The following is a 72,089-nucleotide window of genomic DNA, read 5'->3' as shown; positions in this document are numbered from 1 at the left end:
TGACAGTACCACAAGGTGTATGTAGGTTGATGACGGCAGTGGGATATTCGCGAGTGTCCCCATGTATACATAGCACTCCCACTTTCCGCCCACTGTACAGTCCAGGATCAACCAAAGTTCCCCGCACCAGGGTGACCAGACTCTCTGAGTCTAGCAAGGCTTCCACCGTGTGACCACCGATTGTGATCATACACACTTGGGGTTCTGCATCCGTGACTGACTCGGCTGCCAGAACTGGCCGGGCAAACAGTGACACTCGCCGGGTCTGGTTGCAGTCCATTGGCTCCACTGACAGGGGACAGTTGGCAGCAATATGGCCCATTTCATGGCATCGCCAGCACTGGATACGGCTATGACCTCGGTCACGAGCCTCACTGGGTTTCTGGGTATCCACGCCCCCCAATGAACCCCCTCCCAACCTGACATGTCTCCCCTTTTCCGCAGTAGTAGTCTTACCAGCCGGTTTGGTGACCCTGTCACTGGCACTGCTTCGTGTGGGAGAGGTAAGTAGAAAGTCCTCCGTAGCCCGATATCTCTCTACTAGGGACACGAGTTCCTCAGCTTTTGTGGGACCGGCCTGTCCAGCCCACCGCTGGAGCCGAGAGGGCAGAGAACGGGTGAATTTGTCAAGAACCACTCTCTCCACCATCTGTGCTGGGGTGCAGTCCTCTGGTTGTAGCCACTTGCGGACAAGATGGATCAGGTCATGCATTTGGGAGCGTGGGGGTAGTTTTTCTGAGTAAGCCCACTGGTGGACCCGGCTGGAACGAACTTGAACGGTGACCCCAAGACGAGCCAGAATCTCCGCCTTTAGCTGGGGGTACTCACGGGCCTCCGTTTCACTCAGGTCGTAGTAAGCCTTCTGCGACTCGCCTGTCAGGAACGGTGCCAGGACATCTGCCCACTGCTCGGCTGGTAACTCCTCTCGCTCAGCTACTCGCTCGAACACAGTGAGATACGCCTCCACATCGTCGGTCGCCGTCATCTTTTGTAAAGCCTTCTGCACTGCAGCCCGTACGGAGTGCTGGACAACCGGGTACCCTTGCAAACCAGTATGAGACCCCTCAGAAGTCGTCGCTTGCGGTGCTGCCATAACGCCAGAAAACTTTTCCATCATCAGCTGGAACATGGCTCGGGACTCTTCCCGCTGTTGCTGGAGCATGGCTTGCTGCAGCTGCCGATCAGCCCGGGACTCTTCCTGCTGCTGGCGGGACCTCTCCTCCTGCTGCTGGCGGGACCTCTCCTCCTGCTGCTGGAACATGGCTTGCTGCTGGCGGGACCTCTCCTCCTGCTGCTGGCGGGACCTCTCCTCCTGCTGCTGGAACATGGCTTGCTGCTGGCGGGACCTCTCCTCCTGCTGCTGGAGCATGGCTTGCTGCTGGCGGGACCTCTCCTCCTGCTGCTGGAGCATGGCTTGCTGCAGCTGCCTATTAGCCTGGGACTCTTCCTGCTGCTGCTGCCGATTAGCTCTGGCCTCCTCTTGCAGGTATTTAATAAAGTCCTCCATCTTGGCTTTATCCTGCAATTTGCCTGCTGCTTTCACCCAGGCCATGCAATGTTGCAGGATGTAGCGAGCCTTTCAGGTGTGTGTCTTTGAACTGCCCGCAATCCGAAGCACCATATGTGGGGATTTGGCCCAGTAGAGACCGTGGTAACGGGGTGCTGTGATGCAGTTCAAGACAGTGACACCAAGGTACAGTCCAAAACAGGTCTCGCCTGCGTTTATTGCAGCAAAAGTAAAATAAAACAGCCTTCACATTCAGGCATCCAAACAAAATAATATCCTACCCGTCAGGGTGCTAACTAAACATTGGTTCTCTGACTCACCGCTAACAAAACACTTTTGTTGCTCCAGGCCCAGAGAACAAGGCTGAGTGCTCCCCAGCCTCCTTCCAGAGAGAGACCACACACTCAACCCTGCTGAGTGACTTTATCCAGGCTCATTAGTCTGCACCCATCACCTGTGTCCAAGGTGTTGGACAAACCCACCTCAGCACTAAGGCCTTGCATAGAAGCAAAACCTAGGGGAAACATACCTCCCATCCACAGTTAACCCCTTCAGTGTCTCACATCACCCAGAAAGTATTAGGGTATAGGTAAAACACTTAGCTGAAGAGTCCAGGAAATGCAGAAAATTAAAGTCAGTAGTTACCTAAAGTTAATGAAAGGAGCTGGAGGAGCAGAGTCCCCACGCATATCGCCTGTCTGCACAGGCTTCCTCAGGAAGGACCCCTGAGGAAGCCTGTGCAGGTAGTGATTTGGTATCTTATTGTATTGATCCAGAAATGTTTCCTTTAGTGTCGGGGTAAAAAACTTTTCTTTTTGTTTGGAAGCTAAAAGAGAAGTGATGAGCGAAGCTGAACCCCCAATCCTGGTGCAGATTTCCTTGCATCGTCCCTCTGTAATCTTTCTATTCATGAGCTTTTTGTAATTTCTTTTTTTAATCTATTTTTTAGTCTATTTTTGTATTTTTTGGTTACCTTTATATATATATTATATCAGGTGTAGTAAGAAGTATAAGTGCAAGAGTGGACATGGAAAAGGTGAACATCGATGTTATGAGAAGCAAATCCCTCGATTTTCCATAACCTTCCTTTAGCCTTTTTGTTGTTGCATAAATTTGGCAGCAAAAATGGTTATGAATTTTCATAAATACAAATCCTGCTCCTCCATCATTTTACTAGTCAAAGAGATTAAACGTGACAAAAATCTTCCTACTAAAAAACAGAAAATTCTCATCTGGCTGAGAAAACCTTATCGCAGCTGAGAGCCGCACATAGAGAGATGGATTTCGGTAACGACCAGAAGATCTTGGCCTCGGTTATTGTCCTAGTCCTGGAGTTGACTTCAGGAATGTTTTTGAATGTTTTTATTTTAGTTATTATCTTCTACGACTTCTACAAACAGAAACGCATGAGCAACAGCAATAAAATCGTGTGTGGCCTCGGAATCTCCAATGTGATGTACAACCTTCTGATGTCTGCCGGCTTACTCGATGAGTTTGTTGGTCTTCGAGGGTCTTCGGCAGTTGACTTGTCTCCTATGTATCACTTGTTACTGCTGTACAGCGTCGGCTCTTGTGCGTGGCTCACTGCCAGCCTCGGAGGCTTCTATTTTGTTAAAATATCCGAGGCTAAACTTCTTTCTTGGATAAAGTTCCACCTCCGCTCTATTGTTCCTTGGATGTTGTTGGTTCTGGAAGTTGTGTCTTTGATCAACAGCTTCATCAGCAGTTTACTGTTCCGTTCTCCTCTGACCAGTTCTGGAAACATCACTCAAGCTCCTCCATCTGTACTGAGGGCACTGGCAGAGGACAGGGCAGGACTTATAAATGCGGTTCTGGCTGTCACCTCCATACCTTTAGCGGTGGCAATGCTCTCCACCCTGTGCACCATATGGACACTGAGGAGACACAGTCATAAGATGGAGAGGAGTCGCAGGACAGTGGACAATGGACATCTGAGGTCATATATGCAGGTTGTTTGTAGAATCACACATTTTCTCCTATTCTATGGGATCTTTTATGCTTTAATGGTCATTTCCTATTTTACGATTGTTGCGCAGTTTGCGTTAGGACTCTGGATAACTCCGATGCTTATGTCATGCTTCACTCCGGTCCAGTCTGTCCTTCTAATCCTCGGTAATCCTAGACTGAAAGAGGCCTGGAAGGAGATGATACTTTACCGTGCAGGTTGCTAGTTCTTATAAGTAAATGTGAACAGATTGTACTGAAGACGTCCTTGTAGTGAGATGTAGGAAGGTTCTGTGAAGTCTGGTATCAATGGCTGCTTTGTATTATGGATATTTCCCTTGATCACAGAGGAGACCAGAGGAGAACATCAATGTGTTCGGGTATTTGGTTTTACCCCACACGGTTTTTGGTGTAATTTTTACCCCACACTTTAGAAAATCCACTTATTACCCCCCATATACAGAAGCCACTGTCTGTTGCTGCTGTGGCAGAAGCTGAGCCGTGATTGGTTGCTGTTCTGCCACAGGTCATTAATGTGAGTATAAGACGCTTATGTGTGAGGTAAGATGGATCGGAGTAGAGACAGAGAGACAGGCAGGGAGAGTGGGAGACAGGTAGGGAAAGTGAGTGACAGACAGAGAGAGAATGAGAAAGACAGGGAGAGTGAGTAACAGAGACAGTCAGGGAGAGTAAGAGAGAGACAGTCATGGAAAGTGAGTGACAGAGTGAAAGGCAAGGAGAGTGAGAGACAAAGAGACAGTCAGGGAGGGTGAGGGACAGAGAGACAGTTAGGACGAGTGAGTGAGAGACAAGCATGGTGAGTGAGTGACAGAGAGACAGTCATGGAGAGGGAGTGAGAGACAGAGAGACAGTTAGAGAGAATGAGAGACAGGAAGGGAGAGTGAGTGACACAGAGGCAGGCAGGGAGAGTGAGAGACAGGAAGGGAGAGTGAGAGACAAGTATGGTTAGTGAGTGAAAGTGAGACAAGCAGGGAAAGGAAGAACAATATCTGAGACAGTGACCTCTATCATGGAGAGAGCCTTGCCATTGCTAGAGGTCGTGGAGAGAGCGTCGCCATTGCCTGAGATCATGGAGAGAGACCCGCCATTGCCAGAGATCATGGAGAGAGCCTTGCTATGGCCTGAGATTGTGGAGAGAGCCTTGCCATGGCCTGAGGTTGTGGAGAGAGCCTCACCATGGCCTGAGGTTGTGGAGAGAGCCTCGCCATGGCCTGAGATTGTGGAGAGAGCCTCGCCATTGTCTGAAATCATGGAGAGAACCTCACCATTGCCTGAGATCATGGAGAGAGCCTCACCATTGCTTGAGATCATGGAAAGAGGTTCGCCATTGCCGGAGATCATACGTTTGCAGCTGCCACCAGTCCCTGAAGCCAACAACAATCAGATTCATCCTGAATATGGCAGGTTCGGCACCCACTATCTAGAGACCTGCTGTTTGGGATCTGGGTCCATATTCATGAAAAGGCGCCAAGTTGCTTGATCAACTTCTGAAGCATGACATTATTGCCATATAATTGACCTATGCCTTAACGTCATCTGACCTCTCCATTCTGTGAAGACACACGAAGCAAAGTAACAAGAAAAAAAGATGCAAGTGTGTCACATCTTGGAAACAGAGCAGAGGGGCAAGGGCTTCTTCATAAAAATTCTGTCCATTACGGCAGACCTAGGAGACATTTGTACCACAAATATGGGAGATTACTTCTATTTTTGTTTACTTCCATAATTTGTTCTGGCAAACAAAAAAATCACATACTGGAAGGTCGCTTTGGGTTCAGAGTCAAATTTCGATGATGTGGAAAGTTCCATAAGATGTAAATCATCCGAGGGTGAAATAAACACATCAGGTTATGAAACCTCCATATTATCAGATATCATCCAGCCAAGACACTGCAAGGATTTGCTGACTTCTTCTCCTGGTCAATATACAGGATTTCTCTCTTGGTTAAGGAAATATCAGAGGCTGAAAGATCACAAATCAAATTCTAAGAATTGTGAGGTTTATTGTTATGGTCATCTCTGGGGTCTCTGGGACCTTCCTTAATTCCTCAATAGTTGGATTGAATTTCAGATTCTGTAAAGACACCAAGTTTTTACCAGAGCCCACCGCAAAGCGGGTTGGACTTGCTGCGGTGTGGTACCACCAGGTCATTCCACAGGCGCAACTTTGTCCATGTTGGTGGCCAATGCGAGGTACAGAGATGTTAAGCAGAATCATAGTTGGGGACAGGCAGGAGGTCAGGACAAGCAGCACAGGACCAGAGTCAGGGACGTAGCAGAAGGTCAGGACAGGCGGCACGGGATCGAGATCAATAATGGAATTGGGGTCACAGGAAATCGCAATATCAGCACAGGGCATAGGAAAAAAGCTCTCTCTAAAGCACAAGGCATGAAGATATGCGGGAAGTGCAGGAAGAGGCTGGCTTTTGAGGAATGCCGGGAATATCCATCACCAATCAATGGTGCCCTGGCCCTTTAAATCTTCGGGAGCCGGTGCATGCACACCCTAGGAGGCCAGGGCGCGTGCACCTGACCGCCGGATCTGGAACAGGAATGTGGACAGATGAGTTGGAACTGTGGGGTGCTGGAGCACAGAGAGGGGCTCAGTTGAGCCTGTTACCCGGGATGCGGGTTGCGGGAGAACCCGTGACAATATGGTCCAGAAGGTTTTTCCTCTTGAAACTGTCCAGAAGTTCAACAACTAGAAAATCTTGAGTAACAGCTAAATCTTGGCGTGGCTCAGCATCTCAAATGTGATCTACAAAATTTTGATATCTGATGGCTTACTCATCGAGTTTTGTATTATAGGGTTATCCACTATTTAGCATTTCTGCTTTGCAGCATCTGGTTGTGTGCCTATCTTGGCTCAGAGTCGTCTATTTTGCACATATATAGGAGACCAAACTTTGCAGATTCAGATAATTATAGGTTTGAATCCAAAAATGATTGGAAGGGAAGTGATATCCACATACAGTACATTGAGGTCTGTAAGCTCATTGTAAGGCCACGTGTTACTGATAATCCATATCGGAGCCAAAGTGCTCTAAACCACCATAAAACATCATAAAATGTATACAACCAATATAGAATATATAAATATAAGACCAAATAAATAAATGAAAAGAACACATGTGAATATGATTGTGTAAGATGAGAGTGTGAAAAAAATGTTGTAGGATGCGGGAAAGCAAAACCTGGATCAATTGAAGTTCCTGATTGATTGATGTACCTGATAGATCGAGTGATGTGCTCAATAGAGCAATTCATGTGCCTGATAGATCGATTGATGTGCCTGATAGATCGATTGATGTGCCTGATAGATCGATTGATGTGCCTGATTCATCGATTGATGTGCCTGATAGATCAATTTATGTGCCTGATAGATTGATTGATGTGCCTGATAGATCGATTGATGTGCCTGATAGATCGATTGATGTGCCTGATAGATCGATTTATGTGCCTGATAGATTGATTGATGTGCCTGGTAGATTGATTAATATGCCTGATAGATTGATTCATGAACCTGATAGATCAATTAATGTACCTGATAGATCGATTGATGTACCTGATAGATCGATTGATGTGCCTGATAGACCGATTGATGTCTCTGATTCATCGATTGATGTGCCTGATAGATTCATTAATATGCCTGATAGATTGATTCATGTACCTGATAGATCAATTGATGTGCCTGATAGATCGATTGATGTGCCTGGTAGATTGATTAATGTGCCTGATTCATCGATTTATGTGCCTAGTAGATTGATTAATATGCCTGATAGATTGATTAATGTACCTGATAGATCGATTGATGTGCCTGGTAGATTGATTAATGTGCCTGATAAATTGATTTATGTGCCAGATAGATCGATTGATGTGCCTGGTAGATTGATTAATGTGCCTGATTCATCTATTGATGTGCCTGATAGATTGATTAATATGCCTGATAGATTGATTGGTGTGCCTTATAGATTCATTAATATACCTGATTGAATGATTCATGTACCTGATAGATCGATTGATGTGCCTGATAGATTCATTAATATGCCTGATAGATTGATTCATGTATCTGATAGATCGATTCATGTGCCTGATAGATTGATTGATGTGCCTGGTAGATTGATTAATATGCCTGATAGATTGATTCATGTATCTGATAGATCGATTCATGTGCCTGATAGATTGATTCATGTACCTGATAGATCAATTAATGTGCCTGATAGATCGATTGATGTACCTGATAGATCGATTGATGTGCCTGATAGATCGATTGATGTGCCTGATAGATTGATTGATGTGCCTGGTAGATTGATTAATGTGCCTGATTCATCGATTGATGTGCCTGGTAGATTGATTAATATGCCTGATAGATTGATTGATGTACCTGATAGATCGATTAATATGCCTGATAGATTGATTAATGTGCCAGATAGATCGATTGATGTGCCTGATAGTTTCATTAATATACCTGATAGATTGATTAATGTACCTGATAGATCGATTGATGTGCCTGATAGATCGATTGATGTGCCTGGTAGATTGATTGATGTGCCTGGTAGATTGATTAATATGCCTGATAGATTGATTTATGTGCCTGATAGATCGATTGATGTGCGTGATAGATTGATTAATGTGCCAGATAGATCGATTGATGTGCCTGGTAGATTGATTAATGTGCTTGATTCATCGATTGATGTGCCTGATAGATTCATTAATATGCCTGATAGATTGATTAATGTGCTAGATGGATCGATTGATATGCCTGATAGATTGATTAATGTGCCTGTTTCATTGATTGATGTGCCTGGTAGATTGATTAATACGCCTGATAGATTGATTTATGTGCCTGATAGATCGATTGATGTGCATGATAGATTGATTAATGTGCCAGATAGATCGATTGATGTGCCTGGTAGATTTATTAATGTGCCTGATTCATCGATTGATGTGCCTGATAGATTCATTAATATGCCTGATAGATTGATTAATATGCCTAATAGATCGATTGATGTGCCTGATAGAATCATTAATATACCTGATAGAATGATTCATGTACCTGATAGATCGATTGATGTGCCTGATAGATTCATTAATATGCCTGATAGATTGATTCATGTGCCTGATAGATCAATTGATGTGCCTGGTAGATTGATTAATATGCCTGATAGATTGATTCATGTACCTGATAGATCAATTAATGTGCCTGGTAGATTGATTAATATGCCTGATAGATTGATTCATGTACCTGATAGATCAATTAATGTGCCTGATAGATCGATTGATGTACCTGATAGATCGATTGATGTGCCTGATAGATCGATTGATGTGCCTGATAGATTGATTGATGTGCCTGGTAGATTGATTAATGTGCCTGATTCATCGATTGATGTGCCTGGTAGATTGATTAATATGCCTGATAGATTGATTGATGTACCTGATAGATCGATTAATATGCCTGATAGATTGATTAATGTGCCAGATAGATCGATTGATGTGCCTGATAGTTTCATTAATATACCTGATAGATTGATTAATGTACCTGATAGATCGATTGATGTGCCTGATAGATCGATTGATGTGCCTGGTAGATTGATTGATGTGCCTGGTAGATTGATTAATATGCCTGATAGATTGATTTATGTGCCTGATAGATCGATTGATGTGCGTGATAGATTGATTAATGTGCCAGATAGATCGATTGATGTGCCTGGTAGATTGATTAATGTGCTTGATTCATCGATTGATGTGCCTGATAGATTCATTAATATGCCTGATAGATTGATTAATGTGCTAGATGGATCGATTGATATGCCTGATAGATTGATTAATGTGCCTGTTTCATCGATTGATGTGCCTGGTAGATTGATTAATACGCCTGATAGATTGATTTATGTGCCTGATAGATCGATTGATGTGCATGATAGATTGATTAATGTGCCAGATAGATCGATTGATGTGCCTGGTAGATTGATTAATGTGCCTGATTCATCGATTGATGTGCCTGATAGATTCATTAATATGCCTGATAGATTGATTAATATGCCTGATAGATCGATTGATGTGCCTGATAGAATCATTAATATACCTGATAGAATGATTCATGTACCTGATAGATCGATTGATGTGCCTGATAGATTCATTAATATGCCTGATAGATTGATTCATGTGACTGATAGATCGATTGATGTGCCTGGTAGATTGATTAATATGCCTGATAGATTGATTCATGTATCTGATAGATCAATTAATGTGCCTGGTAGATTGATTAATATGCCTGATAGATTGATTCATGTACCTGATAGATCAATTAATGTGCCTCATAGATCAATTGATGTACCTGATTCATCGATTGATGTGCCTGATAGATTCATTAATATGCCTGATAGATTGATTCATGTACCTGATAGATCGATTGATGTGCCTGTTAGATCGATTGATGTGCCTGATAGATTGATTAATGTGCCTGATTCATCGATTGATGTGCCTGGTAGATTGATTAATATGCCTGATAGATTGATTAATGTTCCAGATAGATCGATTGATGTGCCTGATAGATTGATTAATATACCTGATAGATTGATTAATGTACCTGATAGATCGATTGATGTGCCTGATAGATCGATTGATGTGCCTGGTAGATTGATTGATGTGCCTCATACATTGATTTATGTGGCTGATAGAATCGGTTGATGTACCTGATAGATTCATTAATATGCCTGATAGATTGATTAATGTGCCAGATAGATCGATTAATGTGCCTGATAGATTGATTGATGTGCCAGGTAGATTGATTAATGTGCCTGATTCATCGATTGATGTGCCTGGTAGATTGATTAATATGCCTGATAGATTGATTTATGTGCCTGATAGATCAATTGATGTGCGTGATACATTGATTAATGTGCCAGATAGATCGATTGATGTGCCTGGTAGATTGATTAATGTGCCTGATTCATCGATTGATGTGCCTGATAGATTCATTAATATGCCTGATAGATTGATTTATGTGCCTGATAGATCGATTGTTATGCCTGATAGACAAATTGATTTGCTTGAAAGATCGATTGATGCTCTTGGTACCATTTCAGATATTTCATTTATGGGGGAGATTTTCTTTCCTTCACATCATTCTGCCACACACTATGCCAGGGCCTTCAGCCTTCAGTGTGCTGGGCCTGCCTGGGGGGGCTGGATAGTGGGAGGTTCTTAGTGGTGTTGCTTTGCTGAGTAATGGCCTTGTGTGGGGACGGTGAGCTTCGGCTTTGCTGATTATTTTATATGTTGTTCATTAGTGTTCCTGCTTGACAAAGAACTCCCGATTTTATCTCAAAACACATCTGAGAAGGTCTTACTTTTTGTTTCGCCTTCCTGTTTAATGACGTTTGAATAAAAGTGTTTTTTAATCTTAGAAGTGGGCGATGGAATTTCTAACAAAATAATAATAATAATAATAATAATAATAATAATACTGATAATTATGCTAACCTCTGTCTATATACACATTTTTAGGTCTTTTTGTTGTCTGTACAGCTGTGGATTTAGTATTTCTTGCCATTTGTATAGTGTAACAACAACTTGTGAAGCCACAGCACGGGGGGGGGGGGGGGGGGCTTCTGTAACGTGCCCATAGCCCTTCAGACTCATGAGCATCATTATAAAAGTTGACCTTATAATGAAGTAGACCATGGATAACACAGGAAGGTAATCACGGCCCCGGTGCCTGGATCTATGAGGAGGTCTCCCTGGTTTATCATGATGGGTTCTAATTGGCTCAACTGCAACTTCACTTCCCACTTTACCAAAAAATTTTCTGGATGTAAACATTTTTGTCCTCTTAAAAAAAAATTTTACTGTTTTTTCTCCGTCAACATAGACTGGTGAAGTTAAATTTTTTAAATGAAGATTTTGGTAAAATAACACGTTATTGTCGTATAATAAAGGAGCAGATTTTAGTCGTTGTTTCGATTTGCAGAGCCCTAATGTTATAGAAAGTCCCAGCTGCAGGAATAAGGGACATTTTTTTTTTTTACTTTATTCTTTTCCTTCAATATACAAAAAGATAAAAACATACATACAAGCTTAATAACATGATTATTTTTTCAACCAACCCCTCCCTCCCCCCCATCCCATTCCCACCCTTGCCCACCCGTTAGAGAGCAGAAAGTAAAAGGAAACAGAAAAAGTGAAAAGAGAAAAAGTGAAAAAAAAAATAAAAATACCACAGGACCATTCTTTGTATCTCTTATAGTCCTTGAAACTTTCTCCCTCCTACCAACCAGATTTTGCTCTCGGGGTATAATATAATTGATGTACAAAGTTAAACTGGGTCATTCTATGATTCCAGGACATAGATGAAGATATGATTCCTTTATAACATTTTTTCCAAAATTCCTTAGGCATCTTACCAATTACCTTTTCCCATTTTTTACTCGAGGGTATTATTTCCCTTTCAGTCCATTCATGCAGTATCATTTTATATCATTGTGATGTGATTTTCTTAGTGACTAAGGAGTTTCTCAGAAACTCAATACACTTATTTTTCTCTATTTTAAACCTACTTCTATCACCCGATCTTATATAATCTTATAATTATCTTATAATATAATTGAAAATATTTAAAGAAAAAGCCATTATCCCTATTACCAAATTGTATTTGCATTTCTTCTAAACTTAGCATACCTGTTTCTGAGCATATTTGTGCCAATGAATTCAATCCCTTCTGTCTCCAGACATCCGTCTCCGTGATTGATCTAGATTTTTCAAAATTAAAATTATCCCATATTGGGGAAAACGAGAAAATCCCCTTCAAATTTAATAACTCTTTCAGTGTCATCCACACTTTATTCAACAACCTTGCAATATACATACCTCTATATCAGTGATGGCAAACCTTTTAGCGACCGAGTGCCCAAACTGCAACCCAAACCCCCCCTTATTTATCGCGAGGTGCCAACCAAAAATTAAAGCAGTAACTTATTGCTCCCTGTTCAACAACTTTCAATCCTATTGTCCTCCTGAGGACAGCAACACAGTAGAAAGATGGAAAATTGTCATCACTTCTTTCCAGTGTCCCTCTGTACACAGAGAATCGTGGGGCCAGCAGGAGGTCCTCCAAAGATAATTCGGCCCTGTCTACTCATTCTCCCTCTTCCTACAGTCCCAAGTAGTGAAGTAAGTATCAGCATATGCCGCATCTTTTATGTTGCTTGGAACTGCAGGAAGATTCTTTGAGTTCTGTCTGGTAAGCTGGGGTGATGGCCGGGTGCCCACAGAAATGGCTCTGAGTGCCGTCTCTGGCACCCGTGCCCAGGGGTGTACCAAGCCTGTCTGCTGCCTGAGGCGAGCCATAGAGAGACGCCCCCCCCCATATATGTAATATATCAGGGAATGTCAGGACCAGATACATCATATTGGTTTGGTGTAAAATTGCAAACATTGCCTACAGCGTGCCGCCATATAGTATAAGATAGATAAAGCGTATCGTACCGCCATGCAGTATAAAATGCACACAGCGTACCACCATGTAGAATAAAATACATACAGTGTACTGCCATGTAGTATAAAATGCATACAGTGTACTGCCATGTAGTATAAAATGCATAAAGTGTACTGCCATGTAGTATAAAATGCATACAGTGTACTGCCATGTAGTATAAAATGCATACAGCGTATCACCATGTAGTATAAAATGCATACCGCATTCCGCCATGTAGTATACAATGCATACAGAATATCACCATGTAGTATAAAATGCATAGAGAGTACCACCATGTAGTATAAAATGCATACAGCGCACCGCCATGTAGTATAAAATGCATACAGCGTACCGTCATGTAGTATAAAATGCATACAGCGTACCGCCATGTAGTATAAAATGCATACAGCGTACCGCCATGTAGTATAAAATGCTCACAGCATACTGCCATATAGTATAAGATAGATACAGCGTGCCGCCATTAAGTATAGAATAGATACAGAGTACCGCTATGTAGTATAAAATGCATACAGCATGACGCCATGTAGAATAAACTGCATACAGCGTACCGCCATGTAGAATAAGATAGATACAGCATACCGTCATGTACTATAAAATGCATACAGCATATCTCCATGTAGTACAAAATAGAAGTCCTGATAAATATTACAAATACAGCATATATACACACATACAAACAGTAGTTACAGCATATACACACACTGCACATACATATAGCAAATATACACACATATCCTATATATATATATACACACACACACACATATTCATATATAAAGACGCATATACACACAAGCATATACACACACATATATATATATGCAAAGATAAAATACCATTACCTTTCTTGGGGTCTTGGTAAGTGCTGCCTTGTCCTGCGGCGGTGGCGGGCAGTTTCAGGCCGGGAGCGAGGGTTGGGGGGGGAAGGGGTAGAGTCGGGACCGCGGGAGCGGAGGAGGGGGGGTCGGAGCCGGGAGCCAGCAGCCCAGCAGCGAGGGTTTGGGGGGGGGGGGTTGAGAGCCGGGACCGTGGGAGCAGGGTCGGAGCCAGGAGCTTGTGCTGGGGGGAGTGCAGCTGGGACCGCGGGAGCAGGGTCAGAGCCGGGAGCTTTCATTGGGGGGAGTGCAGCCGGGACCGCGGGAGCAGGGTCAGAGCCGGGAGCTTTCGTTGGGGGGAGTGCAGCCGGGACCGCGGGAGCGAGAGCAGTGGGGGGAGCGGCGGAGTGTGGGGGGCGGGAGCGGAGGTATGCGGGGAGCAGAGGTATGCGGGGGTGGGAGTGTCAGCCAGCGGCCGGAAGCATGGAGCTGGACAGAGCAGTGGAGTGCCGGAACCACGGTGTCCGCGGCAGCAGGGGCGGGCGCACAGTGCCAGTGGGGAGCATGGTTTCCGACAGAGGGCTGCAACATGGTCCTGTCCGGCGGCAGCGGGGGTCAGGCACACGGTGCCGGCGGCGGCGGGGCACTCGGTACCGGCCTGCGGAGAGTAGGAACACGGTGCCGCCCCCTCGTCCAGCAGGAGGCGCGCCGCCTGAGGCGAGATGCTCAACTCGCCTCATGGCAGGTGCGCCCCTGCCCGTGCCATAGGTTCGCCACCACTGCTCTATATCGTCCCTGTGTAAGTTCCTCACTCTCTATTAATGTGAAAATTGAGTCCCTAGTTCCTAGTTGAGCAGGGCATTCTAAGCCAATTAGTGATATTATGCCAAATTTTTTCCACTATTGGGGTAATATTCAGGTCCACATATTTACTCAGATCGGATGTAACCATAACCCCTAAATATTTAATGGCATCCTCTTTATGCAGTACCTCTACTTGCATTCGAGGGTCAGTTATTTCCCCATCCAGTGGGAGTAGTACTGTTTTTTCCCAAAAAACCTCTTTTAGTATTTTTTCTGGGGTTTGGATGGTCATTAGGATATCGTCGGCATACAATGATATCTTGTCCTTCTCGCCCCCACTTCCCCGCCCCTTAATCCATTCCGCCTGTATTATAAGTATTGCAAGGGGTTCTATAAATAGTGCGAAAAGTAAGGGGGAAAGGGGACATTCCTGTCGGGTGCCACGATGTAAGGGGAGGGAATTTGAGAAACTGCCGTTGATATTCATTCTAGCTGTGGGGGCATCATATAAGATCCGAACCCACTTAATAAATTCTGCTCCCAGTCCAAACCTGTCCAAAACTTTCCAGAGAAATCGCCACTCCACCCTGTCGAAGGCTTTAACAGCATCTAACGACAGGATGGAGCGGCCCTCCCCTTTTCCCAGCTGTATATCCGAAAAGAGCCTATGTAAATTATAATCTGTGCCCCTATCCGGGATGAACCCATTTTGATCTGGATGCACAATGTCCCCAATTACTTCTTTTAATCTCGTGGCCAAAACTTTGGCCAAGATTTTTATATCACAGTTAATTAGGGAAATGGGTCTATACGACCCCATATCTAATGAATCCTTACCTTTTTTCAGAAATACGATAGATGCCTCGGTCATTGAGTTCATAACATGGGCATTCTCAAATATTGCAGAAAACACCTGCACAAAAATGGGAGTCAGTACCTTATTTAATTTTTTTATAAAATGGGAAAGGTAATCCGTCCAGCCCCGGTGCTGAATCAGCCGAAGCTTCATTAATGGCTCCCTGAATCTCGTCCCCCGACACCAACCCCCCTAACCCATGTCTCCTGTCCTCTGGGAGGCAAGGAAGGGGGATGGAGTCGAGGAAGTCATCCAGCTCCATCTCAGTATAATTGGCTTCTGATTGATATAGAGAGGAGTAAAATTTACGAAATGATTCCAGAATCTCACCTTGTTCCTGTGTGGTGCTACCCTCCTGATTTCGAATGAGAAAAATTCCCTCTCTCTGTCTGACGTTAGATGCTTTGGCTGCTAAGAGTTTCCCGGATCTTCCCCCCTCTGAGAAGTTCCTTTGGCCAGAAAAAATTTTTTCATGTTGGGCTTTTTTTTGGGCAAATAAGTCCGGGTTGACATCTTTTCCACACTGTCCAGGATTGTTAACCAGTGAGGGTTCAGCCGAAAGGGTCGAAACCCCTCTCCAGTTGCCATTTCTGCCATATTCACCAGTAAATTAATTGGCGCGTGATCAGACATCACTATTGATTCATATTTCATCCTCTTGATGTATAGTAAGAATTTATCAATCGCTAAACAGAGGTCGATCCTGGACAGTGTGGAATACGTGCGGCTTAAGCAGGAGTAGGCTTTCTTCTCTTGATATTTTACCCGCCAAACGTCTCTAAAACTCCATTCATCACAGAAATCCTTCAATCCTGTTTTCCTTGACACTGTATTAAGTCCTTTCATGTTCAATCTATCTAGCGCATTATCCATACACGCATTAAAATCTCCTAGGACCAAAATCGGACAATCCTGTTTATCCAAACTGAATTGAATTAACAGGTGTAAGACTTCGTATGAAAATGGAGGTGGGATATAAACAAATGCAAGGATACATCTGATTTTATAAAGATTGCAGAAAATAAAAATAAATCTACCCCTTTTGTCTATTTTTGTAGAGATAATCTTAATATCCACCTTATTATGCACCAAAACCGAGACCCCCCCTTGAATATACGGAGCCGTATGCATGTAGCCTGATCTCTGCCCATCTTTTGTTTAGCCATCCCGATGACTTAGCCGTCAAGTGGGTTTCTGTTAGACAAATTATTCCCAGCAAATGCCGAGTAACTACATCATCCACCATGCATCTTTTCAACCGGTCATTCAGGCCTCTCACGTTCCATACAAATATTTGTACCGCCATTTTGATTTACCGTGAAAGAAAGAAAGTAGAGAAAAGAAAGAAAGGGAAAAAAAAAGGAAAAGAAAAGAAAAGGAAAAAAGAAACCACCTTAAACCTCTGCTCACCCTCAGCTTGGCCCCTCTCCCTCCTTCCCACCCTCCACCCCCTCCCTTCTACCTGACCTGCTCATATTGGCAGCTCTCTTCTCTCCAGCATATCCCCTCTCCTTCCCCAAGAGTCACCCCCAAAATATATTACACATCAATGTATCTTACGGGGGTCTTCTTCTTCCCCTACGTTGAGAGTCTATCTAAAACCCCTTTGACTCCAGCCAGCTTGAGGCCTCCTCAGGATTTTCAAAAAAATTACTTTTGTCCTGAAATATAATTCTCAAACGGGCTGGATATAATAATGATAATGTCATTCCTGCATCTTTCAGCCGTTTTTTAACCTCCCTAAACTTCACTCGTTTTTGCTGCGTGGCCTTGGAATAATCTGGAAAGAAAAAAACTAAAAAAAAATCAATTTCTTGATTATCACGAGAAAATCTAATAATTGCCTCTCTGTCCTGAAAGGAGAGTAGTTTAGCAAGAATGGCTCAGGGTAGGGCACCAGGTGGAGGTTTTTTACTAGGTATGCGGTGAGCTCTCTCTATTGTGAACATTTTAGAAAGCGAATCTTGACCCATTAGCTCAACCAACCAGATTTGAAGCCACGACTCCAGCCCCTCTGTACCAATTTCCTCAGGTATCCCTAGAATACGAATATTGGAGCGTCGGGACCTGTCTTCCAGATCCGTTAATCTTTCTTTCAAGACTTTATTCTCCCTAAGAAGACCTGAGAATTCTTTTTTTATCCCTTTAGTTTCCATCTCCAAAGCTTTTACTTGAGCGGCTGTGCTTGATATTTTTTCACGGATCTTTGTCATCTCTTCCTTTATAGAGCCTGTTTCTATTGTAAGAGTCCCAACTTGAGCCGCTAGTTCTTCTACTGTCGCCCCTGTTTTTTGGACAGTATTTAAAATTTCTGATAATATGGGATTAACATCTCCTTCCACTGTTGGTGTTTCTGAGCTAGCCCCAGCATGGGCCTCTACTATTTCTGCCACTGTTTGCGGGTCCCCTTGGACTGACTTTGTAGTTTGTCTTGTTTTGGTAATGGGGGAGCTCCACAGCTTATCTATTTTAGCAGATGTCTCTGATTTAGACCCCACCCTATCTTTTGCTTCCTTTGGAGAGACCCCTCCTGCCGATTTATGGTTTTTTGGGGGCATTTTGTTCTATAGCTGTATTTAAACCGTTATACTGGTTAATGTCAGTATTAACCCTTTAAGAGTTAAGCCGATCCAGCGGCCCCGACAATCAAAGATCTAAATAAATAATAGCTATATATGACTACAGAACTTAGACATAAAATACAGTTAGTAAACCAAACAGCAATTGCTTCAGTCAGATTTAACTGGAGATATTAACCCTCTGCAAAATAAACAAGTATAATAAACAATCCGGTCTCTGGTCAGCCAAAATATTGAATCCAAGAAACCTTGAAATAAGTAGAACAGTTATCTAGCGAGAATGGCCCAAATTAAGTTGATTGGGTCCTAGCTCCTAGGAGCGACTGTTGATCTTGGATGGTGTAGCAAATAACTGTATCGGGCCCGGATATAGTAGGGGACCCCTGAGTTGTGACCCCCAAAAGGCTTCAATTCCACCTCAATAGATGTTTTGGTCAATTTTTTTTTTGGCCGACAATATTTACTCGAAGCGGGGAAAACAGTTATACCGGGCAGACCGGTCCAAGATCAGCAGGGGTGTAAAGTTTGAAAAACAATAAGATTCACTAGAGAAATTAACGCTATGCAGAATGAACAATTATAACAAGGAGACCAGTACTATTCGACAGAAATAATAAGTCCAAAAAAAAAAAAAAAAAGAAAAAAAGCAATAAAGCGAGTCCGTGGTTATATAGCAGAAAAAGCCTTGTTTAGGTTAGTTAAGCGTTGATTCCAGGAAGCGTTTACGACTGTTAGTATTGGACAGTATAACACGTAGCCACTTGCCAAAATCCAGTAGCGGACAGCGGGATTGAGGAACTCAGCTTACTTCAATTCTACGTCATCAAATTTTAGTTAGAAATATTAATGCACAGTTATAGCAACCGAACCAGTCCAAGCCCGGTCCAGATGTAAGGTCCAGGGGGTGACCAAGCCCTTTAAGCGATTCTATAGTAAATATAGCTTTTACCAGATTAATTAGGCTGTAACACCTGGTCACTTTTACCGTAGTTAGTCTAGATGATGTATCAGATAAATATATAACACTCTGATAAAGTTAGTTCAAGGTATTCGTTTGAGAGATCCTTCCCAGCTGTTAGTCTCTGTAAAGGTAGACAGACGTATAATACCATATTGCGCACAGCGACAAACAACATTCAGAGTCAGTTGGCATAAGCAGGCATGTTCAGTCAGAGCTAGTAAAGCGTGTGGTAATCAAGTTACTCCAGTAAGATAAACTGGCAATGATGATCATTGAAATAAAGAGGAAATTCCTCAAGATCATAAAAGCATGCCATATACCTGGACTCTATTGAGCCCCCCTAACAGTATATCCCCAATTGGGGGCTGCTATCAGATTAGTAAAACAATGCTGGAATTTTCATCCAGTAAGGGGGGTAGGTATTGCCAGGCATACATCAAACCTTAGAGACTTCATCATGTTGGGGCTTTTCGGAGTTGACAATTCCCTTACTGCACTGGTCCGTCCCGTCATGGCTCCTGCCACGCTCACCCGCCTTCATCCTGCTGTTGTTCTCCGTTTGAGGGGACTACCGCAGCTGTCAGGGGAAGGGAGCTGATGTCCGCCGCTTCTAGTGCTCTGGTCGGCACTGCCGGAGTCCTCGCAGCTCACCCCTCCACTCCGCTTCACCTTCCTAGGGGGCAGCGAGGTTTGGTCCATGGTCCGCCCGTCCTGTCAAGGATGACCTCCCATCATGCCGCAGGTGCTCTACGGGGTGAGGAGGAGGAGCCGGGATCACGTCACGTCCTCACGTCATCCCGCTCTCACGCTGTCAGGAATAAGGAACATTAGTGACCGCTATAAGACAACATATCAGCCGTCACTTATGGGTCCATTCAGGTCCGTTCAGTCTCCTAGTGGTGTAAGGTCCGCCACCTGCCCAGGACTGAGGGATGACGAGCGGAGAAACAACAGATTAGGAGGAACAAATTTTATTCTACAAAACACAAACTTATGATGACTGAATTATCGGGGAACACACATGTACACAGAAGATGTCATCACTCTGCAAAGTCATTGGGGCTCATTTACTAAGGGTCTGTACGCTGCACTTTCGTCGGGTTTCCTGAATATTTCCGATTTGGGCCGAATTGCCCCACGCGATTGGATTGTGTCCCATCGGCGCCGGCTTTCACGCGACAGAAATCGGGGGGCGTGGCCGTCGGACAACCCGACGGATTCGGAAAAATTGCGGAATTTAAAAAAGAATTTGTGTGTCGCAAGATCAGCACTTACATGCACCGGGAAGAAGCAGGTGAACTCCGCCGGACCTCGGCGCAGCAGCGACACATTCAGGATATTGGGCGCACGGACCTTAGTTAATCCCGGCAGAACCTGAATCCTCGTCGGACCAGGTAAGTAAATGTGCCGCATTATATTCACATTATTGGTTGGGGTACCGGTAGTTTCAGGATAAATGCTTCATGTGAGTTTATATCCTATATGCTGAGTATTAGAACATCTTCTGGAGCCAGAGCCAGGACAAATCTATTATTGTTCATGCAATGCTAAGACTTGTGCAGGTGGAGCCAGAAGAAGAAGTAACATCCGTTCTAGACAACTTATTCTATTACTGCTATCAGACTTATTTCCTGATCTCCGCCATTACTAAACCGAAGGAGAGGGACGCTGAGAAATGTCAGACACTCTGATAATGGGGCTCATTTACTAAGGACCGTCGAACGATCCGACGGATTCGGACAATACGCGGGATTTAGCTTGAAAATTGTGTTCCATCCAAGCACTTCCATACACCGGGAAGAAGAAGGTGAATACATGCAGGATATAGGGTGCACGATCTTCATGAATCGCGGCAGAGTTCATCCTCGTCGGACAGTCCTGATCGGGGATCGCGCAGGGACCGGGTAAGTAAATGTGCCCCAATGTGTCACACAGCCACCATGCAAGGGTTTGAAGACATCTCCTCAGGCTCGACAGCTGAGCAAATTGAATTGTTCCCTCAAATTCTGCTTCAGTTTTGGGTTACTATAGATCAGAAGAGTGGATTGTCCAGTGGGAAATAACAGCAGTATCATTAGACAGATCCAGGACCCAACACTATAATCCACAAATGTCTCCAGTGCCATAAGGACTATGGCCAGAATGGTAATGAGATACAAGACCAGAAGACCCATCATTGTATGGACTGCACTTTGATAGTCCTTCACGTTGGTGTTGACTAACGTCCCATTAGTCTTCATCTGGTGGTCATAGACCCTGAGGAACCAGGCGCTGGTGACAGTCATTATTATGATTAAAGTGAAAGGCAAAAAGTTCAGAACTAAAACGACATTTGAAATTTTAATTTTTTTCATTTTATTTTCCAATGTCTCCACTTCAATCGCCGTTGAGTTCTTTTCATTTGGATGTGGACCTGATGCAGCTAATGATAGGAAACTCACACTAAGAGACACAGTTTCCACCAATAAAATCAGCCTCCAGGTAAGGACATTGATCTTACTCTTGATCTTCATTAGAAGTCCAGGCCAAGGAGGGGCAATTTTAGTGAAGTAAAAGAAGCAAAGAGCAGCCGTGAGCCAAGCACTGGATGTGATGGTGCACACAGTCACGTAGGAGATGAAGGGAAACACAAAGCCCACGCGATACAGATAGGACCATATGGAGTTGGTGGCCAAGTAGACTGACATGACGATGGTGAAGGACACATTGGAAACATTCAGAGATATCAAGATTTGGTTTAACGGAGAAACACTTTTCTTTTGGAAAGCATCGATAGTCAGAGAAGTGATTATGAAGACACTGGAGGACAAGTCCGGGATGGCTATGAGAAGTATAATCACCAGAAAAACCTCCATCTTAGAGTTATTCACACTGAGAATTGTAAGCAAGTTACAATGAAGGACTTACGAGATTGTGTCTTCCCTCGTCACCCCGGCTGCAGGAGATGTTGGGTTTCGGTTTTTTTACGGGACGTCTTGTGTGTATAAAAGATATTGATCATAAAATCCCAAACTGAATATCATAAAGACTCCATCTAGAAGAAGATGTGAGATTAGAAGCAGATTGTAAACTGCTGGATGACACTTGTGATCCCTGGGAGCTTTTTCATACTTTACTTTTCATATATGCAAACACAAAGCACATTCAGCATTATGTAACCCTTGTATTGCCGTCATTATTTTACATTGATGTCTGTTCTCTTTTGGTTCTCATCAACATCACCACATACTTCACATAGTTTCATAAAAGTCTTCAAAATACCTTAAAATTATCAACACCTAACCCTAACCACTAACCCTAACCCCTAACCCACCTAACCCTAACCCTACTAACCCTAACCATTAACCCTAACCATTAACCCTCACCCACTAACCCTAACACCTAAACCTAACCCACTAACCCTACTAACTCTAACTATTAACCCTACTAACCCTAACCCACTAACCCTAATCCCTAAACCTAACCCACTAACCCTAATCCCTAACCCTAACCCACTAACTCTAATCCCTAACCCTAACCCACTAACCCTAATTCTAAACCAGGTAGAAATGGCACATTTCTGAGAAACTCGTCCAGCGGATGTGATTCACCAATATGGTTGTGTAGAATAAGACCACGGCTGATACATTCATTGAATAAGCCCAAATTCTCTACAACTTTGTGAAAGACTATGATGGTTGTAACATGGAAATTGAAGCACAAGGCAGTGTTCAAGGACTTCTAATGGATTCACAGGTAGGTGATCCCACTGTTGTGAGCAAGTGAGAGATGGGTCTGTGGTCTTCTTCGTGGATCCTAAAGATGCTTTCCACTCCAACAATTGGATGAATGGCTAAACACAACTCCCAATGAGATCCGCATAGCAAACGCCCTGTGTGCTATGGGATGGGTCATCCTGAAAGCCATCGCAGAAGTATCGTAGAAGTCAATGTAAGTAGACATAACAATTGTCTTCATATCAATAGAGAAGTCTCTTCCGCAGCTTCTCACAGCCCATGATGACTTCTGTCACGGGTGCTCCCGCGATCGCTGTCTCGGATCGCGGGCGCACCCGTGTTCCTGCTGCTGCCCCCGGTCCCGGGTCCCACTCACCTTCCCTGGCTCCCGCGATGTCCTCCCTGGCTCCCGCAGCTCGGCGCGCGCGTCCCCGTCTCCTAGGGCGCGCGCGCCGTCACTCTTAGATTTAAAGGGCCAGCACGCCAATAATTGGCGCTGGCCTGCTATAAGTTTCTTCCCCTTCCTGTGACCCTTGCCGGATCTTTGTGCCTCATAGCCTTAGAGAAAGCTTCCTAGCGAGTATTCCTGCGTTCCTGTGTTTTCCTGCGTTCTTGTGTATTCCTGCGTTCCTGTGTGTCTCCGCTCCCAAGTCCTGTGTTTCCCGTGTTCCTCCGTGTTGCTGTGTTCCTGTGCCTGTGTTCCCGTCCCCTTCTGCCTGGACCTCCTGTTGCTGACCCCGGACTTGAACCTGACGTTGCATCTCTGCCGCCTGCCCTGACCCTGTGCCTGGACCTGTCTACGAGATTGTCATCCGCTAAGGTACCTCGACCTCGGCTGCCACCGTGGGCTAGTCACACCTGGGAACGACCTAGTGGTATCCTGCCGCAGCAAGTCCAACCCGCTTTGCGGCGGGCTCTGGTGAATACCAGGTGCCGCTGGGCTCCGGTTCCGGGTGTTGGCTAGTTACATCTCCCGCGGTGGTCCAGAGGATCCACTGAACCTGACAACTTCCTCCTGGAGATTTTATCTGATCTTCACTTAATGGCCTTGGAATAAGGATGAGTGTCCAGTCTCAATCATGAATGAAGATATGATGATATACTGATGTCTCAATGCTCCGGGATCCCAATGTTCTACTTTGCTGATGTATCACATAGTGTGACAGAGGATTGTAGACATCATCTAAGGAGTTACCACTTACATTCCTACTGTAATTCTTGTCTATTGTGCTTGTTATATCAAAAGGAAAAAACTGTTAATGTTGGTTAACGGAAGTTATAGACGGTAATCAGGGCACGCATTTCACAAGACGGTTTGGTAAAAGTGGTCAGATATTCACCGGATACAGATATTGTAGATGGTAAGATCCAACGCTATCAATTTACATTGAGAAATCAAAATGCAATCGGACGAGAAGAATTTTCCCAAACATGGTCAAGATGTGAGGTCTCCAGTTCATCAGGCTGGAATTGTGGAAGTGGATGAACATGGCCGTCTCATGCTGTGTCTGTCACGCACCATAGAGGACAATGGGAGACAGCGAGCAGCTACAAGTGCCCTAATAACTGACCGACCAGAAGAGATTTCTTCCAGAAGATCCATCGGCCTCTGACAGAAGTTCTCCAACCCTTGCCCTTGGATGAAGAGGGGATGCTGCCTCCAAAAATCACTTGGGGTCTCAAAACGCCAATTCACTCCATATTTCTCTTTCATGTCATAAAGCAGAGTGATGGCACAAGAAATACATGCTGGTATTCACAATCGTCTTCTCAGTTTGGTCTTCTCATGGGTCTTCACATGAGAATCTGGATTTGGGCCTGTGCCTCACCCTGACAAACCCTACAATCTCAATGAGCTACGGCCTTGAGACGTTTCCCCCCGGGCTCCTTCACCATTTGCCATTACTTACCATTCTATGCTCTCTCACTTCTGATCACACACCTGATAAATGAGACTTTTTCCATTTTAAAAATCTGTCTTTGCTCTTTATTTAGTTGGGAATATACAGTAAGTCCACCAAAGTGCTCTTGATCACCTAAACCCAAAGTCGGCCAACCACAGAAGCACATGTGGTATTAATGTGCATATCATCAGAACATTAGCTCCACCATATGTTATCATTAGAGATAAGCGAACAAGCTCGTCCGAGCTTGATGCTCGGTCGAGCATGAGCGTACTCGAAACTGCTCGTTGCTCGGATGAATACTTCGCCCGCTCGAGAAAATGGCAGCTCCCGCCGTTTTGCTTTTTGGCGGCCAGAAACAGAGCCAATCACAAGCCAGGAGACTCTGCACTCCACCCAGCATGACGTGGTACCCTTACACGTCGATAGCAGTGGTTGGCTGGCCAGATCAGGTGACCCTGGGATAGACTAGCCGCTGCCCGCGCTGCTCGGATCATTCTGTGTCTGGATGCCGCTAGGGAGAGAGCTGCTGCTGGTCAGGGAAAGCGTTAGGGTGTTCTATTAGCTTACTGTTAGGCAGGAGTGATTCTCCAAGAACCCAACAGCCCTTTTTAGGGCTACAATAACGTTATACTTTTTTTTTTTTATTTGCAGCTAGTACCATATTGTGAGGAATTTGCAGGGGGACTTGCTACCGTTGTGTTTAGCTCTTAGTGACACACATATCCACCTCAAACACCAAAGTGGGAAAATTTATTAGGGGTTTGATTTCAATTAGGCACAGTCTGCCATTTACTTTTTATTTTACGTTTATTTTTTTAATAACTCAGTGTCATTTCATCTTGCATAGTAGTGTGCTTTCATACTTGGCTAGAAAATAGCCATAGGAGAATCCAAACGGCTTACTTACGCCTACAGTAGCGTTATATATATTTGATTTCTGGTTGATCTGCTGGTGGCTGTACTTGCTGCAGTGCATCTACTAGCAAATTGTGAGCAATTTGTAGTGAGACTTGCGACCGCTGTGTTCTGCGCTTAGTGACGGACATATCCATTGCAAAGACCGAAGTGGGAAAATTTATTAGGGGTTGGATTTCAATTAGGCACAGTCTGCCATTTCCTTTTTTATTTTACGTTTATTTTGTTTAATAACTCAGCGTCATCTCATCTGGCATAGTAGTGTGCTTTCATACTTGGCTAGAAAATAGCCATAGCAATAGGATAGCATCGTTTGGTTTTAAAAACTAAAAAACACAAAAAAAAACAAAAAACACAAAAAAAAGTTAAAAAAAAATTAAAGTTATAACTCTCATTTTAAAAATGTTTAACCCGAGGGCTAGGGGTAGAGGACGAGGGCGGGGACGTGGGCGTCCAACTACTGCAGGGGTCAGAGGCCGTGGTCCTGGGCGGGGTGAGACACCACCTGCTTATGAGGGAGCAGGGGAACGCCGCAGAGCTACACTCCCTAGGTTCATGTCTGAAGTTACTGGGACTCGTGGTAGAGCACTGTTGAGGCCAGAACAGTGCGAACAGGTGATGTCGTGGATTGCCGACAATGCTTCGAGCAATTTGTCCACCAGTCAGTCTTCCACGCAGTCCACCCATGTCACCGAAATCGGCACTCCTCCAGCTCCTGCACCTCAGCCTCCTCCCCCCCAGTCTGCCCCCTCCAAGGAAAATTTGGCATACTCTGAGGAACTGTTTTCTGGACCCTTCCCACAGTCACAAACCACTTGTCCGGTTGCTGCTGAGCAATTTTCCGATGCCCAGGTTTTCCACCAGTCGCAGTCTTGACGTAGCGGAAGAAGTGTGTAAAGAGGTGTCCGACGATGAGGAGACACGGTTGTCAGACAGTGGGGAAGTTGTTGTCAGGGCAGGAAGTCCGAGGGGGGAGCAGACTGAGGGATCGGAGGATGATGAGGTGACAGACCCAAGCTGGGTTGATAGGCCGGGTGAACACAGTGCTTCTGAGACAGAGGAGAGTCCTCGACCAGAACAGGTTGGAAGAGGCAGTGGTGGGGCCAGACGGAGAGGCAGGGCCAGAGCTGGTGCATCAGCGCCAAATGTGTCAACTAGTGAAGCTCCCGTGGCGAGGGCTCCTGCGGCGAGGGCTAGATTTTCAGAAGTCTGGAGGTTCTTTAAGGAAACACCGGCTGACCGACGGACTGTGGTGTGCAACATTTGCCAAACCAGGATCAGCAGGGGTTCCACCACTACTAGCTTAACTACCACCAGTATGCGCAGGCATATGAATGCTAAACACCCCACTCAGTGGCAACAAGCCCGTTCACCTCCGGCCGTGCACACCACTGCTCCTTCCCCTGTGTCAGCTGATAGTCAGCCCCCTGCCCAGGACCCTGCCACAAAAACCCCATCGTCGCCTCCACGATCCTCCACAGCATCCACCAGCGTTCAGCTCTCCATACCCCAGACGCTGGAGCGGAAACGCAAATATAGTGCAACCCACCCGCACGCCCAAGCCCTTAATGTCCACATCTCCAGATTGCTTAGCCTGGAGATGCTGCCCTATAGGCTAGTAGAGACCGAGGCCTTTCGCAACCTCATGGCGGCGGCCGCCCCTCGGTATTCGGTCCCCATCCGCCACTACTTTTCCCGATGTGCCGTCCCAGCCCTGCACCAGCACGTGTTAGACAACATCATCCGTGCCCTGACCAACGCCGTTTCTGACAAGGTCCACCTGACCACGGACACGTGGACGAGTGCTGCCTGGGCAGGGCCACTACATATCGCTGACGGCACATTGGGTTAACTTGGTGGAGGCTGGGACCGGGTCTGACCCTGCGGCTGGTCATATACTGCCGACGCCGAGGATTGCGGGGCCTACCTCGGTCCAGGTGTTTCAGGCCTACTATGCCTCCTCCTCCTCCCACCCCTCCTCCACCTCCTCCTCCTCCGAATTACCATCCGTGGGCATGGCGCCATCAGTCGGTAGCTCTAGGCACAGCAGCAGTGCCGTCGCTAAGCGACAGCAGGCGGTGCTCAAACTGCTGAGCCTAGGCGATAAAAGGCACACCGCCCAAGAGCTATTACAGGGCATCACGGCGCAGACTGATCTGTGGCTGGCACCGCTGAACCTGAAGCCAGGCATGGTTGTGTGTGACAACGGCCGTAACCTGGTGGCGGCTCTGCAACTCGGCAGACTGACACATGTGCCATGCCTGGCCCATGTGTTAAATCTGATAGTTCAGCGTTTCCTCCAGACATACCCCAATCTGTCTGATTTGCTCACGAAGGTGCGCCGCATCTGTGCGCATTTCAGGAAGTCCAGCACAGATGCTGCCACTCTCAGGGCAGCGCAGCGCCGCCTCCAACTGCCCGCACACCGACTGTTGTGCGACGTGCCCACGAGGTGGAATTCAACACTGACCATGTTATCCAGAGTTTACCAGCAGCGCAGAGCGATTGTAGACTGCCAGATGTCAACTTCCACCAGAACTGGTAGTCAGGTCAGTCAGCTTCCTCAAATCTACAATGAGGAGTGGACGTGGATGTCTGATATCTGTCAGGTGCTGAGTAACTTTGAGGAGTCAACACAGATGGTCAGTGGCGATGCCGCCATCATCAGCCTCATCATCCCGCTGCTTGGCCTGTTGAAAAACTCTCTGATCAGCATGAAGTCGGAAGCTTTGCGCTCGTCACAAGAGACGGGGGAAGAAGATTCCCTTGTTGATAGCCAAAGCACCCTTAGGTCTGTTTCTCAGCGCATATCGGAGGAGGTGGAGGTGGAGGAGGATGAGGAGGAAGAGGAGGAGAATGTTGGCGAGACACAAGAGGGGACCATTGTTGAGTCCTTCACTGTTCAGCGTGTATGGGCAGAAGAAGAGGAGTTGGAGGAGGAGGAAATGGACAGTCAGGCCAGTGAGGGGAGTGAATTCTTACGCGTTGGTACTCTGGCGCATATGGCAGATTTCATGCTAGGCTGCCTATCCCGTGACCCTCGCATTCAAAGAATTTATTCCAGCACCGATTACTGGGTATTCATTCTCCTGGACCCACGGTACAAGCAAAATCTTTCCACTCTCATCCCTGGAGAGGAAAGGAGTGTGAGAATGCATGAATACCAGCAGGCCCTGGTTCACAAGCTGAAACAGTATTTCCCTTCTGACAGCGCTAGCGGCAGAGTGCGTAGTTCTGCGGGACAAGTAGCGAGGGAGAGTAGGCGAGCTGGCAGCTTGTCCAGCACTGGCAAGGGTACGCTTTACAAGGCTTTTGCCAGCTTTATGTCACCCCAGCAAGACACAGTCACCTGTCCCCAGTCTCGGCAGAGTAGGGCTGATCTTTACAGAAAGATGGTGAGGGAGTACGTAGCTGACCATACCATCGTCCTAAATGATCACACAGCTCCCTACAACTACTGGGTTTCAAAGCTGGACATGTGGCACGAACTGGCGCTGTACGCCTTGGAGGTTCTTGCCTGCCCTGCCGCTAGCGTGTTGTCCGAGCGGGTTTTCAGTGCAGCTGGGGGCATCATCACCGATAAGCGTACACGCCTGTCGACTGACAGCGCTGACAGGCTGACGCTTATTAAGATGAATAAAGCCTGGATTTCTCATAATTTCCAATCTCCACCAGGTGAAGGAAGCTCAACCTGAATAATTTATCCACTCCTCCTCCTCCTCATTTTCCTCCTTCTCCTCCTCTTTGTACAGTAAAGCAGAGGAAACTGGCTATTTTTTGACAGGGCCCACTGGCACTAGCTATAGTACTTTATGCATTTAATTTTTCTGGAGGGCCACCTACCCGGTCCTCTGTTTTAAACAATTTTTGGGAGTGCCACATACAGGCACTCAATCTATTCAATTTTTCTGGAGGGCCACCTACCTGCTCCTCTGGTTTGAAAACTTTTTTGGACTGCCACATACAGGCACTCAATCTATTCCATTTTACTGGAGGGCCACCTACCTGCTCCTCTGGTTTGAAAAGTTTTTTGGACTGCCACATACAGGCACTCAATCTATTCAATTTTTCTGGAGGGCCACCTACCCGCTCCTCTGGTTTGAAAACTTTTTTGGACTGCCACATACAGGCACTCAATCTATTCCATTTTACTGGAGGGCCACCTACCTGCTCCTCTGGTTTGAAAACTTTTTTGGACTGCCACATACAGGCACTCAATCTATTCAATTTTTCTGGAGGGCCACCTACCCGCTCCCCTGGTTTGAAAACTTTTTTGGACTGCCACATACAGGCACTCAATCTATTTCATTTTTCTGGAGGGCCACCTACCTGCTCCTCTGGTTTGAAAACTTTTTTGGACTGCCACATACAGGCACTCAATCTATTCATTTTTCTGGAGGGCCACCTACCTGCTCCTCTGGTTTGAAAACTTTTTTGGACTGCCACATACAGGCACTATCCAAATTAAATTGTCTCCATAGCAGCCTCCACACGTTGTCTCCTTTGCTACCTCCAAAAGTCGTCCATATAGCTGCCTCCATACATCGTCCCCTTATCAAACGAGGTGTGTCAGGCAGAAATTTGGGTTGTTTTCATGGATTCCACATCAAAGTTGTTAACTTTGTCGCCACCCTGCTGTGTTATCCACAAAATATACTGGCAAACTTTTATCATTTACCAATATTATTTCAGCGCTTCTTGCGCATCTGTTTACATTCCCCTCACCCGCCATATCCCAAACTTATAAGAACGCTACTACACTTGATCTTATACAAAAGGTTCTTAGAAGTGCTGTTTGGGGAGTAGCCTAGAGACAGGGGCTTGGATTGGCAAAAGCTCGCCTGGCAGCGGAGCGCCAGCTCCATGCGTATCATGCGCTTCTTGCGCATCTGTTTACATTCCCCTCACCCGCCATATCCCAAACTTATAAGAACGCTACTACACTTAACTTGGTGCAGGCTGGGACCGAGTCTGACCCTGGGGCTGGTCATATACTGCCGACGCAGAGAATTGCGGGGCCTACCTCGGTCCAGGTCTCAAAGGTCTAGTATACCTCCTCCTCCTCTCACCCCTCCTCCACCTCCTCCTCCTCCGAATTACCATCCGTGGCCATGGCGCCATCAGTCGGTAGCTCTAGGCACAGCAGCAGTGCCGTCGCTAAGCGACAGCAGGCGGTGCTCAAACTGCTGAGCCTAGGCGATAAAAGGCACACCGCCCAAGAGCTATTACAGGGCATTCCACATCAAACTTGTTAACTTTGTCGCCACCCTGCTGTGTAATCCACAAAATATACTTGCAAACTTTTATCATTTACCGATATTATTTCAGCGCTTCTTGCGCATCTGTTTACATTCCCCTCACCCGCCATATCCCAAACTTATAAGAACGCTACTACACTTGATCTTATACAAAAGGTTCTTAGAAGTGCTGTTTGGGGAGTAGCCTAGAGACAGGGGCTTGGATTGGCGAAAGCTCGCCTGGCAGCGGAGCGCCAGCTCCATGCCAAGATCCAACTAACATAGTTTTAACTGCAGCACCTTTAATCTACTACTAGTTCACTGCCTCCATACATGGTCCCCTTATCAAACGAGCTGTGTCAGGCAGAATTTTGGGTTGTTTTCATGGCTTCCATGTTAACTTTGTCGCCACCCTGCTGTGTAATCCACAAAATATACTGGCAAACTTTTATCATGTACCGATATTATTTGAGCGCTTCTTGCTCACCTCCTTTGGTTCCTCTCTGCCACCCATTGGTTTGAAGCCTGAGTCCATTTAGGGTATGTCGCCATGCCACTCTCTAGCCTGCTGCCGCTGCCTCTGCATGCCGTCCCCTATAGTGTCAGGGTCAATTATTGCATGTTTTACATGCTATCTAGCTTCATTCTGTCACTCTGTCATGGCCATGCTGTTGCCCATAATTTTGGCATAATGGTGCGATTAAGCAGCCTCAGAGGCATCCATGCATGCTGCCCCTGCTGTTTCCTGTCCATTTCCGTGGTGTTTCCATCCTTTTCTGAGGTTCCCAGGTGTTTGGCCAAGCTTCCCTGTGCAGAGCCTTGGTCCCCTTGAAAAATGCTCGAGTCTCCCATTGACTTCAATGGGGCTCGTTATTCGAGACGAGCACTCGAGCATCGGGAAAAGTTCGTCTCGAATAACGAGTACCCGAGCATTTTAGTGCTCGCTCATCTCTAGTAACAACGTTAAATTCAGAGGTGTCCCGGAATCTATAACTCTAGCTGCATTAAAAGACTATCTTACAGAGCTCCTGCATGTCACTCTGCCCGCAGCCCCACTAGCAGAATGCTTTATAGATAGGGCACACAGATTGCCTAAACCAAAATCGATCCCTGAGAATCTCCCTAGAGATGTTATTGCAAGACTGCATTATTTTCATACCAAAGATGCCCTCATGCTTCTTTCTAGGAAAGCAAAGAAATTACCAGAACCTTATGAAAATATAAAAGTTTACACAGACCTCTCACAAGCTACGCTGCAAGCGAGGAAAAAATTCCTTCCCATAACAATGTCGCTGCGCAACAATGAGATGCTATATAAGTGGGAATTTCCACTGAAATTGATCGTCAGACGAGAAGGAATAACGCATGTCCTGACGAAACCTGAAGAAGGAATACAGCTGTTGAAATCTTGGGGTCTCACTATCAGCAACATAAACGCAGATCATCCAACGCAAAGAACGGCAGAAATTGCAAAGGACTGGCAAGTTGCATAAAATGCTTGGTTTATAACCTCTTTATTTCATTATAGGTCCCGAAGGACTCACAGGTGGACTAATTCCCCCCCACTTTGATGCAGGTAAACTGTTTCCCTGCACTATTGCTCACAGCCTTCATGGCTACTTCTGTATTTAACACCCAGTTAAACTGGTGGAAGCAGCAGGACCAAGTGGTCCCGGCTTCTACCGATTTGTTTTTTAGACCAACCTTGTTTTGTTTTAAACCTTTTACTGTTAAGTCTTCACGATACAGCAAGCACTATCACCATGCCATAGGGAAGGAGAGAGGGGCTCAGAGCATCTGTAAGTCTAATTTAAGATGGAAATGAAAATAATGAGCCTCACTACAAAAGGGCTCAATTCACCCTATAAGAGAGCTTCCATTTGGAAAGATGCCAAAAAACATAAAGCCAATATCATTTGTCTCCAAGAGACACATTTTATGGAAGGGAAAGTCCCACATTTTACAAATAAGGATTATCCACATGTATTTATGTCTAACTCAAAAGCTAAAAAAGCAGGTGTATTGATCGCAGTCAAAAAGGATGAGGAATTAACAGTCACAGAGGTGTTAAGAGATGGAGCGGGGAGGTTCCTTGCCCTTATTTGCTCAATAAACAATATTCCCTGTACTCTAGTAAATGTCTATGCCTCCAACTCAGGACAAGTCAGATTTTTGAATAAAATGCTTAAAAAAGTTAAAAAAGAAGGAAAGGGCAAGATATTGATATTTGGTGACTTTAATATTGTCCCGGATCCTAAGATGGATTCGACAGGTAGAGGCAGGGTGCCACCACCATCTCTTATATCCTGGTTACATAGGGAAGGTCTCTATGATACATTTCGGTGCTTAAATTCCTCAGCAAAGGAGTATACATTTTACTCAAATAGGCATAAGTCATTCACTAGAATAGACTTATGCTTAGCGGATAGGGAAGCATTAACACAAATCAGCAAATCAGCAATAGGAACAATAACGTGGTCAGACCACTCGCCTACTTTCACTACATTGGGGCAGATTTATCAAGCAGTCTGAAAGTCAGAATATTTCCAGTTGCCCATGGCAACCAATCACAGCTCAGCTTTCATTTCACCAGTGCTCATGAATATTTTAAAGGGGAGCTGTGATTGGTTGCCATGGGCAATTGGAAATATTCTGACTTTCAGACTGCTTGATAAATCTGCCCCATTGTCTTTTTCCCACCTCATACATAACCAGAATAGATGGCGCAATCAACCATTCATATAAGAGGAGAATATCTCAAGCAATTTCTAATTATTTCCACCATAATATAGAGTTAGAAGTGGATTTATTCAACTTATGGCAATCACATAAAGTAGCAGTAAGGGGGACCCTAATTCAAATAGGGATACAACACAATAGGAAAAAAGAAAAGGCAGTCTCAGACTTACTTAGTAAGGTAAAACAACTTGAAAGGGAAGCCCAACAAACAAACGCAGACAATATACATACGCAATTAAATGAGAACAGACAGGCTCTAAGAGCAGCTCTTTTATCAGATTACGATAAATCAATGTCTTCAATTAAAGCCTGATATTATACAGCATATAATAAGCCTAGCAGACTTATGGCAAACAAAGCAAAACCAAAAAAAGTCAGAAACAAAATTCAGTTCTTGTATAGCAATACAACCGCACCCACTTAAGATAGCAAATCTTTTCAGAGACTTTTATGAGTCGCTATATAACCTAAAGAGGGATCCTAAGACCTCACAACCGTCCCAACAAGATATCAATGACTTTTTATCCAAACTAACACTCCCAACCCTATCACCGGAGCAACTAGAAAGCTTAAATAGACCTTTTACATCTGACAAAATCATTGCTGTCATCAAAAAATTAAAAAAGCACAAGGCCCCAGGGCCAGACGGCTTCTCAAATGAATATTACTTAACGTTCTATCACCTACTAATCCCGTACATGATTTCCACTTTTAACAAAGCGATGAAAAGTGGATCTATGCCACAGGAAATGTTAGAAGCCACGATAACAACATTACCTAAACCAGGCAAAGACCCAACTTCTCCCCCAAATTTTAGGCCAATATCATTATTAAATAGTGATACGAAACTCTACGCCAAAATAATCGCCTGTAGACTATTGAATATTTTACCCACCCTAATTTATAATGACCAAGTGGGTTTCACAAAAGGGAGGCAGGCCTCTGATGGAACAAGACGCATAATTGATTTAATCTCGGCAATGGAGTCTTCTCGAGCGCCTTCTCTGCTCCTTACCTTGGACGCGGAGAAGGCGTTCGACAGGATCCATTGGGGTTATGCATTCTCCGTATTGACCAAATTTGGCTTCCAAGGACCCATCTATAAGGCCATACAAGCCCTATATTCCTGCCCGTCGGCCACTGTACTAGCTAATGGGTACAGCTCAAAACCTTTTAATATTACAAATGGCACCCGTCAAGGGTGCCCTCTCTCCCCTCTTATTTTTGTATTAGTGATGGAACCGCTGGCGGAGACAATCCGAACTAATCCGAATATTTATGGCATTTCAGCCGGGATGAGACGACACAAACTGGGCTTATTCGCTGATGACGTAATCTTGACACTCTCCTCGGTATTAAACACATTGAGAGAAACCCAAAAAATATTACAAAATTTTGGATCAATTTCCTACTATAAGATAAATGTGAACAAATCCCAAATACTAGGCATTAATTGCCCCAGGGACTTAAAAAATAGCATCAGAAAAGAATTCAAATTTCAATGGTCAGAAGATCATGTCCCCTATTTAGGGATAAAACCATGTACCCCCCTGAAGTCCCTAGCAAGTATAAATTTTGAGCCCCTAATTACAGACCTACAGAAAGAACTGGAAACATTAGCCAAACAAGAACCATCGTGGATGGGACGAACGGTTCTATTCAAAATGATGGGACTCCCAAAAATACTTTATTTGTTCCGTACCCTTATCATCCCAATACCACACAGTATATTATCAAGGTTGCAAAAACCAGTATCAAACTTTAGCTGGAACCACAAAAAACCTAGGATAGCAGCAAAACTACTATCAACAGCTAGGGAAGGAGGAGGAATGGGGGTCCCAAACCTGACAAATTATCACAAGGCAATAGTTAGTCAACAAATAAAGAAATGGTGCATCCGATCTAACAATTCAAGCTGGCCTACAATAGAATCATATTCATTAGACGGTAAGTCCTTACATAATCTATTAATAGCACATGCATGCTCTACACCAATAACCATCCCCGAGCCACAGTCCCCCACAATAAAAGCAACTCTAGACAGCTGGAAATCCCTACTGAGTGCCCTACCAAACACATTTCCCAGTAGGACACTACAGATTCCCATACAGGTCTTAGAATATATAATTCCAGGCATCTCATTAGAGAGGTGGGCAACCCAAGGCATACAAGACTTATACATGCAAGATAAGCTATTGTCATTTCAGGAAATATCCCAGAAATTCCAATTACCCAAAAGAGATAGTTATCTATACAGGCAGTCCCCGGGTTACGTACAAGATAGGGTCCGGAGGTTTGCTCTTAAGTTGAATTTGTATGTAAGTCGAAACTGTATATTTTTTCATTGTAGATCCAGACAAAAAAATTTTTGGCCCCAGTGACAATTGGAGTTTAAACATTTTTTGCTGTAATGGAACCAAGGATTATCAATAAAACTTCATTACAGACACCTTACAGCTGATCATTGCAGCCTGGGACTATAGTAACATCCAGGGAGGTCACCAGAGGTCAGGGGGGTCCGTCTGTAACTATGGGTTGTATGTAAGTCGGGTGTCCTTAAGTAGGGGACCACCTGTATACACAAATTACCCACTGTCTAGGAAAAGAAAAACTTCAAAAAATCCAACTACCAATTGCACTCTTGGACCTCATCTCACAAGCAGCAGAAATAAAGGAACAAAAGACTAGGACGCTATACAACATATTTCAAGGAGAGTTAGTTCCCACTAAACTTACATCTCATTTAAAATGGCAATCTGAATTGGATTCGGACATCACACAAAAAGATTGGAACAGTGCATGTTATTGGCCTAAAAAAGCAGCTAAGAATGCCAACCTCCTAGAGGTTCATCTTAAAATACTAAATAGATGGTATCTTACTCCAAATAGAATATCAAAAATATATCCAGACTCTTCTGATCAATGTTGGAGAGGATGTGGGGGTAGGGGGTCTTTATCTCATATATTTTGGAAATGTCCTATTTTATCATCCTTCTGGAAAGAAGTATTTCGGATGTGCACCAAAGTAGCCAAAAGCGATATCCCACTTAATCCACGACTAGCATTACTGGGAGTGGATATAATTAAAATACCTAAAAAAAGCAAGATGCATGGTGGGGCACATTATTCTTACTGCTAAACTTCTTATAGCGAAAGGATGGAAATCCTTAAATCCTCCTACAATTACAAAATTATTAGACAAATTAGCAGAGCATTGCACATTTGAGCGATTGGTGGCACTACGGAATAATTCATTAATCAAATTCCAGGAAAACTGGGACGATTGGTTATCATTATACCCAAACCTTTCGCCATGTAGAATGGGCTTATCCGAATAAAATATAAAGATGGATGATAACTTTCAAGGACCACCATGCTATATCTCAAGAGCCCAAATCGATTCTCTATGGTGAAGATTATGCATAACACTAAATGTTATTAATATGCATTCACCGTGAAGACTGTAGTTGTAGTTATTGTCATTGTTTCTGTTAAAATTGTTATTGTTGGCAAAATGGATAATAACTTAGCTGAACATAACTTACTCATATACTGTAAGTCGATTAAGAATGCATAACCATTGATTGTAAAGTCCAGTACAGAAATATGAAACACTGTTATATGATGCTAACATAACTGCATTTATTTGTCACTTGTAAAATACAAAACCTTCAATAAAAATTGAGTTTAAAAAAAAAAAAAAAAAAATAGAATTTGTGTTGCAAGATCAGCACTTACAGGCACCGGGATGAAAAAGGTGGATTCCGGCGGACCAGCGACACCTGATGGATATTGGGCACACGACCTTAGTGAATCCCGGCAGAACCCAAATCAGCGTCGGAGAACACGCCACTGGATCGCGACAGGACCGAGTAAATAAATGGGCCCCAATGACCCACATTGATAATTGAAATTCAATTGATGCAGAAAGTATATTGGAAAATTGTATAACTTATTCTTACACACAGAAAACTTGTGTATTTGCTGTGGGGAAAGTTGCCAAAACTCATAAAAATAGATGAAACTTAATAATTGTAATAATAATTATGACCCCGAAAAAGGAGAGACAATTGTAGATGGTGACTCCATGGGAGATCATGGTTGGCCTCACAGAGATGCACCTTCTACATAGACATAGGAGGAACATGAGGGCTGAGGTCCGTATATTGTATCAGGGAACATGGACTTGTGCCGTCCTCACCGCCTCTATATTACACACATTACAGCTGGATTATAATACATACATACATTATAGTCTAGAATAGAACATCTCTCCCTACTTCTATATCACTTCATCATGTTACAAGTAAATAACTTTGTTTTGAGCTTTGCATTCCCCTGAATGAAGATGATGGACTGGAAAGTAGAGTAACACATTACGAGTACCCAGCAGGCCGTGTCAACCACCAAACCCAAAGTCAACTGTGACGTCAATAAACCGGCAGATACCAAACACAAGATGAGGTCTAGGATCAGGCGGGTGACCATGGTTCTCACCGCTCCCATGTGGGCCTTTAGCTGAGGCCTCCTGAAGTTACTTTCCTTTCTCTTTACCCGTAGGACGTGGCTCAGGAGGGAACAGACGCTCAGCACAATAGACGTAAACGTTACAAGAAAGGGGACAAGGCAACCGAATATCATGTTAAAGATTTTGTGTGGTTGGACCATATTAAACTTATAATCCGTCCCATTGGGAAGAACCGTTATCTGTAGAGTCCACAGAAACGGGACATTGATTAGAAGAGAGCCAATGGTGGATCCTATGAGGAGTCCAGGGATACAGGAGAAGAAGTGACGTTTCATCTGTGAGTAGAAGTGATTGTGATGGTTGACCAGCTTCAGGCAGTAGTAGATGGAGAGCCAGGCGGCATGCCAGAAGCTCAGCTCTATGAGAAAGTAAAGAACTGCAAAGTCCATCACATAGACTTCTTCTACAAAGGTCAGATAACTATTAAAGACATATAGGAAGCCATCAAGTGTGACGGAGCACTGCAGGAGGACATTGGTGACCGCTGTGGAGAAGATGATGTATTCCACTGGTTGATATATCCGGCCCCAGGTTCTGCCGTATTCAGCGACTATCGATGAGTTCATGAAGAGCCCAGATACGGTTGTGGTTAGTAAAACTATTGCCTTGACAATCCTCACTGACAGCAGCATGATGGCCTGATGGATGGTCTCTGGAGGTCAATGGATGAAGGACTGGAAGACGCCAGGAGAGATGTCCACACATTGGATGCAAATCCCTGGTATTTGTATATTGTGTTTACAGTTTTCTTACCGCAGGGAAATTATATGAAAAAGCAAGAAATGACTCGATGGAAGCCGTAGGTCAAGTATCGCTTTATCCGGTCTCATCCGTCCATTACAGCCAAACATTTAAAAACCCACTAAAACACCTATAAGTTTATATAAAGGTATAAAAACCTTGTACCATGTTCTATCAGAGATAATAGACTCCCGTTATTTGCTCCTATTACCTCCTACATTTAATGGTCCTGTCCACACCCATTGATCCGTTGATAGTCTATGGAAAGAGGGGGGGGGGGCAATGGCTAGTAATCTATAGCATCTGGTGTTTTATGTTTTTTAAAATAGATCTGGATAAACCATCACCCTACAGTCCAGGAAGAAGTGGGATAACAGTAGCACCATAGTGCGGAGGACGTCCTTATCATTCTGTCCCATGTCCACCTCCAGGAGCTTCACTCCTTTTATTGCCTCAATCCTCGATCACTGTATAACCAGAGGGGTTTTCTTATTTCTCTACCAGCACCAGCAGTCTCCAGAAACCACCATCATCCTCAATATCAACCTCATAAATTATCAATACATAAAGGGGTATTTTACCTCTCTGCCCGAGGAGTTGTCCTCCACCTGCCCAGACCGTTTCCATAACCCGCCAGTTTAATGCATCCAGGAGTTGTCCTTCATAGCTTTCTATGTTCTGCAGCTTTACGGTGGACAGACCTCTGTGTAGTTTGTAGGGGTTTTTTTTATAATAAATGATGAGAAGGGTTTAGGTTTAGGGCCTAAGGGATCAGGTTTAGGGTTGAGATTGTGTCTAAGATCTAAGTTGTTCCACAATATAAAGTTGGAGGTCTCTATCTTGATTAGAAGGTTTAGAGATTAGGACGTATGGGTTTTCTACAGATTCCCTTATGCAATGTTGTTTGTGTTAGTATTTAGGAGACCCATAGACACGTTGACTTGTAACCTTAATGTCTTCTCATGAGCCCGGCACCAACATTGTTCTCTAATCTCCACAATCACAAAATGTTGTTAATTTTTGTGCTTTCACATCCAGTGGTGCAGCCAATGTTTCAGAGATTTGCTCCTCATCAGTGCAAGAACGGGGGTTGAGGGGCTGTTTTGGTTAGGGGAGAGGCCATTGAGTCCAAAGAGGGGATGTATCCTCTTTCCCTGTACAGTTTGCAGTTGTTGGGGGATCATTTGTTAATTTCTATGTTATCATGATATTTTTGTCTTTTCATTAGCTTTGGGTTTCCAGTAATTAGAATCACAGACTGCAGGGAGGGGAAGAGCAATGTCATTATCCAGGCAAGGTTTCCTAGGACAACCCCAACATTCAACGAAAACAACATAGTGGCCATTACAATAACACAGGAAATCAGGTCTAAGACCAGCAGCAGAGACATTGTCCTGACTGCACGGATGTGTCCCTCAAGCTGAGAAGACTTCATATCTGACGAGTTCTTCTGAATCCTCCAGATGTGTCTCAGGAGAGATTTGACACTCAGCAGGATACAGAGAAGAGTTAAAAGAAATGGCGTAAAGGAGCCAAGTATGACCTTCACGGCTATGAAAGAGAAGCTTAGGCCAAAACTATAAGAGTGGACACTCGAGTTGCTGACATTGTCTGGAGGCATCTTTATACATCTCTAACCTGGTGATGAAAGTTGACCAGTTTCAAGCAGTAACAGATGGAGAGCCAAGAGGTGTTCCAGAAACAAAGATCACTAAAAGACAAGAACATGAAGAAAAATGATGAGAGCGCAATGTCGGGGAGAAGGAGAAAGACGCCAGAATAAAGCAATATTCCTCCATAAGTGACTAAGATCTGGAAGAGAGCGTTGGCTGAAGCTATGGTCAGGACTATTTTATCATATCCTCCAGTTCTCAGACGTTGCCTTCTGTTTTTGGCATGAACAACAACCATGGTGACATTCAAAAGGACTCCCGAAACCAAAGTGATGAGGACAACACCCAAAATGATCCATAATGACCATGTCATTGTCCCAGTGTCAGGAGCTTCGTCTGGTCGTGTTTCTGAGGAAAGTTCAGCAGTTTATGTGCCACAGCTAAAACCATTAAAGTTGAAATCAGTCAGAAATTTGGTTTTTACTTTGTGAGGGAGGTTTGGTTTGTAACCAAATTTTCTTAAGGCTGATAGGACAGAACAGGTGTCACTTAGAACATCAAAAGGACCATGCAATGAGTACGGAGACAGAAGAGTAAAGATGCAAAACAATAATCCCTGAAGATCTCCATATGTCATGCCCAGCATTCTGCTCCTCGCCCCATGTTCTTCTGAGTCTATCATTGTCAAGGTCTTCATTATGGACCTCCTCTTCCTCATTCCCACTATCGTTCTGCTACCTATGTGCACATACTATGGCTCCGAATGGGTCATCACCACCGACCAGCCAAGGTCCAGCGGTCACAGTATTTATTAGCATCTTCACTCTGCATCCTGACCAATTATCTACCTACTGTACTGCTAGAACTCCACCAACAAAGACCACCACATCCTAGTGATAACTTATACCTTCTGTTATTGGTCAGAGTTCTGCTGTCACTGGTTGCTGTCTTTTCAGGAGACTTTGCCCATGGAAGGAAACTGGTTCTGAGTGTTTGATTGTCAGGGTGTTGTTGGGTGTGTGCTATCTGCATTGTAATGAATATGACTTGAGACTAAACCTGGTGGTGGAGTCTACAGCCGGTGATACCAGGAAGTCCACGGCTGTAGACTCCACCACCAGGTCTAGCCTCAAGTCATATATATTATATTACAATGCAGTTAGCACACATCATGACAAGGAGTTATTATGAGAGGGGAGTCTTTCTCTCCCGAACCTAATTAATAACTATCATTGATCAATTATCAGCTGCTATGGTCATTCGGGCATCACAGATGGTCCAGGATCCAATGAATTGGCATCAAACACTCAGAATTTACCTCGGGTTCAGTTGTGAGTTATTGCACTGGATGGGGCCATGGTCGGGGCCGTGTACTTACTGTAGGATTGTGCTCATGCTGACAGCTACATGATTTTCCTATGGAAATTAGATGGTATTTAGCTAAATCGACTATTTGCTTTCTCTCCACTGAATAAACTCCCGTCTTTCGTGATGTAAATCTCCTAATTTGCTTTTAAAATTGTGGTCAGTTTTTTGTTACATGGAAAAACCATCCGTCCAGTCTGGAGGCATCTACCACCCAACTATCTCTACTGATGCTGAAGAGGCCTGGAGCCTGATGCTGAATCTTTATTTCTGCTTCTTTAAGAACATCGTAGAGCGGTAGGTAGACTTCGCCATGTTTTGAGCAGCACCCAACTCTTGTCATGAGGAACACGTTGGTGCATTCCAGTCTATGATGTTTATAAAGAAGCATTCAGCATTTTATTACGACGTTGGGATCCAAACTTCTTCCATGGATGCATTCCCCACAGTCCAGCAGGCGTCGCATTGCACCCCCTCATCCTCAGTACTTGGCCTTATCCCCCTGGCCCGTCTTATGTGGTGATTGGGAAGTGTAAGAAAGTCTAAGCACAGAATTGTATTGGACAAGTCTATGGATCCTAATTAGTGAAGCAAAGTTTGTGTCCTGGAACCCCTCATCCCGCTGCACAATAATCCTGCACATATTTTTGACAAATAAAAAGTTTTAAGTGGCAAAGTCCAATTTCTAAACTTATATATCTAAAAAAATATCAATTTAATCCCCTGTTATGTTAAAAAATCCTTCAGCGTTGGACTGGACCAGCAGAGCAGCCGAGGATCCTCCAGTAGGTCCTGACTCAGTGCTGAGTCCTAAAGGTTCAGAGGAAGACAATAGGGCACATTTACTTACCCGGTCCATTCACGATCCAGCGGTGCGTTGTCGGATGTGGATTCAGGTTCTGCCGGGATTCACTAAGGTCGTGCGCCCGATATCCACCAGGTGTCGCTGCTGCGCCGAAGTCCGCCGGAGTTCACCTTCTTCGTCCCGGTGTATGTGAGTGCTGATCTTGCGATACAAATTCTTTTTTAAATTCCGTGTTTTTTCCGAATCCATCAGGTTGTTTGACGGCCACGCCCCCCCAATTTCTGTCACGTGAAAGCCGGCGCCGATTCGTCACAATCCGATCGCGTGCGCCAAAATCCCGGGGCAATTCGACGCAAATTGGAAATATTCGGGAAACCTGGCGAAAGTGCTTAATTCGGACCTTTAGTAAATGAGCCCCAATGTAATTCTTCTGGGGTCTATTCCTGTGGGTGACGGGGGCTGGTCCTATACGACCTCTTACAAACAGTCTATTATCCTATGTATCTGTACATTATCACCTGTAGTAGAGAATGTAAACCCGATCACTAACCCCGATCCTCCCTCTATTCACTACAATGAAACTTTTTCTTGACTCCTAAAGACTTGCAGACCTTCATGTCAAGAATTTTCAAAGATTCTTCCAAATTCCTTTTATACCGTGAAGGGCGATAACGGGATTGAGGCAGATTTACCACTTATCTTACTGTATTCTCTACTCCTGTAACAACATTTAAGGTGATTCATCCAGCACCGCGTCCCCTCTGTTGGACTTGTATTTACCCTCCTCATGTAGGAAGAGGCTAAAGAGCCAAACACAAGCGCAAGCCAAAAAGGGGCGTGTCCTCTGCTACTGTAAGGGGAAAAAACGTAAAAAAAATCTGTAAATACTGCACAAATCCATACACACATCCATTATACAGATACACGGACACATAATGGCTCCAATGATCTTTATTTCGAAAGCACAAAAACTGCATTTAAACATATAAAGAGAAATCAAGATAATTTTATCAAGATAAACCTTCCCTAACAAAATACAGATCTCTATATAATTGTTGTTATATTACTATTAATAAAAATATCTAACACACAAAGACAATTCTACATACAAGATTGAGATACATTGATCGGGTACATGGTGGTCTCCATCCCACAGCGAGACAATGGAAGCTTCCAGAAGAAGTGACAAACCCCCAGGTCGAAATATATGATCCCTGGTGAAAGGGAAACAGAGGGGGATCGGAAACATAAGGGGACGTACAGGGGGGCGTAAACTGGTAAAATTGTAAAAGAGACTACAATGTGAGCTGATGGGGTTGATAATTACCACTGTAGAACAAACAAAATACTGACTTACATCTCTGACTTACTACAGATAAGAGTGGGCTGGACCCATGGAGAAGCTGAATATACATGGTCCCTCAGGTTTCATAATCATCTATTCAGAATCTTCACAAGAGAAATTGCTTTTAAGTCCGAGTCCCCATGTTTATTCTTTTTCTACTGATGACCTTCTCCAGAAGGTTCCTCCTTAGTAGGTTCCTCGTTAGAAGGTTCCCCTTAGAAGGTTCCCCTTAGAAGGTTCCTCCTCAGAAGGTTCCCCTTAGAAGGTTCCTCCTCAGAAGGTTCCTCCTTAAAAGGTTCCCCTTAGAAGGTTCCTCCTTAGAAGGTTCCCCTTAGAAGGTTCCTCCTCAGAAGGTTCCTCCTTAGAAGGTTCCCCTTAGAAGGTTCTTCCTCAGAAGGTTCCTCCTTAGAAGGTTCCCCTTAGAAGGTTCCTCCTTAGAAGGTTCCTCCTTAGAAGGTTCCCCTTAGAAGGTTCCCCTTAGAAGGTTCCTCCTCAGAAGGTTCCTCCTTAGAAGGTTTCACTTAGAAGGTTCCTCTTAGAAGGTTCCTCCTCAGAAGGTTCCTCCGTAGAAGGTTCCCCTTAGAAGGTTCCCCTTAGAAGGTTCCCCTTAGAAGGTCCCTCCTTAGAAGGTTCCCCTTAGAAGGTTCCCCTTAGAAGGTTCCTCCTTAGAAGGTTCCCCTTAGAAGGTTCCCCTTAGAAGGTCCCTCCTTAGAAGGTTCCCCTTAGAAGGTCCCTCCTTAGAAGGTTCCCCTTAGAAGGTTCCTCCTTAGAAGGTTCCCCTTAGAAGGTTCCTCCTCAGAAGGTTCCTCCTTAGAAGGTTCCCCTTAGAAGGTTCTTCCTCAGAAGGTTCCTCCTTAGAAGGTTCCCCTTAGAAGGTTCCTCCTTAGAAGGTTCCTCCTTAGAAGGTTCCCCTTAGAAGGTTCCCCTTAGAAGGTTCCTCCTCAGAAGGTTCCCCTTAGAAGGTTCCTCCTCAGAAGGTTCCTCCTTAAAAGGTTCCCCTTAGAAGGTTCCTCCTTAGAAGGTTCCCCTTAGAAGGTTCCTCCTCAGAAGGTTCCTCCTTAGAAGGTTCCCCTTAGAAGGTTCTTCCTCAGAAGGTTCCTCCTTAGAAGGTTCCCCTTAGAAGGTTCCTCCTTAGAAGGTTCCTCCTTAGAAGGTTCCCCTTAGAAGGTTCCCCTTAGAAGGTTCCTCCTCAGAAGGTTCCTCCTTAGAAGGTTTCACTTAGAAGGTTCCTCTTAGAAGGTTCCTCCTCAGAAGGTTCCTCCGTAGAAGGTTCCCCTTAGAAGGTTCCTCCTTAGAAGGTTCCCCTTAGAAGGTTCCCCTTAGAAGGTCCCTCCTTAGAAGGTTCCCCTTAGAAGGTTCCCCTTAGAAGGTTCCTCCTTAGAAGGTTCCCCTTAGAAGGTTCCCCTTAGAAGGTCCCTCCTTAGAAGGTTCCCCTTAGAAGGTCCCTCCTTAGAAGGTTCCCCTTAGAAGGTTCCTCCTTAGAAGGTTCCCCTTAGAAGGTTCCTCCTCAGAAGGTTCCTCCTTAGAAGGTTCCCCTTAGAAGGTTCTTCCTCAGAAGGTTCCTCCTTAGAAGGTTCCCCTTAGAAGGTTCCTCCTTAGAAGGTTCCCCTTAGAAGGTTCCCCTTAGAAGGTTCCTCCTCAGAAGGTTCCTCCTTAGAAGGTTTCACTTAGAAGGTTCCTCTTAGAAGGTTCCTCCTCAGAAGGTTCCTCCGTAGAAGGTTCCCCTTAGAAGGTTCCTCCTTAGAAGGTTCCCCTTAGAAGGTTCCCCTTAGAAGGTCCCTCCTTAGAAGGTTCCCCTTAGAAGGTTCCTCCTTAGAAGGTTCCTCCTTAGTTTGCTGCTGCTTTGGATGATGATGATGGCTTCAGCTATTGGATATGAGACAATAAGATACCAGATCATTAAAATCGCATCATCAGAGACGCTGGAAGGGAGGCGGAAAAAATATATTAGTATCACATTGTAGATGACGGCAATGAGGAGAAACAGGATCATGGTTCTCGTAGCGTTGAGTTGAGTTTGGAATTTTGAATGTGTAAATCCTCTGTTATTCTGTTTCATTGTCCACATGTGATTTATAAGAGACCACGAGGTGATGGCCGTGGAGATGAAAGCCACGAATAAAGGTAAGAAGGATCCCAGGGTGACAGATGATGCTCTGTAGGCTTCGTTTGTGATGAATTGCCCTCGGAGAAACATGGATTGATACGTTGTGTTCCCCGTAGGATTTATAGCACAAAACCAAATATTTGGAAAACTTACGACAAATAACCCAAATCCTGAAGCAATAAGGACATGGGAGAGGTGGGATGGCAGATGTCTCTTCAGCCACACCACGGTCTGATGACCACAGGTGGTGATGGAGACGCAGTAGTAGACACAGAGCAAAGCGATGAGCCAATAGCTGTAACTGTTCAAGAACAAATTTCCCATCACAAACCAGAGAAGAATTTCATGAGTATAAAACAAATTGGGGGAAAACACATAGATGACCCCTTGTGTGGTCTCCATCAGCTGGAGACAGATGTTGACCATAACCTTGCTTAGGAGGACCTTATCCGATGCACCCAGGGAGAGTCCATTTTTTAGGTTTCCCATATAAACCAGCAGGATGTAGATGTTCATAGATAATCCCAGCAGAGACTCAATCATTAATCCGACTGCGAAGGGGATGAGTCCCAAAATCTCCATAGTGCAAAGTGATGTGTCTATCCTGGAAGCAGGACCTCTGTTATATACAGTCTACTGAGACACATGCAAATACCTGCCAGGACCTCTGTTATACTGAGACACATGCAAATACATGCCAGGACCTCTGTTATACTGGGACACATGCAAATACCTGCCAGGTCCTCTGTTATACTGGGACACCTGCAAATACCTGCCAGGTCCTCTGTTATACTGGGACACCTGCAAATACCTGCCAGGACCTCTGTTATACTGAGACACCTGCAAATACCGGCCAGGACCTCTGTTATACTGGGACACCTGCAAATACCTGCCAGGTCCTCTGTTATACTGGGACACCTGCAAATACCTGCCAGGACCTCTGTTATACTGAGACACCTGCAAATACCTGCCAGGACCTCTGTTATACTGGGACACCTGCAAATACCTGCCAGGACCTCTGTTATACTGAGACACCTGCAATTATCTGCCAGGTCCTCTGTTATACTGGGACACCTGCAAATACCTGCCAGGTCCTCTGTTATACTGGGACACCTGCAAATACCTGCCAGGACCTCTGTTATACTGGGACACCTCGAAAAATACCTGCCAGGTCCTCTGTTATACTGGGACACCTGCAAATACCTGCCAGGTCCTCTGTTATACTGGGACACCTGCAATTATCTGCCAGGTCCTCTGTTATACTGGGACACCTGCAAATACCTGCCAGGTCCTCTGTTATACTGGGACACCTGCAAATACCTGCCAGGACCTCTGTTCTACTGAGACACCTGCAATTATCTGCCAGGACCTCTGTTATACTGAGACACCTGCAAATACCAGCCAGGACCACTGTTATACTGGGACACCTGCAAATACCTGCCAGGTCCTCTGTTATACTGGGACACCTGCAAATACCTGCCAGGTCCTCTGTTATACTGGGACACCTGCAAATACCTGCCAGGTCCTCTGTTATACTGAGACACCTGCAAATACCTGCCAGGACCTCTGTTATACTGGGACACCTGCAAATACCTGCCAGGTCCTCTGTTATACTGAGACACCTGCAAATACCTGCCAGGACCTATGTTATACTGGGACACCTGCAAATACCTGCCAGGACCTCTGTTATACTGAGACACCTGCAAATACCTGCCAGGACCTCTGTTATACTGAGACACCTGCAAATACCTGCCAGGTCCTCTGTTATACTGGGACACCTGCAATTATCTGCCAGGACCTCTGTTATACTGAGACACCTGCAATTATCTGCCAGGTCCTCTGTTATACTGGGACACCTGCAAATACCTGCCAGGACCTCTGTTATACTGGGACACCTCAAAAAATACCTGCCAGGTCCTCTGTTCTACTGAGACACCTGCAATTATCTGCCAGGTCCTCTGTTATACTGAGACACCTGCAAATACCTGCCAGGACCACTGTTATACTGGGACACCTGCAAATACCTGCCAGGTCCTCTGTTATACTGGGACACCTGCAAATACCTGCCAGGTCCTCTGTTATACTGGGACACCTGCAAATACCTGCCAGGTCCTCTGTTATACTGAGACACCTGCAAATACCTGCCAGGACCTCTGTTATACTGGGACACCTGCAAATACCTGCCAGGTCCTCTGTTATACTGGGACACCTGCAAATACCTGCCAGGTCCTCTGTTATACTGAGACACCTGCAAATACCTGCCAGGACCTATGTTATACTGGGACACCTGCAAATACCTGCCAGGACCTCTGTTATACTGAGACACCTGCAAATACCTGCCAGGACCTCTGTTATACTGAGACACCTGCAAATACCTGCCAGGTCCTCTGTTATACTGGGACACCTGCAATTATCTGCCAGGACCTCTGTTATACTGAGACACCTGCAGTTATCTGCCAGGTCCTCTGTTATACTGGGACACCTGCAAATACCTGCCAGGACCTCTGTTATACTGGGACACCTCAAAAAATACCTGCCAGGTCCTCTGTTATACTGGGACACCTGCAAATACCTGCCAGGACCTCTGTTATACTGGGACACCTGCAAATACCTGCCAGGTCCTCTGTTATACTGGGACACCTGCAATTATCTGCCAGGTCCTCTGTTATACTGGGACACCTGCAAATACCTGCCAGGTCCTCTGTTATACTGGGACACTTGCAAATACCTGCCAGGACCTCTGTTATACTGAGACACCTGCAATCATCTGCCAGGTCCTCTGTTATACTGAGACACCTGCAAATACCTGCCAGGTTCTCTGTTATACTGGGACACCTGCAATTATCTGCAAGGTACTCTGTTATACTGGGACACCTGCAAATACCTGCCAGGTCCTCTGTTATACTGAGACACCTGCAATTATCTGCCAGGTCCTCTGTTATACTGGGACACCTGCAAATACCTGCCAGGTTCTCTGTTATACTGGGACACCTGCAATTATCTGCAAGGTACTCTGTTATACTGGGACACCTGCAAATACCTGCCAGGTCCTCTGTTATACTGAGACACCTGCAAATACCTGTCAGGACTTCTGTTATACTGGGACACCTCGAAAAATACCTGCCAGGTCCTCTGTTATACTGGGACACCTGCAAATACCTGCCAGGTCCTCTGTTATACTGGGACACCTGCAATTATCTGCCAGGTCCTCTGTTATACTGGGACACCTGCAAATACCTGCCAGGACCTCTGTTATACTGGGACACCTGCAATTATCTGCTAGGACCTCTGTTATACTGAGACACCTGCAATTATCTGCCAGGTCCTCTGTTATACTGAGACACCTGCAAATACCTGCCAGGACCACTGTTATACTGGGACACCTGCAAATACCTGCCAGGTCCTCTGTTATACTGGGACACCTGCAAATACCTGCCAGGTCCTCTGTTATACTGGGACACCTGCAAATACCTGCCAGGTCCTCTGTTATACTGAGACACCTGCAAATACCTGCCAGGACCTCTGTTATACTGGGACACCTGCAAATACCTGCCAGGTCCTCTGTTATACTGGGACACCTTCAAATACCTGCCAGGTCCTCTGTTATACTGAGACACCTGCAAATACCTGCCAGGACCTATGTTATACTGGGACACCTGCAAATACCTGCCAGGACCTCTGTTATACTGAGACACCTGCAAATACCTGCCAGGACCTCTGTTATACTGAGACACCTGCAAATACCTGCCAGGTCCTCTGTTATACTGGGACACCTGCAATTATCTGCCAGGACCTCTGTTATACTGAGACACCTGCAATTATCTGCCAGGTCCTCTGTTATACTGGGACACCTGCAAATACCTGCCAGGACCTCTGTTATACTGGGACACCTCGAAAAATACCTGCCAGGTCCTCTGTTATACTGGGACACCTGCAAATACCTGCCAGGACCTCTGTTATACTGGGACACCTGCAAATACCTGCCAGGTCCTCTGTTATACTGGGACACCTGCAATTATCTGCCAGGTCCTCTGTTATACTGGGACACCTGCAAATACGTGCCAGGACCTCTGTTATACTGGGACACTTGCAAATACCTGCCAGGACCTCTGTTATACTGAGACACCTGCAATTATCTGCCAGGTCCTCTGTTATACTGAGACACCTGCAAATACCTGCCAGGACCTCTGTTATACTGGGACACCTGCAATTATCTGCAAGGTACTCTGTTATACTGGGACACCTGCAAATACCTGCCAGGTCCTCTGTTATACTGAGACACCTGCAAATACATGCCAGGACCTCTGTTATACTGGGACACCTGCAATTATCTGCCAGGTCCTCTGTTATACTGGGACACCTGCAATTATCTGCCAGGTCCTCTGTTATACTGGGACACCTGCAAATACCTGCCAGGTCCTCTGTTATACTGGGACACCTGCAAATACCTGCCAGGACCTCTGTTATACTGAGACACCTGCAAATACCTGTCAGGACTTCTGTTATACTGGGACACCTCGAAAAATACCTGCCAGGTCCTCTGTTATACTGGGACACCTGCAAATACCTGCCAGGTCCTCTGTTATACTGGGACACCTGCAATTATCTGCCAGGTCCTCTGTTATACTGGGACACCTGCAAATACCTGCCAGGACCTCTGTTATACTGGGACACCTGCAATTATCTGCTAGGACCTCTGTTATACTGAGACACCTGCAATTATCTGCCAGGTCCTCTGTTATACTGAGACACCTGCAAATACCTGCCAGGACCACTGTTATACTGGGACACCTGCAAATACCTGCCAGGTCCTCTGTTATACTGGGACACCTGCAAATACCTGCCAGGTCCTCTGTTATACTGGGACACCTGCAAATACCTGCCAGGTCCTCTGTTATACTGAGACACCTGCAAATACCTGCCAGGACCTCTGTTATACTGGGACACCTGCAAATACCTGCCAGGTCCTCTGTTATACTGGGACACCTTCAAATACCTGCCAGGTCCTCTGTTATACTGAGACACCTGCAAATACCTGCCAGGACCTATGTTATACTGGGACACCTGCAAATACCTGCCAGGACCTCTGTTATACTGAGACACCTGCAAATACCTGCCAGGACCTCTGTTATACTGAGACACCTGCAAATACCTGCCAGGTCCTCTGTTATACTGGGACACCTGCAATTATCTGCCAGGACCTCTGTTATACTGAGACACCTGCAATTATCTGCCAGGTCCTCTGTTATACTGGGACACCTGCAAATACCTGCCAGAACCTCTGTTATACTGGGACACCTCGAAAAATACCTGCCAGGTCCTCTGTTATACTGGGACACCTGCAAATACCTGCCAGGACCTCTGTTATACTGGGACACCTGCAAATACCTGCCAGGTCCTCTGTTATACTGGGACACCTGCAATTATCTGCCAGGTCCTCTGTTATACTGGGACACCTGCAAATACCTGCCAGGTCCTCTGTTATACTGGGACACTTGCAAATACCTGCCAGGACCTCTGTTATACTGAGACACCTGCAATTATCTGCCAGGTCCTCTGTTATACTGAGACACCTGCAAATACCTGCCAGGACCTCTGTTATACTGGGACACCTGCAATTATCTGCAAGGTACTCTGTTATACTGGGACACCTGCAAATACCTGCCAGGTCCTCTGTTATACTGAGACACCTGCAAATACATGCCAGGACCTCTGTTATACTGGGACACCTGCAATTATCTGCCAGGTCCTCTGTTATACTGGGACACCTGCAATTATCTGCCAGGTCCTCTGTTATACTGGGACACCTGCAAATACCTGCCAGGTCCTCTGTTATACTGGGACACCTGCAAATACCTGCCAGGACCTCTGTTATACTGAGACACCTGCAAATACCTGCCAGGACCTCTGTTATACTGGGACACCTGCAATTATCTGCCAGGTCCTCTGTTATACTGGGACACCTGCAAATACCTGCCAGGTCCTCTGTTATACTGGGACACCTGCAAATACCTGCCAGGTCCTCTGTTATACTGGGACACTTGCAAATACCTGCCAGGACCTCTGTTATACTGAGACACCTGCAATTATCTGCCAGGTCCTCTGTTATACTGAGACACCTGCAAATACCTGCCAGGTTCTCTGTTATACTGGGACACCTGCAATTATCTGCAAGGTACTCTGTTATACTGGGACACCTGCAAATACCTGCCAGGTCCTCTGTTATACTGAGACACCTGCAATTATCTGCCAGGTCCTCTGTTATACTGGGACACCTGCAAATACCTGCCAGGTTCTCTGTTATACTGGGACACCTGCAATTATCTGCAAGGTACTCTGTTATACTGGGACACCTGCAAATACCTGCCAGGTCCTCTGTTATACTGAGACACCTGCAAATACCTGTCAGGACTTCTGTTATACTGGGACACCTCGAAAAATACCTGCCAGGTCCTCTGTTATACTGGGACACCTGCAAATACCTGCCAGGTCCTCTGTTATACTGGGACACCTGCAATTATCTGCCAGGTCCTCTGTTATACTGGGACACCTGCAAATACCTGCCAGGACCTCTGTTATACTGGGACACCTGCAATTATCTGCTAGGACCTCTGTTATACTGAGACACCTGCAATTATCTGCCAGGTCCTCTGTTATACTGAGACACCTGCAAATACCTGCCAGGACCACTGTTATACTGGGACACCTGCAAATACCTGCCAGGTCCTCTGTTATACTGGGACACCTGCAAATACCTGCCAGGTCCTCTGTTATACTGGGACACCTGCAAATACCTGCCAGGTCCTCTGTTATACTGAGACACCTGCAAATACCTGCCAGGACCTCTGTTATACTGGGACACCTGCAAATACCTGCCAGGTCCTCTGTTATACTGGGACACCTTCAAATACCTGCCAGGTCCTCTGTTATACTGAGACACCTGCAAATACCTGCCAGGACCTATGTTATACTGGGACACCTGCAAATACCTGCCAGGACCTCTGTTATACTGAGACACCTGCAAATACCTGCCAGGACCTCTGTTATACTGAGACACCTGCAAATACCTGCCAGGTCCTCTGTTATACTGGGACACCTGCAATTATCTGCCAGGACCTCTGTTATACTGAGACACCTGCAATTATCTGCCAGGTCCTCTGTTATACTGGGACACCTGCAAATACCTGCCAGGACCTCTGTTATACTGGGACACCTCGAAAAATACCTGCCAGGTCCTCTGTTATACTGGGACACCTGCAAATACCTGCCAGGACCTCTGTTATACTGGGACACCTGCAAATACCTGCCAGGTCCTCTGTTATACTGGGACACCTGCAATTATCTGCCAGGTCCTCTGTTATACTGGGACACCTGCAAATACCTGCCAGGTCCTCTGTTATACTGGGACACTTGCAAATACCTGCCAGGACCTCTGTTATACTGAGACACCTGCAATTATCTGCCAGGTCCTCTGTTATACTGAGACACCTGCAAATACCTGCCAGGACCTCTGTTATACTGGGACACCTGCAATTATCTGCAAGGTACTCTGTTATACTGGGACACCTGCAAATACCTGCCAGGTCCTCTGTTATACTGAGACACCTGCAAATACATGCCAGGACCTCTGTTATACTGGGACACCTGCAATTATCTGCCAGGTCCTCTGTTATACTGGGACACCTGCAATTATCTGCCAGGTCCTCTGTTATACTGGGACACCTGCAAATACCTGCCAGGTCCTCTGTTATACTGGGACACCTGCAAATACCTGCCAGGACCTCTGTTATACTGAGACACCTGCAAATACCTGCCAGGACCTCTGTTATACTGGGACACCTGCAATTATCTGCCAGGTCCTCTGTTATACTGGGACACCTGCAAATACCTGCCAGGTCCTCTGTTATACTGGGACACTTGCAAATACCTGCCAGGACCTCTGTTATACTGAGACACCTGCAATTATCTGCCAGGTCCTCTGTTATACTGAGACACCTGCAAATACCTGCCAGGTTCTCTGTTATACTGGGACACCTGCAATTATCTGCAAGGTACTCTGTTATACTGGGACACCTGCAAATACCTGCCAGGTCCTCTGTTATACTGAGACACCTGCAATTATCTGCCAGGTCCTCTGTTATACTGGGACACCTGCAAATACCTGCCAGGACCTCTGTTATACTGGGACACCTGCAAATACCTGCCAGGTTCTCTGTTATACTGGGACACCTGCAATTATCTGCAAGGTACTCTGTTATACTGGGACACCTGCAAATACCTGCCAGGTCCTCTGTTATACTGGGACACCTGCAATTATCTGCCAGGTCCTCTGTTATACTGGGACACCTGCAAATACCTGCCAGGACCTCTGTTATACTGGGACACCTGCAATTATCTGCTAGGACCTCTGTTATACTGAGACACCTGCAATTATCTGCCAGGTCCTCTGTTATACTGAGACACCTGCAAATACCTGCCAGGACCACTGTTATACTGGGACACCTGCAAATACCTGCCAGGTCCTCTGTTATACTGGGACACCTGCAAATACCTGCCAGGTCCTCTGTTATACTGGGACACCTGCAAATACCTGCCAGGTCCTCTGTTATACTGAGACACCTGCAAATACCTGCCAGGACCTCTGTTATACTGGGACACCTGCAAATACCTGCCAGGTCCTCTGTTATACTGGGACACCTTAAAATACCTGCCAGGTCCTCTGTTATACTGAGACACCTGCAAATACCTGCCAGGACCTATGTTATACTGGGACACCTGCAAATACCTGCCAGGACCTCTGTTATACTGAGACACCTGCAAATACCTGCCAGGACCTCTGTTATACTGAGACACCTGCAAATACCTGCCAGGTCCTCTGTTATACTGGGACACCTGCAATTATCTGCCAGGACCTCTGTTATACTGAGACACCTGCAATTATCTGCCAGGTCCTCTGTTATACTGGGACACCTGCAAATACCTGCCAGGACCTCTGTTATACTGGGACACCTCGAAAAATACCTGCCAGGTCCTCTGTTATACTGGGACACCTGCAAATACCTGCCAGGACCTCTGTTATACTGGGACACCTGCAAATACCTGCCAGGTCCTCTGTTATACTGGGACACCTGCAATTATCTGCCAGGTCCTCTGTTATACTGGGACACCTGCAAATACCTGCCAGGTCCTCTGTTATACTGGGACACTTGCAAATACCTGCCAGGACCTCTGTTATACTGAGACACCTGCAATTATCTGCCAGGTCCTCTGTTATACTGAGACACCTGCAAATACCTGCCAGGACCTCTGTTATACTGGGACACCTGCAATTATCTGCAAGGTACTCTGTTATACTGGGACACCTGCAAATACCTGCCAGGTCCTCTGTTATACTGAGACACCTGCAAATACATGCCAGGACCTCTGTTATACTGGGACACCTGCAATTATCTGCCAGGTCCTCTGTTATACTGGGACACCTGCAATTATCTGCCAGGTCCTCTGTTATACTGGGACACCTGCAAATACCTGCCAGGTCCTCTGTTATACTGGGACACCTGCAAATACCTGCCAGGACCTCTGTTATACTGAGACACCTGCAAATACCTGTCAGGACTTCTGTTATACTGGGACACCTCGAAAAATACCTGCCAGGTCCTCTGTTATACTGGGACACCTGCAAATACCTGCCAGGTCCTCTGTTATACTGGGACACCTGCAATTATCTGCCAGGTCCTCTGTTATACTGGGACACCTGCAAATACCTGCCAGGACCTCTGTTATACTGGGACACCTGCAATTATCTGCTAGGACCTCTGTTATACTGAGACACCTGCAATTATCTGCCAGGTCCTCTGTTATACTGAGACACCTGCAAATACCTGCCAGGACCACTGTTATACTGGGACACCTGCAAATACCTGCCAGGTCCTCTGTTATACTGGGACACCTGCAAATACCTGCCAGGTCCTCTGTTATACTGGGACACCTGCAAATACCTGCCAGGTCCTCTGTTATACTGAGACACCTGCAAATACCTGCCAGGACCTCTGTTATACTGGGACACCTGCAAATACCTGCCAGGTCCTCTGTTATACTGGGACACCTTCAAATACCTGCCAGGTCCTCTGTTATACTGAGACACCTGCAAATACCTGCCAGGACCTATGTTATACTGGGACACCTGCAAATACCTGCCAGGACCTCTGTTATACTGAGACACCTGCAAATACCTGCCAGGACCTCTGTTATACTGAGACACCTGCAAATACCTGCCAGGTCCTCTGTTATACTGGGACACCTGCAATTATCTGCCAGGACCTCTGTTATACTGAGACACCTGCAATTATCTGCCAGGTCCTCTGTTATACTGGGACACCTGCAAATACCTGCCAGGACCTCTGTTATACTGGGACACCTCGAAAAATACCTGCCAGGTCCTCTGTTATACTGGGACACCTGCAAATACCTGCCAGGACCTCTGTTATACTGGGACACCTGCAAATACCTGCCAGGTCCTCTGTTATACTGGGACACCTGCAATTATCTGCCAGGTCCTCTGTTATACTGGGACACCTGCAAATACCTGCCAGGTCCTCTGTTATACTGGGACACTTGCAAATACCTGCCAGGACCTCTGTTATACTGAGACACCTGCAATTATCTGCCAGGTCCTCTGTTATACTGAGACACCTGCAAATACCTGCCAGGACCTCTGTTATACTGGGACACCTGCAATTATCTGCAAGGTACTCTGTTATACTGGGACACCTGCAAATACCTGCCAGGTCCTCTGTTATACTGAGACACCTGCAAATACATGCCAAGACCTCTGTTATACTGGGACACCTGCAATTATCTGCAAGGTACTCTGTTATACTGGGACACCTGCAAATACCTGCCAGGTCCTCTGTTATACTGAGACACCTGCAAATACATGCCAGGTCCTCTGTTATACTGGGACACCTGCAATTATCTGCAAGGTACTCTGTTATACTGGGACACCTGCAAATACCTGCCAGGTCCTCTGTTATACTGAGACACCTGCAAATACATGCCAGGACCTCTGTTATACTGGGACACCTGCAATTATCTGCCAGGTCCTCTGTTATACTGGGACACCTGCAATTATCTGCCAGGTCCTCTGTTATACTGGGACACCTGCAAATACCTGCCAGGTCCTCTGTTATACTGGGACACCTGCAAATACCTGCCAGGACCTCTGTTATACTGAGACACCTGCAAATACCTGCCAGGACCTCTGTTATACTGGGACACCTGCAAATACTTGCCAGGTCCTCTGTTATACTGGGACACCTGCAATTATCTGCCAGGACCTCTGTTATACTGGGACACCTGCAATTATCTACCAGGTCCTCTGTTATACTGGGACACCTGTAAATACCTGGCAGGTCCTCTGTTATACTGGGACACCTGTAATTATCTGCCAGGTCCTCTGTTATACTGGGACACCTGCAAATACCTGCCAGGTCCTCTGTTATACTGGGACACCTGCAATTATCTGCCAGGACCTCTGTTATACTGGGACACCTGCAATAATCTGCCAGGTCCTCTGTTATACTGGGACACCTGCAAATACCTGCCAGGACCTCTGTTATACTGAGACACCTGCAATTATCTGCCAGGTCCTCTGTTATACTGGGACACCTGCAATTATCTACCAGGACCTCTGTTATACTGGGACACCTGCAATAATCTGCCAGGTCCTCTGTTATACTGGGACACCTGCAATTATCTACCAGGACCTCTGTTATACTGGGACACCTGCAATAATCTGCCAGGTCCTCTGTTATACTGGGACACCTGCAATTATCTGCCAGGACCTCTGTTATACTGGGACACCTGCAAATACCTGCCAGGTCCCCTGTTATACTGAGACACCTGCAAATACCTGCCAGGTCCTCTGTTATACTGGGACACCTGCAATTATCTGCCAGGACCTCTGTTATACTGGGACACCTGCAAATACCTGCCAGGTCCTCTGTTATACTGGGACACCTGCAAATACCTGCCAGGTCCTCTGTTATACTGGGACACCTGCAAATACCTGCCAGGTCCTCTGTTATACTGGGACACCTGCAATTATCTGCCAGGTCCTCTGTTATTCTGGGACACCTGCAAATAGCTGCCAGGACCTCTGTTATACTGGGACACCTGCAATTATCTGCCGGGTCCTCTGTTATACTGGGACACCAGCAATTATCTCCCAGGTCCTCTGAACTGGGACACCTGCAAATACCTGCCAGGTCCTCTGAACTGGGACACCTGCAAATACCTGCCAGGTCCTCTGAACTGGGACACCTGCAAATACCTGCCAGGTCCTCTGTTATACTGGGACACCTGCAAATACCTGCCAGGTCCTCTGTTATACTGGGACACCTGCAATTATCTGCCAGGCACTCTGTTATTCTGGGACACCTGCAAATACCTGCCAGGACCTCTGTTATACTGGGACACCTGCAAATACCTGCCAGGTCCTCTGTTATACTGGGACACCTGCAATTATCTGCCAGGCACTCTGTTATTCTGGGACACCTGCAAATACCTGCCAGGACCTCTGTTATACTGAGACACCTGCAAATACCTGCCAGGTCCTCTGTTATACTGGGACACCTGCAATTATCTGCCAGGACCTCTGTTATACTGGGACACCTGCAATTATCTGCCAGGTCATCTGTTATACTGGGACACCTGCAATTATCTGCCAGGACCTCTGTTATACTGGGACACCTGCAAATACCTGCCAGGACCTCTGTTATACTGGGACACCTGCAAATACCTGCCAGGTCATCTGTTATACTGGGACACCTGCAATTATCTGCCAGGTCATCTGTTATACTGGGACACCTGCAATTATCTGCCAGGTCCTCTGTTATACTGGGACATCTGCAAATACTTGCCAGGACCTCTGTTATACTGGGACACCTGCAATTATCTGCCAGGTCCTCTGTTATACTGGGACACCTGCAAATACCTGCCAGGTCCTCTGTTATACTGGGACACCTGCAATTATCTGCCAGGTCCTCTGTTATACTGGGACACCTGCAATTATCTGCCAGGTCCTCTGTTATACTGGGACACCTGCAAATACCTGCCAGGTCCTCTGTTATACTGGGACACCTGCAAATACCTGCCAGGTCCTCTGTTATACTGGGACACCTGCAATTATCTGCCAAGTCCTCTGTTATACTGGGACACCTGCAATTATCTGCCAGGTCCTCTGTTATACTGGGACACCTGCAAATACCTGCCAGGTCCTCTGTTATACTGGGACACCTGCAAATACCTGCCAAGTCCTCTGTTATACTGGGACACCTGCAATTATCTGCCAAGTCCTCTGAACTGGGACACCTGCAAATACCTGCCAGGTCCTCTGTTATACTGGGACACCTGCAAATACCTGCCAGGTCCTCTGTTATACTGGGACACCTGCAAATACCTGCCAGGTCCTCTGTTATACTGGGACACCTGCAAATACCTGCCAGGACCTCTGTTACACTGGGACACCTGCAAATACCTGCCAGGTCCTCTGTTATACTGGGACACCTGCAATTACCTGCCAGGTCCTCTGTTATACTGGGACACCTGCAAATACCTGCCAGGACCTCTGTTATACTGGGACACCGGAAAATACCTGCCAGGTCCTCCGTTATACTGGGACACCTGCAAATACCTGCCAGGACCTCTGTTATACTGGGACACCTGCAATTATCTGCCGGGTCCTCTGTTATACTGGGACACCTGCAAATACCTGCCAGGACCTCTGTTATACTGGGACACCGGAAAATACCTGCCAGGTCCTCCGTTATACTGGGACACCTGCAAATACCTGCCAGGACCTCTGTTATACTGGGACACCTGCAAATACCTGCTAGGACCTCTGTTATACTCGGACACCGGAAAATACCTGCCAGGACCTCTGTTATACTGGGACACCTGCAAATACCTGCCGAGCTTCATCCACATGACAATACACAAGAATAGATGGGAGAGCTCCATCAATGTGCACACAAGTCACACGAGTTGTTCCCTGAGTATCTGTGAATAAGGATCGGTTGGAGGAGGGAGTATCCTAGAAAAGTCACCAGATGAAAACCGAGTCACTGTCATTAGAGTAGAACATTTTATGGGTCATTTACTAAGCGCCTGATTCGCATTTTCCCGACGTGTTACCCGAATATTTCCAATTTGCGCCGATTTCTCCTGTATTGCCCCGGGATTTTGATGCACGCGATCGGATTGTGACGCATCGGTGCTGGCATGCACGCGACGGAAATTGGGGGGCGTGGCCGAACGAAAACCCGACGGATTCGGAAAAACGGCTGCATTTAAAAAAAAAGTGTCGCTGGACTCGCACTTACCTTCAATAGTAAAAGGCCGGTGTACTTCAGTGCATTCCGGCGGGCCTCGGGGAACTTCAGCGCAGCACCGCCACCTGGTGGACGTCGGAGGAACTACCTTAGTGAATCCCGGCCGGACCCGAATCCACCGCAGAGAACGCTTGTTTGTTCTACCTCACCAGCTCCCTGCTAGTGTCCTGTGGTGAGTCCCAAATTTACTTTGGTTTGGAAGCATTTAAAAAAATAAACACATGATTGTCTGTGCTGCTCAATCCCTTACATAAGGGTGGAGTTGCACAGGAGCAGAAAGGTTTCATAGTTTCATAGTTTATACGGTTGAAAAAAGACACTTGTCCATCAAGTTCAACCAAGGAAGGGAAGGGATTGGATGAGGAAGGGATTTAGGGGAAACAATTCTATATAACATAACCATCAATGTTATTTAGGTGTAAAAAGGCATCTAGACCCTTCTTAAAGCTCTCTGCTGTCCCTGCTGTGACCAGCGCCTGAGCTCTCTGCGGTCCCTGCTGTGACCAGCGCCTGAGCTCTCTGCTGTCCCTGCTGTGACCAGCGCCTGAGCTCTCTGCTGTCCCTGCTGTGACCAGTGCCTGAGGCAGGCTATTCCACAGAGTGACAGTTCTCATAGTAAAAAAGCCCTGTCGCCTCCGGTGATTAAATCTTGATTTCTCCAGACGGAGACAGTGCCCCCTCGTCTTTTGATTTGATCTAATCTGAAACAACTTACCACCATATTTTTTGTATGGACCATTCATATATTTAAATAAATTAATCATGTCCCCTCGTAGTCGTCTCTTTTCCAGACTAAATAAATCTAGTTGTTTTAATCTTTCCTCATAACTAAGACCCTCCATACCCCTTATCATTTTTGTGGCTCTACGTTGAACCCTCTCCAGCTCCAGGGCATCCTTTTTATGGACCGGTGCCCAGAACTGGACAGCATATTCCAGGTGAGGCCGAACCAGTGCCTTGTAAAGGGGTAATATTACATCCCTATCACGAGAGTCCATACCACTTTTGATACACGACAAGATCCTACTAGCTTTAGAGGCAGCTGATTGACATTGCATGCTGTTATTCAATTTATGATCTACTAGTACCCCCAGGTCCATCTCAACAAGGGACTCTCCCAGATTTACTCCCCCAAGGACATATTTTGCCTTTGGATTATGGGCCCCTAGGTGCATAACCTTACATTTATCCACATTAAACCTCATTTGCCAAGTGGATGACCAAACATTCAGTTTGTCCAAGTCACCCTGCAGCCTATGAACATCCTCCATAGACTGTATTACACTACACAGTTTGGTGTCATCTGCAAAAATAGACACAGTGCTATTAATTCCTACCTCTATATCATTGATAAATATATTAAATAGTAGTGGGCCAAGCACAGAACCCTGGGGTACACCACTCATAACTGGCGACCATTCCGAGTAGGAATCATTGACCACAACTCTCTGGATACGATCCTTCAGACAGTTTTCAATCCAATTGCAAATGATTTCTGCCAAACCAATAGCCCTAATTTTACCCATCAGGCGTCTATGAGGGACAGTGTCAAATGCCTTTGCAAAGTCCAAGAACACAATATCCACAGCTGCTCCTCCATCCAGGCACCTGCTCACCTCTTCATAGAAGCAGATAAGGTTAGTTTGACAACTTCTATTCTTAGTAAACCCATGCTGGCTATCACTTATTATTCTATTTGATGTCACATACTCCAGTATGTAGTCTTTTACTAACCCTTCCAATACTTTCCCCACAATGGAAGTTAAGCTTACAGGTCTGTAATTGCCTGGCGAAGTTCTAGAGCCCTTTTTATATATTGGCACCACATTTGCCTTGCGCCAGTCACTTGGCACCACACCAGACATTACGGAATCCCTGAAGATTTTAGACAGTGGTACAGCAATAACAGAACTGAGTTCTTTAAGAACTCTGGGGTGTAACCCATCTGGTCCAGGAGCTTTGTACACATTGATTTTATTGAGCTTAGATTGGATAATGTCTACATTTAGCCAGTCTAGTATATTACAGGGTGCATGACCCGCACTGGCACCACCCAAGTCAGAAGTTCTCTCTTCTATTGTATAAACGGAGCTAAAAAACCTATTAAGTAACTCCGCCTTCTCTTGGTCTCCAGTCACCGATGCCCCATTTTCAGAATAAAGGGGTCCAACCTGTTCTGACCCATTTTTTTTTGCATTGATATACTTAAAAAATTTCTTGGGATTTGTTTTGCTATCTTTAGCCACCTGTCTTTCATTTTGTATTTTGGCTGATTTGATTTCTTTTTTACAGATTTTGGTAAGTTTTTTGTAAGTATTGAAAGCCTCTGGTGACCCGTCAGATTTATATTTTTTAAATGCCCTCTTTTTCTCATTAATTGCCCTTTTAACTGTAGCTGTAAGCCACGCGGGATGTGATCTAGCCCGTCTATACTTGTTACCTATTGGAATAAATTTAGAAGTATAAAAACCCAGGATAGATTTGAATTTCTCCCATTTAACATTAGTATCACCATGTGACAGTATCTGATCCCAGTCTGTATCCACTAGTGCAGCCCTGAATTTCTGGAAATTGGCCCTCTTAAAATTCAAAGTTTTCGATTTTCCCACCTGTTTCTGCTTTTTAACGTTTAAGAGGAAAATAATTATATTATGATCGCTGTTCCCAAGGGGTTCCCGGACACTGACATTTTGGATAATCTCCTCATTGTTAGAAATCACAAGGTCCAACAATGCGTCACCTCTTGTGGGATCTTCTACCAGCTGCACCATAAAATTATCCTGAAGAATGTTCATAAAATGTCTCCCCTTCACAGATGAAGACGAGCCCTGACCCCAATTTATATTTGGAAAGTTAAAGTCTCCCATTATCACTACGGTCCCCTCCTGTGCAGCCCGCTCCATCTGTTTATATAGGTGACCCTCTATTTCCTCAGAGATGTTAGGGGGTCTATAAATTACACCCAAAACAATTTTTTCAAAGCTCTCTTGGCTTTGAATTTCAACCCACAAAGTTTCAGCCTCCTCACACTCTTCTGAGACCACTGACTCATTCACAATCGCTTTTAAGTCTCTTCTGACATACAGACATACACCACCTCCCCTCCTATTACATACAGACATACACCACCTCCCCTCCTATTACATACAGACATACACCACCTCCCCTCCTATTACATACAGACATACACCACCTCCCCTCCTATTACATACAGACATACACCACCTCCCCTCCTATTACATATACACATACACCACCTCCCCTCCTATTACATACAGACATACACCACCTCCCCTCCTATTACATGCAGACATACACCACCTCCCCTCCTATTACATATACACATACACCACCTCCCCTCCTATTACATATATACACATACACCACCTCCCCTCCTATTATATATATACACATACACCACCTCCCCTCCTATTATATATATACACATACACCACCTCCCCTCCTATTACATATATACACATACACCACCTCCCCGCCTATTACATATACACATACACCACCTCCCCTCCTATTATATATATACACATACACCACCTCCCCTCCTATTATATATATACACATACACCACCTCCCCTCCTATTACATACAGACATACACCACCTCCCCTCCTATTACATACAGACATACACCACCTCCCCTCCTATTACATACAGACATACACCACCTCCCCTCCTATTACATACAGACATACACCACCTCCCCCCTATTACATACAGACATACACCACCTCCCCTCCTATTACATACAGACATACACCACCTCCCCTCCTATTACATACAGACATACACCACCTCCCCTCCTATTACATACAGACATACACCACCTCCCCCCTATTACATACAGACATACACCACCTCCCCTCCTATTACATACAGACATACACCACCTCCCCTCCTATTACATACAGACATACACCACCTCCCCTCCTATTACATGCAGACATACACCACCTCCCCTCCTATTACATATACACATACACCACCTCCCCTCCTATTACATATATACACATACACCACCTCCCCTCCTATTATATATATACACATACACCACCTCCCCTCCTATTATATATATACACATACACCACCTCCTCTCCTATTACATACAGACATACACCACCTCCCCTCCTATTACATATACACATACACCACCTCCCCTCCTATTATATATATACACATACACCACCTCCCCTCCTATTATATATATACACATACACCACCTCCCCTCCTATTACATACAGACATACACCACCTCCTCTCCTATTACATACAGACATACACCACCTCCCCTCCTATTACATACAGACATACACCACCTCCCCTCCTATTACATATGTACACATACACCACCTCCCCTCCTATTACATATACACATACACCACCTCCCCTCCTATTACATATATACACATACACCACCTCCTCTCCTATTACATATATACACATACACCACCTCCCCTCCTATTACATATATACACATACACCACCTCCCCTCCTATTACATATATACACATACACCACCTCCCCGCCTATTACATATATACACATACACCACCTCCCCTCCTATTACATATACACATACACCACCTCCCCTCCTATTACATATACACATACACCACCTCCCCTCCTATTACATATACACATACACCGCCTCCACTCCTATTACATATATACACATACACCACCTCCTCTCCTATTACATATATACACATACACCACCTCCCCTCCTATTACATATATACACATACACCACCTCCCCTCCTATTACATATATACACATACACCACCTCCCCTCCTATTACATATATACACATACACCACCTCCCCTCCTATTACATATATACACATACACCACCTCCCCTCCTATTACATATATACACATACACCACCTCCCCTCCTATTACATATATACACATACACCACCTCCCCGCCTATTACATATATACACATACACCACCTCCCCTCCTATTACATATATACACATACACCACCTCCCCTCCTATTACATATATACACATACACCACCTCCCCTCCTATTACATATATACACATACACCACCTCCCCTCCTATTACATATACACATACACCACCTCCCCTCCTATTACATATATACACATACACCACCTCCCCTCCTATTACATATATACACATACACCACCTCCCCTCCTATTACATATACACATACACCACCTCCCCTCCTATTACATATATACACATACACCACCTCCTCTCCTATTACATATATATACATACACCACCTCCCCTCCTATTATATATACACATACACCACCTCCCCTCCTATTTGCCCTGTCTTTCCGAAAGAGTGTAAAACCTTGAATATTAACACCCCAATCATGCGATGCATGAAGCCATGTCTCTACTACACCAACAACATCTAACTGTTCCTCTAATATCAGAGCCTCAAGCTCGCCCATTTTGCCTGTGATACTTCTGGCATTTGTGAACATACAATTTAATTTTCCACAGTTATTTATCTGATTTAAAGTAATTGTACTGGCACATATATCCTCACCACTGTTCTGAAACTTGTGGATCTCCTTATCCACTGCCTTAGGCCCCCATACACCGCCCACCTCACCACCCACCAACATAACCTGCCCCCTCTCTGACCTGTCTACCCCTTCAGTGTCTTCCTTTTCCTCCTCCCCCGATCCTAGTTTAAATACTCCGCCACCCCTGCTAGGATCCTCTCCCCCAGCACAGCAGCCCCCCTTCCACTTAGGTGCAAGTTATCTGCAGAAAACAGCTTGTACCCCAGTGAAAAGTCAGCCCAATGCTCTAGGAACCCAAATCCCTCTGCTCTACACCAGGATCTGAGCCATGCATTTACCTCCCTGAGCTCCCGCTGTCTGCTCTGTGTAGCGCATGGCACAGGTAGGATTCCGGAGAATACTACCTTGGAGGTCCTTTCCTTAAGCTTTGAACCTAGTTCTTTAAAATTATTCTTCAGGCTCCTCCACCTACCATCTATTCTGTCATTGGTACCAACATGGACCACGACAGCTGGGTCATCCCCAGCCCCTCCCAGTAATTTATCCACCCTTTCCACCACATGCCGAACCCTGGCACCAGGGAGACAGCAAACCATTCGGTTGAGGCGGTCTTGGCGACAAATTATTCTATCCGTCTTCCTTATTATAGAGTCCCCTACAACCACTAGCTGCCTTGGCTTACCTGCACTCCCATCCACCCTACTACTAGCTGGTCTGCTCCCCCGGCTGTGAGGGAGTGCAGGATCCGCTAGGGCTGCCATTTCTGACACTGACGTCCTGACATCATTGCACAATTTTGCAATTTTGCTTGGATGTTCAGAGTCAGAGTTGGCCTTCCTTTTCTTTGACCCCTTCCTACTCCCTCTAGTTACAGTAACCAAGCTACCCACCTGGCCCTGCTGGCTTTCCTCTCCACCCTCCACTTCTACCCCGCTTATTGCTTGCTCAGTGAGCAGCATACTCCTCTCAAGATTGTCAATTGCTCGCAGCCGTGCAATATCTTCCTCCAGATCTCTAACACGAGCTTCTAGTAGAAAAATATGGGCACATCTGTCACAGCGGTATTCACCCTGGAACTCCTGCTCCAGCAGTGTATACATGTGGCAGAGTGTGCACTGGAGCATACCACCAATCTTGCTAGCCATATCCAAGTTACAAAACTGTGATGAGTATATAAATCAAGAGATATAAAATGTAGGTTACTTACAGTTCTGTGGACTTCTCTTTTTCAAACTCCGCTTTTTTAAACTCACTTAAGTTCACTAGCCACTTAGAATCACAAGGTGGAGGTGAGCAGTACGGACAAGTCACATGTTTGTTTTTTTAAATGCATCCAAACCAGAACATCCCCTGGGACTCACCACAGGATTCTGGTAGGGAGCTGGCAAGATGAAACACACAATTTTATTGTAATGAAACTGCTCCCATGAGACACAGAGGTATCTGGTGTAATGGACTTCTGCTGCCTGTCTTTATTTAAATGAGGTCCCTGGTGACAGGTTCCCTTGAATACCAGTAATGACATGTATAAATGACTCACTTTTTGCCTGAGATGAATCAAGTTTAGAGGCTGTGGAGGGTCCTTCAGATGCCCCTAACGCGGCCTCTATAGCAACTAGAACCACAGTTTTTGTCAGGACTTGTTGATCCATTTTTGCCTGCATCACTCAGGGCAATTGCTCTGCTATGAGCAGACTAGTTCTGTTTTCTCATCATGGAGCTGAGTGTGTGCTTCAGGTATTGTTTGAGTGCTGGACAGCCAAACCAATTAGTGGCTGGGATAGCGTGCAGGAATTCCATACATACCTACTCCTCAGTCCACTCAGTGCTGGTTATACTGGTCTCTTGCTACTTCTGTTTTGTTTTTATTATTATATACTTTGACCTTTTATATATACTTTTACAACCCTTCGCCACATGAATTTGTGTGCCAACATCTTGGTTTTTACACAAATTGGGGCTCATTTACTAAGGGTCCGCGGACCACGATTGCGTGGGGTTTCCTGAATATTTCCATTTTCCGGAAAAAACCCTGGGTGGTTTTTGGTGCACGCGATCAGATTGTGACGCATTGGCGCCAACTTGCACGCAGCAAAAATCAGGGGGCGTGCCGTCAAACCGTAGAATTTAAAGATGGAATTGTGTCGCAAGATCAAGTACTCACATGTACCAGGAAGAAGAAGGTGAACTCCGGCGGACCTGGGCGCGGAAGCGGCACCTGCAGGAAATTGGACGCACGGGATTAGTGAATTGCGCCGGACCCGAATCCTCGTTGGACAACGCACCGCGGGATGGCGACGGGACAGGGAAGTAAATGTGCCTCATTGTCCTTCTTTCTGTCTCTGTCTGTCATCTGTCCTGTGCACACACACAAAATGGGGACTGTTGCCTAGTTGTCTGCTATGTTTTAGAGCAGGGTATGGTAAGTAGGTAGGGACCTGGGTTCTGCATAAGCTCAGGACCATTGTACCTCTTCCTTTTGTTGACAGTCTTGTTGCTATTATAATTTGTACAGATGATAATCAAATATTTTAAAGAGCAAAATGACACAAAATGATATTTTCTGAACATGTATCATGGACATAGTTTTTCATCATTGTGAACACTTAGATCTCTCAGAGTTTTTTACAATTGATATCAGGGTTTCTAGATCAATCAGCCTTTCAGATTCAAGACCTGGTTCTGCTTGCTGCAGATAGGAATGTTTAGGGAGCAGTAGAGAGATAAAAAGTTCAAACTCTACTCATAACACTATCCACTTATTTCATTAACACTTACAGCTAGTCATTCCTTTGAGAAAGGGGATAAAAGGCGAATGTTTTTTACGTCTGCAATAGAAAAAAAAACTTTGCATTTGTTACTGATGGGCACAGATTTATCTATGGTCAGGGAAGAAAATGATAAATGGTACCGCGATGGGAACCAAACTCACCCCAGATGGGATAATAATGTTGGATTAGAGACAAGAGTTTATTATAACATATGTAAGGCAGCAAACATTTTTATCTATTTTTATTCATAGCAATGATTGGAATATTCTTCTCATTGCAGATAAATTAGTGATGAGAGAAGGGTCGGCAGTAGTCGCTGCAGCACTTCCTCCGTACTCCTCTTTCTCCAGCATAGACACTAAAGGTAGGTTCCCTAGAACTCATTCTGTGGCCCATATGTGCTGTTGGAAGTAAAAGCATGTGAATTATCTCTAGTTCCCAGACTGCACCAGGGCTGGATATTATATAACTAGGGGGTGAGGTGGGTCCTATGGAGCTCACACTGTTGGTTTGTCTGTGTATATCCACACTAGAGTCACATACATATCACTGAGCGCATCTCATCCTGTGATGTTTATGCATCGATTTCACCACTTTGCTATGGAGCCCAGTCTTCCCTTGGTATCATCATCCTGAAGCTGGATATTAGATTATTAACTTTTACATTAGTAGCCCCTCCCTGTTGGACAACATTCTGTAAGTGAATCCTAGGAATACAGATATCATACACTTCTTATCACATCCACATTATAATGTCATTGCTGTAGGAATTTCTGCTGAGGTCTTAACATCCTTCTCCAAGAGCTTCTTAGTTTGGGATTATCAAGAATGTGCAGAAAAGCCTGAGCGGGAGAGAACAAGAATATCAGGAATAAATCTATCCAGTACCCAAGACTGTAAGGGGCAAACACCTCGGAATGGTAGAAAAACATGGAAAGATAGAAAACAGAATAGAGAACTAGGAAGTGCAACATTTTATGGATAACACGTCTGTACAAAGTCAGGTTAATGTCCCCCAAAGTCATCGTGTCCTTCATCTTCTGGATATGAAGCATTAGGAACCCCACAGTAATAATCGTGGTGATAAAAGACAACACAAAGGGTAGACAAATCAAGAGGAAAATACCATCAGCCACAAGTGCCCTGTATGTCCTGATCTCCAGAGACTGGTGGCTCTGCTCTATGATGGACTCATTCCGGTGCAGGACTTGTGGGGGTCTGTAGAGAAGGAGACTCAGGAAAGAGGTGCCCAGAGACACCAACTCCACAGCGAAAATCTGCCAAGGGACTATAGAGGCGATCTTCATCTTCACCCAAACAAGGAACCCGCTTTGGACATTGACAACTTTAATGAAATAGAAGAAGCAGAGGAGGGCGGTGAGCCACGAGCAGGAGCACATGCTGTATACAGAGAAGAAGTTGACTATGTTTTTGGAAGACCAGTTTTGGAGGAATTTAGTCTGTAGGATGTCAGGAAACAAACTGAAAGTTGACACAACGGTGAAAAGGACAGCAGAAGAATTCAGAGCCACCTCGATTCTGTCTCTAGAGCGGAGATGTCTCGTCTTCTGCCAGTCACAAAGGATCACGACTAAGATAAAGAAACTGAGGACGATGGATGCAAAAAGCTCAAGGGAAATAATCGACAGACCAATAATAAACGTGGGGCTTCTGATAAGAACATCCATGGTCGGGGCGGCTCCTGAGGCTCCTCTATTAAGCAGAGATGTCCTGGACGCACAGATGATATATTTTATGGATTTTCAGGTCTCCCCTGTGTCTTTGAGTCTGAGATGGTGGAAAAGCTTGGACGCAGCTATGATGCAGTTTTGGGTGGCTTTGGCTTTGAATATGCAAACACTTTTGTAATAAGTCATGATCCCATGACAAAACTCATCACTGATGAAGATGGATGGAAGATTTCCTACAGACAAATGTCTACTACAAAAACACCCGACTACGGACCAATAAGACATTTAAAATGACACCATATACAATTTGTGTTTGGGCTTCCTCAACAATGGAGCTTCAGCGTCCTCCTCTCCATATTGTGGTGAAGAAATATATTATGAATTGAAATGGAGAGGGGAATGGGGTTATAAATGGGGTTATAAATGGGGGAAATATAGAGGGGGCATCAAGAATAGGGCGAAGGAGAGAGGGCATTATGAATGGAAGCATTATGGAAGAGGCAAAGATTGGGGCATTAATCAAGAATGGGGCAAAAGAGAAGACATAATTGGGGCAGAAGAGATGTATTATGGATGGGGCAATAAAGCAGGGCCATTATGAAGGGAAAATAAGGAAGAATTGGAACAAAAGAGAGGAGCCATTATGAATATGTGGTAAAACAGGGGGCTTTATAAATGGGGGAAAAAAGAGGGGCCATTAATTAAGAATGAGAGCAAAAGAGGAGGCACCTAATAAAAATGGCACAAAAAAGTGTTTACTAAGTAAAAAGGCAAGAAAGTGGGGCATTAGCCATGGGATAATATGTAAATTGGGAAGAAGGGGCAGTAACTCTTAGGGTGCGGTCACATGGTACCTTCTTGGACAGTTCTGGGACCATTTTTATAAATGTATTTAAGAACACACCATGTGACCGCACCCTCAGGGTTACTGCCCCTTCCTTCTCAGTTACATATTGTCCCATGGTTAATGCCCCCTTTCTTTTGATTACATTTCCAGAAGTGTTGACAGCTTTGAAATGGGTTAAAACCAGCCAATCGCAGGGCAACCATACAAAACGCATGCATTTTCAGTATGGTCCAAGAACGCACCATTTGACCGCACCCTAAAAGAGGGCACTAAAGGGGGGGAAAATCAAAACTAATAGGGAAAGCAGGGTGGGCCGAGGCAGCGGTGAACGAATATGGCATTATTATTCTGAAGGGGCATTATGTAGTAATGTTCAGTATTATTTGGCTGACATTATCCTTTGTGCCCTAATATTAGACACTACACTGAGGTATAAACGTCCTATGAGTGATATTAGTCTGATATACGGGATCTTTACTTATTACAAGGATGACCGTAGTTTTTGTTGCAATAATGGTGGTAAAGGTTTGGGGGCCTCATAAGGAATTTTTCCCCTGGGCCCAGAAGACTCTACTTACATCACTGATTCCTGAAGAAACCCTTGGGTTCGGGTCAGGACTCTTTCACATTGGGGTTAATGTTCAGTTTCTGTTGTCCATTGGGTGTTTTGTCCCCATTTTGACTCTGTGCTATAACAAAGCACTAACTCTGCTTTGAAAACATCAAACCTGGTTTTTCAGTCCCATCAGTGAAAAAAATGGGTGTTGCATTCGGTTTTGTTGGGGACGCATAGACTTCTACCGCGTTCTGTGATCTGCAGCCGTGAGAAAAATCGGTGAG

General features: G+C 45.3%; 5 protein-coding genes across 5 annotated transcripts; 1 reads left to right on the top strand and 4 right to left on the bottom strand.

Moving 5' to 3' along the window:
• Positions 1-2,784: 2,784 nt before the first annotated feature.
• Positions 2,785-3,699, top strand: LOC140075663 (taste receptor type 2 member 125-like). Its single transcript, XM_072121815.1, has one exon. It carries the CDS (start codon positions 2,785-2,787, stop codon positions 3,697-3,699), a length of 915 nt encoding a protein of 304 aa, XP_071977916.1.
• A 17,269-nt stretch (positions 3,700-20,968) lies between these two features.
• On the bottom strand, positions 20,969-21,859 carry LOC140075658 (taste receptor type 2 member 39-like). The gene has a single exon (XM_072121803.1). It carries the CDS (start codon positions 21,857-21,859, stop codon positions 20,969-20,971), a length of 891 nt encoding a protein of 296 aa, XP_071977904.1.
• A 15,946-nt stretch (positions 21,860-37,805) lies between these two features.
• On the bottom strand, positions 37,806-38,678 carry LOC140075654 (taste receptor type 2 member 40-like). Its single transcript, XM_072121795.1, has one exon. It carries the CDS (start codon positions 38,676-38,678, stop codon positions 37,806-37,808), a length of 873 nt encoding a protein of 290 aa, XP_071977896.1.
• A 7,020-nt stretch (positions 38,679-45,698) lies between these two features.
• LOC140075650 (taste receptor type 2 member 40-like) lies at positions 45,699-46,604 on the bottom strand. The gene has a single exon (XM_072121785.1). It carries the CDS (start codon positions 46,602-46,604, stop codon positions 45,699-45,701), a length of 906 nt encoding a protein of 301 aa, XP_071977886.1.
• A 22,862-nt stretch (positions 46,605-69,466) lies between these two features.
• LOC140075649 (taste receptor type 2 member 143-like) lies at positions 69,467-70,399 on the bottom strand. Its single transcript, XM_072121784.1, has one exon. It carries the CDS (start codon positions 70,397-70,399, stop codon positions 69,467-69,469), a length of 933 nt encoding a protein of 310 aa, XP_071977885.1.
• Between the last annotated feature and the right edge of the window lie 1,690 nt (positions 70,400-72,089).

The sequence above is a fragment of the Engystomops pustulosus genome, chromosome 8 (assembly GCF_040894005.1).
Source record: "Engystomops pustulosus chromosome 8, aEngPut4.maternal, whole genome shotgun sequence".
Classification (NCBI taxonomy): Eukaryota; Metazoa; Chordata; class Amphibia; order Anura; family Leptodactylidae; genus Engystomops; species Engystomops pustulosus.
This window is presented reverse-complemented; position numbering and strand designations above follow the sequence as displayed.

Coding starts and splice junctions, on each gene's coding strand:
- LOC140075654 (XM_072121795.1), bottom strand. CDS start 38,678: ATGCTGCTGTCAGTGAGGATTGTCAAGGCAATAGTTTTACTAACCACA.
- LOC140075658 (XM_072121803.1), bottom strand. CDS start 21,859: ATGGAGGTTTTTCTGGTGATTATACTTCTCATAGCCATCCCGGACTTG.
- LOC140075649 (XM_072121784.1), bottom strand. CDS start 70,399: ATGGATGTTCTTATCAGAAGCCCCACGTTTATTATTGGTCTGTCGATT.
- LOC140075663 (XM_072121815.1), top strand. CDS start 2,785: ATGGATTTCGGTAACGACCAGAAGATCTTGGCCTCGGTTATTGTCCTA.
- LOC140075650 (XM_072121785.1), bottom strand. CDS start 46,604: ATGGAGATTTTGGGACTCATCCCCTTCGCAGTCGGATTAATGATTGAG.